This window comes from Archocentrus centrarchus, chromosome 10, assembly GCF_007364275.1.
Source record: "Archocentrus centrarchus isolate MPI-CPG fArcCen1 chromosome 10, fArcCen1, whole genome shotgun sequence".
Classification (NCBI taxonomy): domain Eukaryota; kingdom Metazoa; phylum Chordata; class Actinopteri; order Cichliformes; family Cichlidae; genus Archocentrus; species Archocentrus centrarchus.
In genome coordinates this window covers 39,173,163-39,244,032 of record NC_044355.1, presented here as the reverse complement: position 1 = coordinate 39,244,032, position 70,870 = coordinate 39,173,163, and the positions used below count along the sequence as shown (strand labels likewise).

General features: G+C 42.1%; 4 protein-coding genes across 7 annotated transcripts; 1 reads left to right on the top strand and 3 right to left on the bottom strand.

Annotated features, from left to right (window-relative positions):
• Window positions 1-1,606: 1,606 nt before the first annotated feature.
• Window positions 1,607-5,497, bottom strand: LOC115787408 (probable pancreatic secretory proteinase inhibitor). 2 transcript variants are annotated; one of them, XM_030740102.1, is made up of 4 exons: window positions 5,226-5,497; window positions 4,700-4,731; window positions 1,971-2,083; window positions 1,607-1,820 (listed from the first exon to the last, which is right to left on the bottom strand). In XM_030740102.1, exons 1-4 carry the CDS (start codon window positions 5,278-5,280, stop codon window positions 1,736-1,738), a joined length of 285 nt encoding a protein of 94 aa, XP_030595962.1. In that variant the 5' UTR covers window positions 5,281-5,497; the 3' UTR covers window positions 1,607-1,735. The 2 variants fall into 2 exon arrangements, with proteins under 2 accessions (XP_030595962.1, XP_030595963.1); XM_030740103.1 differs by having other exon boundaries at window positions 1,662-1,846.
• A 19,955-nt stretch (window positions 5,498-25,452) lies between these two features.
• On the bottom strand, window positions 25,453-28,073 carry LOC115787049 (protein Daple-like). Of its 3 annotated transcripts, none has more exons than XM_030739620.1 (2): window positions 27,186-28,073; window positions 25,453-26,915 (listed from the first exon to the last, which is right to left on the bottom strand). In XM_030739620.1, exons 1-2 carry the CDS (start codon window positions 27,891-27,893, stop codon window positions 25,944-25,946), a joined length of 1,680 nt encoding a protein of 559 aa, XP_030595480.1. In that variant the 5' UTR covers window positions 27,894-28,073; the 3' UTR covers window positions 25,453-25,943. The 3 variants fall into 3 exon arrangements, with proteins under 3 accessions (XP_030595480.1, XP_030595479.1, XP_030595478.1); XM_030739619.1 differs by having other exon boundaries at window positions 25,453-27,278; window positions 27,372-28,073; XM_030739618.1 differs by having other exon boundaries at window positions 25,453-28,073.
• Window positions 28,035-33,408, top strand: LOC115787050 (uncharacterized). The gene is made up of 5 exons (XM_030739621.1): window positions 28,035-28,571; window positions 31,673-31,867; window positions 32,120-32,206; window positions 32,312-32,395; window positions 33,028-33,408. The coding sequence occupies exons 1-4, from the start codon at window positions 28,257-28,259 to the stop codon at window positions 32,351-32,353; spliced, it is 639 nt and encodes a 212-aa protein (XP_030595481.1). The 5' UTR covers window positions 28,035-28,256; the 3' UTR covers window positions 32,354-32,395; window positions 33,028-33,408.
• A 25,224-nt stretch (window positions 33,409-58,632) lies between these two features.
• LOC115787006 (neoverrucotoxin subunit alpha-like) lies at window positions 58,633-66,765 on the bottom strand. The gene is made up of 7 exons (XM_030739556.1): window positions 66,711-66,765; window positions 66,438-66,610; window positions 65,925-66,098; window positions 61,878-62,051; window positions 61,486-61,656; window positions 61,336-61,382; window positions 58,633-61,217 (listed from the first exon to the last, which is right to left on the bottom strand). The coding sequence occupies exons 4-7, from the start codon at window positions 61,883-61,885 to the stop codon at window positions 60,571-60,573; spliced, it is 873 nt and encodes a 290-aa protein (XP_030595416.1). The 5' UTR covers window positions 61,886-62,051; window positions 65,925-66,098; window positions 66,438-66,610; window positions 66,711-66,765; the 3' UTR covers window positions 58,633-60,570.
• Between the last annotated feature and the right edge of the window lie 4,105 nt (window positions 66,766-70,870).

Below are 70,870 nucleotides of genomic sequence, written 5' to 3'. Positions count from 1 at the left end.
TGCGAATTTTCCCATTAAAACTTAATCAAATATTTAAAAAAAAAAAAAGTAAATATTTAGTTTTTTCTTAATTTAAACATTTATTTTTGAATTAATAGAACATAAAGCCAAACGCCACGCCTTTGTTTCACTGTGTGTAGAACAAACCTGATGATATGAACTCCCAGAAGCTTAAAGCCAACCAAACACATCCAAACTTTTCTGTTTTTTCCCCAGACTGGCAAAAATGAAGCCAACTGAGCCCAAAGACAGCTGTGTGCAGTTATCACAATAAACAAAAAACATTTTTTTCTCAGTATTTTTATTTTATGAATTGGTTTGTGTGTTAGTGAATTAATAAAAACTGTAACAGGCTCACGGATGTTAACAGAGTGAAAATAGTCGCAGCTGCTGTCTTTAACAGTCTCCTCGTTCCTCCAGACCACGTGCTGATCATAATTATTGATAGTCAGGTATAATCAGGAGCTTTGTTTGGACTTGTGCAGGGCGCGCCTGTGTCATTGTTTCATTGAACAACATTATAAAGATGTGGTGATAACCAAATTGTCCAGCAGGTGTCACTGTGCAGATGGTTTCAGATTGTTTCGAAGCTTCGATACAATTCCAGCACAAATGCTTCGAACGCTTCAGTGTTTCACAAAGACTCGTTTTGCCCATCACTACTATACAGATTAAACAGCTAACGGACAGCAAAACACCACTGTGCTCCGAAACAGGAACAGGAAGTGATACAATACTGCAGTGAAAGCCAACACCAAGTGACAGGAGATTGAAGGAGAATCATGGAGAAATGCAAGCAAAGTGAATAAGTGGCACTCATAGAGGAGGCAGCGAGCAGGATGAAGATACCAGTAGGATTTTGGATCTGAGGAGTGCTGTCAATGACTTTGCTGAGCACTAAGCTTGAACGATGAAGCTCTGATGGGTAAAGAATTCAAACATTTTTACCACTTTTATGTTGAATACAGTCAGTCTGTAAGGACCTGCAGTTATTGGACTTCTCCAAGCTTACAGACATTAGCGAGGCTCAATCTCTTTTGGGCTGGAGTTAGGGTTGACATGAGTGAATCTGAAAAGCTGTAAAAAGGCCTGTAGTTCAAAATGTTTTCATTGGTCGGTAAGCCGAGAAAATCACTGTATAAATGTGCATTCCAGTGATCAAGTGGGTTATCTGCAATTTAAATGCTTTGAAGCCAAATTAGTGTACATGCACTGTCAGATCATTTATCTTTATCTCCCATAACATATTCCCCTTTCTAATTAACTGAGTTATTTTTTAACATATATGCTAAAATAAAGAAATTTGTGCAAGCTTCTTCATGTCTATACTAAGTTTTAGCATAGTGTGCCAATAAATGAAAGATCCAAAAAGTCACATCCTTCTCAGACCTCAGACCATATGATGTGCCTTTTTACCCCTCAAAATTTGCTACAGAAATCAGATGCACAAAAACTGTTCCAGCAGCATTTAGATGGTCATTGCAAATTTTTTCATAAACAACACCATTATTAAACACTGTGGACATAACTATGAACCTGTTTTAGGTCATACTATCATAATAATCACAGACACTCAACTCAGAAGAAAAGAATTTTTTTATTGGTAAAAGTTTTTAATGAAAAAGGTCTGACAGAAATATGAACAAAGAAAAGCACTGTAAATATTTTTGAATCATGAGCACATGTGGCTAAACTGGTACATGCTATATGCTAACAGGTACATAAAAAACAGTAGTTAGACATCATTGGGCAGGTCCAGGATGATGTCATCAGTTAGTGTAAGTTGTGATGATGTCATCTTCAGCAAGGTCCATCCTTCACTATCAAAATGTCAGTGTTAGTCTCCCTAACAAAAACAAATTTGTGTTCACATGAGTACAAAACACAATCATATAAATTTATTTAACCACCTTAGAGCTCAAGAAATACAAGTAAGACAAAAATATGCTGTTTTGTCTTTGTGGACTTACAGCCTGTAGATGCACAGAAAACATTCGTTTGGATAGGTGATGCCATTGCTGCCACACACTGGAGAGTAATTCAGAGGACATGCCTGAATCCCACTCATTCCTACACAAGAGGGCTGCAGCAGAGACATGTGACATAAAGTTAGTCTTTTTCTTACCTAGAAACAAAAACAATAACAGTGTGATCCAAATCCAGACCACACCAGAAGTTTAATGTCAGTGTCCACTGGTTTAGAGGGTCAGGGTTGGTCAGCTGCAGTGAAACTTCTGTAGCAACTGCTCATCAAAATTTCTATTCCCCTTTTACATTATTTCACAGTTTGATGAACTGTGTTTACACTGATATTCAACCTCTCACTGAAACTGTGTGTGATTCCCACCTGCTTTAAAAAGTCCATCATAGTCCCTGTCCCAAAGAAACCACACCCCAGCAGCCCCAATGACTTCAGGCCCATAGCACTCACCTCTGTGGTGATGAAGTGTTTTGAAAGACTCATCAAGACATTCATCACCTCCTCACTGCCCACCACCCTCGACCCACTACAGTTTGCATACCGGCCAGACAGACGCCATAACCTTCCTCCTCCACAAGACCCTTTCACACATAGACACTGGTAAGGGGAACTATGTGAGAGTGCTGTTTGTAGATTACAGCTCAGCATTCAACACCATAGTTCCCTCCAGGCTGGTCTCTAAGCTGCTGGACCTGGGCCTGGGCCCATCCCTGTGCAGGTGGGTTCACAGCTTCCTGACCAGCAGACCACAGGTGGTACGAGTGGGTCACCTCACCTCATCCTCCCTCACCCTCAACACTGGATCCCCCCAAGGCTGTGTGCTCAGCCCTCTGCTGTACTCACTGTACACCCATGACTGCGAGGCCACGTCAGAGTCCAACGTCATCATCAAGTTTGCTGACGACACTGCTGTTGTGGGACTAATCTCTCCCAATGAGGAGACAGCCTACAGGAGGGAGATCTCCCGCCTGGAGAACTGGTGCCAGGAGAACCACCTCCTGCTCAACGTCAGCAAAACAAAGGAACTGATCGTGGACTTCAGCAGGAAGCAGCAGAGGGACTACCATCCACTTGTCATCAGTGGTGCTGAGGTGGAAAGAGTGGACACTTTCAAATACCTGGGAGTGACCATCTCACAGGACCTGTCCTGGACTCATCACATAAACATCACTGTGAAGAAGGCCAGACAGCGTCTCTACCTCCTCAGGCGGCTGAGAGACTTCAAGCATCCGTCTGCTCAACTCTGAGCCCTAACTGGACCATTATTGCACAATGTAAATATTATAATTTATAATCTATAATTCCACGTAAAAGTGTGTATAGTGTATAGTATATAGAGTATAGTGTGAATTACTTTTTTATTTTTATTCTTCTTATTTATATGTGTGTGTGTATATGGTTGCAGGTACAAAATACATTTCACTGTGCATTGTACTGTGTATAACTGTGCATGTGACAAATAAACACTATCTTAATCTTAATCTTAATCTTTTAGTGCTGCCTCTTTTTGTGGTAATATTCTTGACTAATATAATTTGTAACAGCCTTTCAGAAGCTTATACCAACATCACAGTATGTTTTACAGCTCACCAAAATACCTTATTGACCCACTGCAAGTCTCTTCATAGTTCCTCACTGTTCAGTTCTTTTCATGCATTTACTGCCGCCCTGAAGAGCTCTGCATGTACACCTACTGACTCAATCTTCAAAAACATCTTTTTAAAATACTGTAAATAAATATTACAAAGATTATAAGAAAAGTCTTGTGTACAGAAAAACTTTGAGAGCTACAGCTTGAGGTTATTATTTGAGGATAGAGTGAGGATTAATGAGGTTATAATTCCACACAGAGGTTCTCCACACTGGACTGTCACTCAGCACGGAGATTGAAGATAAAAATTTGTAGAGTAAAAGAAAGATTAAACAGATTAATATCAAAGATTTATCTTAAAGATAAATGTTGGAAGCATAGATGTAGGAATGGGATGGGGGGGGGGGGGCATGTACCCCCCCCCCCCCCCCCCCAATATTGGAGACAGGTGCATTTGTCCCACCCAAAAATGACACAGCGGAGGTGAAAAATACTTGATTTTGAAATCTTTAACTCGTGTACTTTTATTTTGAAGGCACAACATAGCGTCATGTCAGTAAAGTTGATATTAAAAAGTGAATAATATGTTCATTACATTATCTGTGAGGGTTTTTTCATGTCAGAACGTTGTTTAATTAAAGAACCAGTTCTATTGCCAGTCAACCTACATAAATACATTTTTGACCAGCATTAAATATTTTCGACCAATAAAACATATCAAACTTTGCACTTGTGTGTGCTACTAAATTATTTTTGTGCTACTGAAATATTTAGCTTGCTAGTACCAGTGCGGCCACCTGATAAACTAAACGTACAGCCCTGGAATGACTTGGTCATTATGCTTGATAAAAGACTCAAGCCATTTTGTTTGGTGGTTTCCCCACGTCTTACATTATAAAACATATACTTATGTAAGTTATACATGCAATAATATAGGTGTACACAACATTATTTTTCCAAGAAATGTTTGAAAAAGAAGAAAGTAAAAGATCAAACAACATTATTTTAATACTTTGCTCAGAGTATTTATGAATTTGACAGGTTTCTGATATGTGCCCCCCCCCCCCCCCCCCCATAGTAAACTCATTCGTACGCCCTTGGCTGGAAGATTATTTGTTGTTTCTTACCCTCCTGTGAACACTGGGGCTCCCCTCAGCATCTGAAAGAAGAAAGTCGCTTTAATGCTGCAGCAAATATCCAGTCTTAGCTAAACTGTTATTACAGCTTCACAACAGCTAACATATCTTCATATCATTCTGATGTAATAACCTCAGTAAAAAAACAACAAAAAAACACATGGAACTAAAAGAAACTGGAGTTTTCTCTAATTGTTCAGGTTTTTATTTAAGCAGGTTTTTGCTAAAAAAAAAACTCTCATCCAACCTGAAAATAGTTCCAACACCTTCAAATCAAAACCAATCACCTGTGAAAACAGAAGCTCACTTGAGAATGATGAAATAACCAAAACAAGTGTGATAGCTATGATTGATTTATGTACTTGTTGCTTTTCCAAAATGTACAAACTGTTTGATCGAAAGTGGAGAAAACTAGACGAGCCTTAAGAGCTCCTGGACTCTTAAAAAGCTAGGTGGCATTGTCAGCTAACGAGCCACAGCTGTCACTCTTTATGCACCTGATATGGTCCAGACTTACCTGCACAGAAGAAAATGGCCACAGAGACGAGCAGAAGAATCCTATAAAACATCATCTTTGATGACACTTCAGATGAAATTCAATTCAGTTGTCCGAAAGCAAGTTAGATCTGTGTTGTCCTGCTTCCTGATTGGTTGCTGATGTTTCTGTGTTCAGATCCTCTGTGCGACTGCCTTCGCTGTGCGGTTGTCATATAGAGGACGAGTATGATGTTGTTGTCTGAGTGTGAGCCTCTGTTGTTGAGGTCTTTTGTTCAGGCTTTAATCTGGGGATCAACATTCTGTCTGCACCAAAACATTGCTGACGAAGCAAAAACTTTCAGGAAGGATGACACAGAGTGACTCCTGAGTGGAAAAAACAAGAGTCTGTCACGAGTCTGCACAACACTGTATTTACTCAGTGAAACAGATGAAACACAAGTGAATAGCAAGTGTATTTCTGCCAAAAACATTCATATACAAACAAAAAAGAAGAACCAGTCATGAGTCCGAACAGCAATTAAAACACAACTGCGAGAAAGGTATAACTGCACAAAACCCTCTAATATAGAGACAAATCAGAGGAACCAGTCACGAGTGCACAGGATAGAGATGGTAACCTAGAAGGACTGGGATTTTGGTCTAAACATGATTTTGTTTGGTGTTTTTTTGGCACCCGTATCTGAGGTGGGAAGTAAGAAGTACAAATACTTCATTACTTCAGTAGAATTTTCAGGTACCTGTACTTTACTTGAGTATTTAAACTTTTCCCTTTTCCTCCCTACATCTGTACACAAATATCTGTCCTTTCTGCTCCTCACAGTTCAAACAGTTACTTTAGGTTTAACATCTGAGGGAAGTTTTTATTTCCTCTCACTGCCTTCAAACATCGAACTGATCTGAGCCTAAATGGAGGAACAAAAACACATTAAGGGACAATCGTACTGGCGTATCCTCCATCACCGGGGCTTATCGCATACAAAGAGATTAAAGAGTTCAAACCATATAATTTATGCATCATTTATAGTTCTGTACTCAGGGGTTACAGGGGGACCAGAATGATCTGGAACAGTGTTTCTGGAGCAGACGTCCATAAGCTGGGGTCGCGGTACTTCAGCATCTAGCTAGCGCTACAGAAGAGGAGCATAAAGGGAGTAACGGGTTTTAGATGGCAGTCATTTCTAATGCAACGTTTCTATCAGCTCAACAAATATCAGCAAACACACAAAGTGTTTGTGTGCAGTTTGTCACACAGTGTGTCTGCGAGCTGAAGGTCCAGCTGCTGTGTTTCCACAATGAGAGAGAAGTTCACTCAGAGATGGAGAAAGATGGAAGAAAGAGGAAGCAGAGGAAGCAGAGAGGTCAGATTTAAAGGGAAGGACTGCTCAGGGAGCTCCGATAACCTGGAAGTTTAAAGCTGGAAGTTTAAAATCAGATCTTGGATCTGTTTATGATGTGAAGTTATGATTTTCCACACTGTGAAACGTCCTGTAAAACCCACTGAGGTACACTAACTCTGTGTTACTCAGAGGCTGCATGAAAATACTGCAGTTTAGTGCAGGATGAGCAGGTCAGTCTGCAGTACTGTGGTGAGTTTCCAGTAAAGCTCTGTGGTTGACTGGTGCAGAGCAGCTGTGGTGTTCATGCTCAGAGTTACAGGTTACATGAGTGCAGCAGAGATGGTCCCACCTTCATACCAGCTGTATGCTGTCAGTATGAAGACAGGATCAACTGTATACTGTCAGTGTGGGGGTGGAAATCAGCCAGGATAGCTCTGAAATACTGGGTTACATCTGGTTGAATTCAGTTCATCCACAGAGAGCAGCAGCAGCAGGTCAGCTGATCACAATAGAAATGACTGTGATTGTTTTCCCCGCACTGAGCCGCTACAGCCGATGTTAGGGTTCCTCCACCTGCTGAATCCCAGCGTGCAGGTGATGAGGCGGAGTCACCCTGGATCATGTAGAGCTATTTTTAATCCCCTCTTTTTCTCTGCTCAGGTCCTGCAGAACTGATTCAAGCTGAGTGCATTCATTAGAATTAGAATTTAGATTGGAATAAAGTTTGTATTCTCATGTAATAACATTATTCGCCCTGGTGGTCAGCCGCATATGTCGCCTATGCCTCTGGCTCGCTCTGCCTACAGCTGCTGTTGCTGCAGCATTGCTGTTACAGAGGACGTGGAGGCTACAGCAGCGAACAAGTCTGTGATCTTTACACATTTTGTAGCATCTACAGTGACACTCTTATTTCTTCTCACGTAACTTCTCCACACCCCCTTTCTGCTGCTTTGTTTCTCCATGTTACCTCTCCTTTCGCAACGCTCAACACTGAAACTACTAGCGGGAGTTACAGGACACCACGCAGAGAAAGGGTGGTGCTGCTTTCATCCTATATCCTGATTGGTTCCATCCACTGTCTATATTGAAGATGGGCCAATGGGCCGCCCCCTCCGAATTGTGGGCCGGTCTCTGAAAAAAAAAAATCCAACAGCATCGGCCCTGAGGACGGTCGGCCCACCGGGCCCGGTACGCCCGATTACCAGTCCAGCCCTGGCACCCGCTCATGTTCCTGTCCTCTGTTTAGATGGAGCATGCTCAGATGAGGCCTAAGCCCTCGGCCCCTAGGAGGCAGCGCACTTCTCCAGGAGAGGGCGCTGTAACTGAAGCTTCCAGTAATGAACCCATTTTCCAAACAATTGGCTCAAAGTGCTTCACAAAGCTTCATTTGCCCGTCACTACCAACCACCGAGCTCTGGAGACAACAAAGAAAAGTTTAGAGGAGGAAACCTGCAGCGACCAAACACTAAGGTGACCAAATCCGCTCCAGGGAGGCCGACAATCGGTTAGAGACTGGATGCAGAAGCTGCTCCTTTATAGTGTGCTTGATGAGGCTGATGAGAACCAGGTGAGCAGACTGAAGAGCGGGAACTATGGAGAGAAAATTGACTCAAATATCTGTGTGTCTGTAATGCTGGATTGGTGCGTAACTTGCTGGAATTGTAATTTTTTGTAATACACGAATCACCTGATACATACGGACAAAACGACGGTTACGAGTGCACAAAGTTTTTGAGACACATTTCACGCTTCCGCTATACTTGCGCCGAGGTGGCACAAGTATAGAGTATAAGTATAGAGTATAGAGTATACTTCAGCCGGATCTGAAGGCGTTTTTGATTGCAGGTAAGAAATTGGCATTAATCAAGCTTTACACTGGAAGCTACGAGGTGCTTATAATGTTACTTCACACATTAATGATGTTTTTTCAAAAGTAATGTTCCAGATTATATGGATATGTGAGGATTAGAGTGTCAGGTAAACAGGATTTTTGTGAAACACTTTAATTAAAAAAGTAAAACATTTAATATATTACAGAAATCAGAAAAATGCACACATGGCCATGTGGGGAATCAGAGTAAGAGTGTGCACTCTCTCTGAGCCTGTGTTCCTGTCTAACCAAAACATTTTTATACTGTCAGCCTCCTCTTATCTATAACATAAACAATCTCTGGGCGCTATGAGTTGACCTTCGTCACAAGCTGGTTTTCATAACTCACGATTCCTCAGCTGTGGAGTCATGAAGTGCATCATCTTCCTGATGTTTTAGTTATGTGTCCTTGTGGTCGTTCCTCAAGATAAGGTGCACTGAAACAGAGAAGTTATTCTAGTACTTTCGGATCTGTTGCTCTCTGTATTATTATTTGTTTGTTTATTATTTGGTTGATCCACTGTTTATTTAATTTACTGGAGTTTACCTTAAACATATGTCCTTTATTCACTGAGTAAAAAATAATCCCTAACAAGAGCAAATAACCTCATAATTGTGGTTTTCACAAGCGTTTGTCTTTTTCTACACTGTAACGAATGGCTGTAAAAACTGCAGCATGATAATACAGTAAGGCGGCTGTAGTTTGAAAATACAGCTCTTTGCTGTAAACTGAAATGCCTCTGAAAAGAATATCGAATTTAATTGGACCGCTGGATCACGTGCATGTGCTGTAAATTTTAAATGTACAGTTGCATTGTGGGATATTTACCGGCTGGAGGCGAATGTTCGCGGGCTAGAGAGCGGGACCAAGGAGGATTTTCACCGGGTAAGTACTTTCTTAGGATCTACCATTTTTATTGCAGTTTTGTGTCTGTTAGTGGGCAAAAAGAATATCTTATGTGGTGAGCTGCTCTCGCTTCTGTCACAGTCTTCTAGCCTTCTGAGGCTGCTATTATCGCCGCTTGCTCCTTTATCATTTCACTGCAGTTTGCAGTCTAGCACAGAGCAGGGGCCGTTTCATTAACCATGTGCACATTTGTTCTCACTGTGGTCCTGCTGCTCTTGATTTCGCGGCTACAGAAATGGAAATGACAGCCGGCATGAACGGAGGAGAAGTAAGAGGAAAAATGAAGATCAAATGAAAATTTCAGGCTTCTAATTTAACAAAAAGAGTCCCAACATGAAAGGTAGATAACAACCTTCATGTATTTTGATACACAAATTGAAAATTGAATACAAATTTTAGGGCTGCAACGAATAACTCAAATAGTTCTTTTATTAAAAATCCTCGACACAAATTTGTTGCTTCGATGTTTTTAACTCTGCAGCTCAGGTGTCTCCATGCGAGCATTTCATCCACATTAGCGACATTAAAGGACTGTCGCTGTGGCGGATTTCCATCATTTGGAAAAAACGACCCTTTACACGAGTGGATCATCGCTGACAAGTTTTTCCACGCCCCCACTGCTCTGTGCTGTGTGTGTGTGTGTGTGTGCAGGGGTGTGTGCTGTGCAGAGAATGTCAGTCTTTACTTCAGCTGCAGCCACCAGGACGGCTGCTATAACCACAGTTAGCTATTAGCATTAGCATCGTTTGGTGCTGAACACCCCCCCCTTCAGTACGAGGGGCTCGTCAAAAGGTTTTTATGCTTTAAACCCTGATTAGCGACTAAAAATAGAGCTGCAGTAGAAACGTAATTTGGAGGATGCTTGTGAATAAAAAGCATTACAGCGTTAAACTCATGCAGCCCCCAGTTTTTCAACTAAAACACAGCAGCAGCTGTTTTACTGCAGTCTGTCTGCACATGCGCAGCAAGCAGAAAAAGGCGGAGCTTTTACTGAGACCTGAGCTCAGGTGGAGAGAAAGGAGACCTTATTCTAGTGTCCAAAGCAGCAGCGCTTTTACCTGTAACCAGCTTAAAACCTTTACTGGGAAACAGCTGGAGGTCCTTCAGCAACCAAATGAGGAAGAATGAAAAATAAAATTCAACTGTTGTACCTTTTTTCTTAGGTAATCTTATGTTGTGATGTGCTACAGAGGTGTGCTACAGCTGCAGATCTTAAAGGGACACACAACCTGCCGCCAAGTCCACAACTCATTGCCCTTGGTAAGTACAACTTATGCACAATGTAGTCTTCAGGGTGTCTCACTGTATCTCCCATCCCCCTGTCTATAGACAAATGGGTGGAAGATACAGTGGGATATTGCCATCTTACTGTATCTGCATCCCTAGGTCTACAGACAGAGGGGAGGCAGATACATCCCTCTGTCACTGAGACAGGGATGTATCTGCCTCCCCTCTGTCTATAATCTGTCTCTGTACCTGAACATAAAATTAAAATGAAAACTAATATCAGTTAATATTGTTATTTTTTCAGGAGACAACATTACCCTTCATCATGGATGATAAGCATCGAGGGTGAAATTGTTTGAGGGCGTTCAACCTACGTTCCAGGCTGGTCTCGCAGCACTTTTTGCCACCTTCTACGTTTTTAACCTTGAGTATCCAGAGGAGGCAGCATGCACACTGGAGGTTTTTCAAAGGTGAGATCTAATTCAGTGATGCCTTTGTTAAACATATTTGGTAGTTCACAAGCATCTAATCTAAAAAGGCAATATGTAACTTAAAGTAAAGAAAAGGTTAGTTTTGAACACTGAGCTATATGTCTCCATCTGTTTTAGGTGATTCACAGGCCTCAACCCTGAAAGGGGAACAAAAGCTGCAAAAGGAAGAGTAACATCAAAAATGACAGGATGACTCGTTCAAAAGAAAAAGACAGCAGTGAACAAACATGTCTCCACTGTCCTCTGCAAGTTCATGGACTACCAGAGGAACTTCTAAAATGGTAAGATTACACATTTACTGTTCTCTGTATGTGCTATTTGCTTTTTTTCTTTATCTGTCCTCCTGTCCATGGACGTGTCTGTCTCCCTCTCTTTCTCTGTCTCCCTCTCCCTGTCTCTCTGGCTGTCTCTCCCTCTTTCTTTTTCTCTTTATCTGTGTCTCTGTATCTGTCCTATCCATTTCTAACAGACAGGAGGACAGCTACAATGAGGTAAGGTCAGAGAAAGTGTCTGTCCACCAAATCTGTCCTCCTCTTCCTGTCTGTCTTTAACTGACATAAATGTAGTTTAATGTGAAATGTGTATATTTCATGTGTTAAATGAAACATTTTCCCTTTCTTTATCTTCCAGCCACCCTTTGATGATTTCAGGAGGTGTTCAGGACTAAGCCCCACTCAGCACTCATTCATGTTGGTTTGGTTTGGCTGTTCACTAAGTTTTAAACTAGCTCAAATGTTAAAGATGTTACTGTTAGAGTTCCTATAAAGTGTTCAAAAATATGTAAGCACATTCAGTGCAAGACTCATCCCACCAAAATGCACCACAGAGCGCCACAGGAGGTCATTTCTACCTGTGGCCATCAGACTCTATAACTCCTCCCTTAATAGGTGACATTGTGGTTCATCAGTGCCATTCATTTATCAGTATTCAATTGTACATAAAATTGTTTAAATTTCCATATACATTGTACATACACTATATACATTGTACAAAAAAGGACTGTGCATATATATATAATGACACCTATTTAAAACTTTTTGCACTCACAATTTTCATATGTGTATAGATTTAGATGTGTATATAGTCAAAATATCTCTTTAGTCTTTATACTTTTATGCCTTTAGTGTATGTTATTGTGTTTTAGGTTTACTCGTTTAAATGAAACGGTTGCAGCTGTAACAGTAGTAATTTCCCTTTGGGATCAATAAAGTATTCTGACTGACTGACTGACTGAATTCAATATTTGACAGTGCTGGATTCCTTCCTTCAAAAGGGGAAAAGGACAAAGACATTTAGAGTTTTGATACTGGAGGTTTTACATGAAAAACTTACATTGTTATGCCTTTGACAGTTTTTTTTTTTTTCTTTAGAAATTTTGACCCTTTGGAACTTTTATTTTAAAGGTCATTTAACTTGTTGTATATAATGTAATATTACCATGGGGGTTATGCATTTAAAAATTTATCCGTTCATAATGTTTTTTGGTCAGTTCATGTCAGTGTATTTTTACACTTTGGTTTCTATACTTTTTGACTTGTATGTAAAAAGCAAATGTTGCCTTTGCAAAGCGTCATGTTTTGTTATGTTTCAGTTTGTCAGATTTAAATTGACAATGAAATAAAGTAATTTTAAATAATATTTTTTTATTTGCTTGAAATTAGATAAATTGCTAACATTTATTGAGAGTTTGGTAAATTAAGTTGCAAGTTGACATTTTAACTTTTAACAGCTAGCAATAGCCAAAGTATGCAGAGTTCAATTCCTCTTGAAATTACAATTTAGGGTGCCTCTTAAACTACTGCAAAATGAAATAACTTTTACTGGAATTCTATAACAGGAAAAAAAATGAAGTAACAGTAACCATGTAATATAATTACTGTAAAATTGTGATAAAATCACAGTAACATTGTAATAAAATCACAGTAAAATTGTAAAAAAAAATTACAGTAAAACTGTAAGAATTACAGTAAAATTGTAAGAGAATTACAGTAAAATTGTAAATAAATTACAGACAAATTGTAAAAAATTACAGTAAGGTTACTGTAAAAATTACAGTAACGGGCTGGCAACCCTGCTGCCAGTAGATTACTGTAAATTCTACAGTCACTTTTTTAACAGTGTAGCATTTGTGAAGTTTGGTGTGCCAGCTGTAACTGAAGGTGTGAAGGTTGTTGACAGTTCTGGGACTGAGTTGGATGAGGATGTATTTGAGGATGTTGTTAAGGATCCCTCAGCTGGAGTTCTAACAATCAAATATGAAACTGGTTTGTTTCAGCTACATCTATAGTTAATGTTAGTGTTTAATGAACTTAGTTAATTGTGGTTAATGTTTTTTCTTCCATCTGCTTCTCTTATTGTCTCCATGGTGTAATCTCCAGAGCTATCTGAACCATTATGCCGTGGTTCGTCTGATTCTCAAGATACACTGATTCTTTCAGAGTCCTTCCATGAAACGGCAGAGGCTGGACACAGAAGCCAAGCATGTAAGAATTAACTCAAAAACTTGGGGGGAAAAAGTGTTGTTTTAATAGCCTCTAATATGGCTTGTGTTTCTAAGATTTAAAAAAAAATTTTTTTATTCCCAGTTCTGAAAGATGTCATGTTTTTTTACTAACAGTTACTGGTGTGTTTTTTGGGGTGTATTTTTTAAAAGCTGAATTGCTCCTTGTTTGAAGTTGGTGGAATCCATTCTGAACAACAAACCTGGTGGGGAACGCATAATAAAGGAATATAATCGAAGCAAGTGCCTTACAGATGAAACCAGAAGGAAAATGGTGAACATACTGGCAGCTGATATGACAGAGAAGAATGGGTAATTTTTAAATAGTTTTTAGTTAGCTCAATGTAGTGCTTAGATTAAATTCAAATCTTTGTCAAATCTAGTGCATACAATGGATAATATACCTTGACCTTTTTATTCTTGCAGGACATCACCACCCAGAGAGGTTAAAGAAATGTATGCCAGAGGAATTGTGAACTTATTCCCCCACCTCAGCGATCCGTTCTCCAGGACTGGATATGTAAGTCACGCTATAATAAGCTGTGTTACTGTTAAATGATACATTGAAGCCTTTAAATTTCTATTGGAGCATATTTTTAACTGATGCAGTTGCTTTGTGCACATGAGTTTCCTTAAGTTGCAGTTGTTTAAGTATTGCTGAGATGATTTTTCACCTTTCAACTGTGTTTTATATAAACGTTTTAAAAATATAACGAATAAGGCTTGGAAACTAATAATAAACACTTGAAAACCATAAATCCCATTTTGGACATTACCTGTGCAAAGATGTATGCAGCTGAGGTAAATTAAAGCAAACTTAGACATTTTAGTGTAGACATACTAAGGTGTTTAGTTTGCCACCATCTAGAAAAGTGGGGGTTCCTAGTGTGTGTGTGTGTGTGTGTGTGTGTGTGTGTGTGTGTGTGTGTGTGTGTGTGTGTGTGTGTGTTTTTTTTTTTTTTTATTTATTTTTATCAAACCAAAAGAATCTCCTGTGCTTGACTCCAATTGCAATGTTTACATGCAAATACTTGACAGATTTTTGATTAGACTCATGAAAATGTTATCAAATATTTGGAACTCTAAGGTACTCAAATGTGCTCGCCATGCCACAGCTCAAAACAATTTCTTTTTGAGATCAGACAGACATTACAAGCTCTACAATAAATTGGAGTTTTCACTTTCAAGATGCCAGCCTCCTGGCACCACCTGCAATACCCCCTTGACTGGGTTGCATCACTACCATAGTAAAGTGACATGCAGGTTAGTGTTGATGTGGGTGTGGGTGCATGTTATGGTGTAACTCCTGGGTGGATGGGACAAGTTATATTTTTAGATTCTGAAATGTCTGCTCTCAGCAGATTTGCTGGTTGTGTCGGTCAAAGCCGTGTCATCTGCTCAGCCCGAGATGTGCAATGATATATTTTTATTGGCATTTGCTTATTTTTGGATTCACCTGCTTGTAGTTTTGTTTGGTTTGCATAGAAATGCATTTTATCAGCTTTTAGCTATGATTCTGACGTTTCTGTGGCTATTAAATATGTTTGTCTGTTTTTGTTATCGTTTCAGGACCGTGAACAGGACCGTGACCGTGAAGGACTGCTGCGTTTTGCTCTTCACTGAGACCTGGCTTCATTCATCCATTCCTGATGCAGCCATCGAGCTAGCCGGCAGGACAACGCACCGGCATGACAGAATGCGGACCTCCGGTAAGAGCAGAGGAGGGGGTGTGTGCTTGTATGTAAACAACAGCTGGTGTACAGACAGTATGACTGTGAACAGCCACTGCTCCCCGGACCTGGAGTACATGACTGTTAAATGCAGGCCCATCTATCTGCCCCGTGAGTTTACAGCTGTTTTGATCACTGTTGTTTATCTTCCCCCTGATGCTAATGCTAACTCGGCTGTTAGTCTCTTACATGACACGGTTTGCAGTCAACAGAGCAGATATCCTGAGGCTGTACACATCATTGCAGGAGACTTTAACCATGTCGATTTAAAGACTGTTCTACCCAAGTTCCATCAGCATGTTAAATGCCCTACAAGAGGGAACAACACACTGGATAAAGTCTACTCTAACATCAAGCTGGGTTTCAGGGCTGTGCCACTGCCACATCTGGGCCAGTCAGACCATCTGTCCCTGCTTATGATTCCAGCATACACCCCCCTCAGCAAAACTGCTCTTTCTACATCTAAGACTGTTCAGACCTGGCCTGAAGGTGCCTCTCAACAGCTGCAGGACTGCTTTGAAACAACTGACTGGGACGTATTCAAGCACCAGGACCTGGAGCAGTATACCTCGGCTGTTCTGGACTACATCAAGTTCTGCACCGACACTGTAACTGTGGACACGAATATCCGGGTTTTTCCAAATAGAAAGCCATGGATGAATGGAAAGGTGCAGAGCTTACTCAGAGAAAGGAACATCGCCTTCAGAGCTGGTGATGGGGCACTTTACAGCGCTGCCAGAGCCAACCTGAAGAGGGGCATCAGGGAGGCCAAGGCTGTGTATAAGAGGAGGATTGAGGACTGTTTCCAGAGCCACGACTTCAGGCAGGTGTGGCAAGGGGTTCGGCATATTTTGAACTACAAACCCAGCCTGTTAGTTGATCAGCGTAACATCAATCTGGCAGAGGAGCTGAACAGCTTCTTTGCACGCTTTGAGGTACAGCAATCAGAGACAGCCATCCAACATCCCTCAGCAGGCAGCAGCAGCATCCTCAGGCTGCAAGAGCAAGAGGTGAGGCGTATGCTGGAAACTGTGAACCCCAGGAAAGCTGTGGGGCCCGATGGTGTCTCTGGACGGATACTGAAGGTCTGTGCGGCTCAGCTGGCTGGTATTTTTACCAGCATTTTTAACCAGTCCCTGAGCCAGGCTGCTGTCCCTTCCTGCCTGAAGTCCTCCATTATCGTCCCCATCCCTTCTTCTTCCTGCTCTTGTCGGAGACGGTCGCACTATCTCTCTCTCCCTGCCCTCCCCATCTCTCCGCTTGCTGCTTGCTGTGAGAGCGTCTTTTTACACACTGTCCGAATAAGAACAAGATTGAACCATGGATCTGGCAAACTGGGCATTCTCCATCATTGATCGAATTTTTTCCACTATGAGATCCGGGACAGGGGAGCCTGCGTGTCCGAGTGGAACAGACCCGGTTGGATACGTCATCGACTCTTGGAGCTCGTGGAGACCTGTGTGCTTCTCGGCCCTTGGAGTGGAAGACGTGGAAGACGCCTACATATTCGGCTTTTTGGTAGCAGTATCTTCTCTGTTTGGGCTCGGTGGATACCTGCTTTACTGGCAAATTAAGAAAATCTGGACGGCGGTTCGACATCTGCAGAGGCTGCCGACCCAGGTGGAAGGGCTGAGCAGAGCCGTACAAACTCAGACTCAAAGCCTGGTGGACCTGAGCCGCAAGATTAGCGAGCTCGCAGGCGAGAGGGGTTAGATCAGGAGATATAGTTCGGTTCTGCACAGTGAGGACGGCAATCAACTAATTTGGAATATTGGATTTTTGAATGGTTTCCCAGTAAGACTGAAGGCTGTTGGAAAAACAAGCAGCCTGTTCCAAAACAACTTCTGTTATCAGGAATTCGGCTCCCCTGCCGGCCTTGGGTTGGCAACCATATCTCTCTCCAGGGCACTGTGTGCGGCTGCTCTCCCCCCCACTCCGCGTTGTGATTTGTGAAGCTGGGTCTGGTGTATCACGGCCGCTGATGAAATTCCACCACTATCAGCAAACTGTTTTGGCTGGAACCTGGCATCTGGCTCCACAATGCCCCCACCTCTCGTCTCCTTCTGCATCCCCTCCTGCCCTGACCTCACCTACCGCCGCTGTCCTTGCTTTACATGTGCAAATGCTTTGCTAAGGTGGTTTTTTTTGGACCCTGGTATAGTGCTCTTTTTGAGCACTGTACCAGATGACTTTTTTTTAACCTAACTTCCCCATGATGTGTTGTTTTCTCCTCCTGCCAAAGGTAGCGCCGTAAGGAACGGCTGCATGACCCAAGGACACATATCCCCCTATGTGTGTTGTGTTTGTGTATTTGGATGGTGTTCTGTAACTGCAATTTCCAATGTGTGAACTTGTTCACCCACATGGCAATAAAACTTCATTCATTCAAAAACTTCATTCATTCATTCATTCATTCATTCATTCATCCCCAAGAAGAACACTATCAGAGGTTTGAATGACTACAGGCCAGTAGCACTCACACCAATTGTTATGAAGTGCTTTGAAAAGCTTGTCCGGGCTCACGTCATCTCCAGTCTCTCCCCCAGACTAGACCCCCACCAGTTTGCCTACAGAGCCAACCGGTCCACAGAGGACGCCATTGCCACGGCCCTCCACTCTGCCTTCTCTCACCTGGAGCAGGGGGGGAACTACGCTCGGCTGCTCTTTGTGGACTTCAGCTCGGCGTTTAACACCATCCTTCCTGGCAGACTGGTGACTAAACTGTCAGATCTGGGGATACCACGCTCCACCTGTCTTTGGATCAAGGACTTCCTGACAGACCGTTCCCAGAGGGTAAGAGTAGGTCCCCACCTCTCTTCAGCCATCAGCCTCAGCACCGGCTCTCCACAGGGCTGTGTGCTGAGTCCCCTACTCTTCACCCTCTACATACATGACTGCACCTCCATACATGCCAGTAACTGCATCATTAAGTTTGCGGATGACACCACTGTGGTGGGGCTCATATCAGGCGGGGATGAGTCAGCATACCGGGACGAGGTGCAGCGGCTGTCAAGGTGGTGCAGTGAGAATAACTTGATCCTGAACACCACTAAGACAAAGGAGATGGTAGTAGACTTTAGGAGGACAACACATGTCATTCAACCTCTGTTCATCGAGGGGGATGAAGTGGAGCTGGTTTCAGATTTTAGGTTCCTGGGAGTACATCTGCAGGATGATTTGACCTGGAGTATCAATACGACCAGCATTTACAGGAAGGCCCAACAGAGACTGCATTTCCTGAGGGTTCTTAGGAGCAACTATCTGACCCAGAATCTGCTGGTGTCCTTCTACCGTTGCTCTGTAGAGAGCATCCTGACCTACTGTCTGTGCGTGTGGTTCAACAGCTGCACAGCAGCAGACAGGAAAACACTCCAGCGAATCATCAACACGGCTCAAAAGATCATAGGCTGTCCCCTGCCCTCCCTCCAGGAACTGTTCAATGCCCGCTGCCAGAGGAGGGCACAGAACATCCTCCAGGACCCCTCACACCCTGGACACTCCTTGTTTCAGCTACTGCCATCAGGCAGACGTTTCAGGACAATGAAGGCCAGAACAAACAGACTGAGGAACAGCTTTTATGCCAGGACTATCATTGAACTGAACTCTGTGTGGTTTGGACAGTGATGTGGGGTGGTAGTGCTGACTGTGTGCGTGCGTTGGTGTGTGTATTGGGGCTAGATTCATCTTAATTTACTATTGTGCACTGTATTTTAGTAATCATTTTTATCACTCATATTTTTATTATTTTATTATTTATTGTCTGAGGCACCTAGAAAGGAATGCATTTTAAATTTCGTTGTGCAACTTCTGTGTACAATGACAATAAAGATTCTGATTCTGATTCTGATTCAACTCCAAAGGAGCATTATTATGATGGTGCAAGCAGCACTGGGTACTTGGCCTGGAGGATAAAAACTATTCAGAGATCCACTGCTCAAGACAGACGATCATCATATGGAGGTAAACCACTAACAACACTTGAGGAAAATCTGAAGCTACAGGGATGGGGGTGAATTTATTATTTTTTTTTTTCTTTCTTATATTGTATAGCATCATCTGAAGAAGCATCTTGTGAACATGGGCTTGGAGGACCAGCTGCCAGACGGGAATCCTACTTTGTTCCAGAGACTGTCCTGAGTGAAGAAGAGTGTAAGGAAGCCATCGCACTGATTAAACATTCAGCTGATGAAGACACAATCAAGAAGAAGATGAAGCTCACATTTGACTTCCGACGCAACATGGTCCTCGACCCACAACAGTCGAGCAACGTACTCTACGTCTGTCCACGTTTCAAAGATGTCAGAGGCTTGGTAATTATTTAAATGATAATTTTAACTGTTTTGACAATTTCACAGTTAAGCAAAAATGATTATTTTTGTGATAGTCAAAAAGTGAATACAATTAATCTGGCTGTGAAATGTTAAAGTTCTTCATTATCCTCACCCTAGGTGGAGCAGGATTTTGTTCTGATGTTTTGGAGAAGATGTCTCGATGACGACCACATTCAAGAAAAAGATCATCCAACAATGCAGAAAGCTTCCACCCTCTAGTGAGCTAGAAGATCTTCTCCTGGCAGCTTATCAAGAATCAAGAATCAAGAATCAAGAATGCCTTTATTAGTCCCACAAGCGGGGAAATTGCAGTTAACAGAACATCCATCCAAAACAAAAACATAACACAGACAGGGGGGGGGACAGATGTCTGAGGTCATGCAACCGTTTCTCAACGGCGCTACCTTTAGCAGAGAGACAGAAAGAGATACATTGGGATAGTTAGGTTCAAAAAATCATCTCATACTGTGTTCATAAAGAACACCTTACGAGGTTCCAAAAAACACCTCAGCAAAAAGCATATTGCACATATAAAGCCAGGATAGCAGTATGGTGGGTAGGGTCAGGGTCAGGAGGGGACGCAGACGGAGACGAGAGGGTGGGGGCATTGTGGAGCCCAGATGCCAGCTCCCAGGCAAACAGTTTGCTGATAGTGATGGAAGTTCATCAGCAGCCTTGGTACACCAGATCCAGCTTCACAAATCACAGAGAGGGCTGAGGGGGAGGGCGGCCTTCACACATAGTTCTGGAGAGATATGATTGCCAGCCAAGGCCGGCTAGGGAGCCGAATTCTGATAATGCAGATGTTGTTTTGGAACAGGCTGCTTGTTTTTTCAACAGCCTTCAGTCTCACTGGGAAACCATTCAATAAATCCAATAATCCAATTCATTAGTTACCGTCCTCACTGAGCAGAACTGTACCTTATCTCCAGATCGAACCCCTCTCACCTGCTACTCCCCAAGTCTACGGCTCAGGTTCATCAGGCTTTGAGTCTGAGTCTGTACCATTCTGGTCAGCCCATCCACCTGGGTCGGCAGCCTCTGCAGATGTCGAACTGCTGTCCAGGTTTTCTTAATTTCACGGTAAATCAGGTATCCTCCAAGCCCAAACAGAAAAGATACCGCTACCAGATAGCCAAATATGTAAGCGTCTTCCACGTCTTCCACCTCGAGGGCCGAGAAGCACACAGGTCTCCACGAGCTCCAAGAGTCGATGACGTATCCAACCGGGTCTGTTCCACTCGGACACGCAGGCTCCCCTTTCCCAGATCTCATAGTGGAAAAAATTCGATCCATGGTCTTGAAGGCCCAGTTTGCCAAATCCATATTAATCTTATTCTTATTCGAACAGTGTGCAAGAGACGCTCTCACAGCAAGCAGCAAGCAGGAAAGATAGGGAGGGCAGGGAGAGAGATAGAATGCGACCGTCCCCGTCAGAGGCTGGAGCAAGATTATACTCCTGAGGATGGCACTGAAGTGAATGATGACATCGTTAAGTATGACTCTTTCCATATTCCATTGGGTGCAGCCTTGCTTTGTGATGCACACATAACAATTGAAAATGCAGAATAACCAAATATTGCTGATGGTCAATTTAACATCAAATTTCTGTTGTCACAGGTTGGGACAGTGACCTCTCATCAATTTTGCTGCTGCTACACCTGATTTCCCCCCTCTGCCATGGGTCGTAAGAGACCAGGGAAGGTGTCTGTGCGGTGTCTCACTGAGGTAGTTTCAGTTTTAGGGTAATGATGACACAATGATGCTGTATACCCATCAAAGCTGTTTTTGTGTAATAATACAGCCATAGAATTGTAATTATTGGTGTTTTTCCTTTTCTCAGACAGGAACCAACATCCGAGAACATCTTGATGGCATCACGACAAGTACACAACCCTATCTCCTGGCTGTAGGATGCAGGAAGAAAGCAGTTCACCAGTTCATTATCCTTGACAAAAATGCCATTGCTTGTAGGTCAACCTCCTCTTTTGGTGCCATTGACGAACTGTTTAAGGCATATTATGTATTTGCCACAACATACAACCCCATGCTGTGCAACATGTTTACATTCATCCAGACCACTGTGTACAACATAGATGTTGGCAAAGTGAAGGAGAGTCTTCGTGTTGCAGAAATTCGGGCTAGGTTGCTTCACTAGTACTTTAACAGATCTGTTTGGCATGAAGTGGTTTGTGTGTGAGACAGAGTTCAGTTGCACAAATGCACTTGTTTGGCATATACGAGTAATTCATAGTTACTTGGATGGAAAAAATCTCCGCCTTAAATGTGCTCAGTCTGGATGTGGCCGTGTGCTTGGAACGTTTTCTGGGTTTAGGAAACATTTAAACGCCAAACACACCAACAATATTGACCAACAAGTTAACAATGTCAGTTCAAGCAGAGCAGATCTTGGTGATGCAGGAGAGATGTTGACTGCTAATCTAGAAGAGACAGCTACAACATCTACTCTGTTGAAGTCCAAGAGCAGCATTTTAGATATGTGTGCTACTGCTCTCGCACAACTCAGAGCAGCTGGATTAAGCCAGTCTAATGTTAAGAGATTTGTGTCATCCATGGAAGAAGTGATTTTTGAGACTCAGTCAGGCTATGTATGTAGCTTTACAGTGCTTGTCTTTAGAGGATACAGAAAATAGGAACAAAGTAGAGCAATCATTCAAAACATTGGAAAATCCATTTGAAACTTTAAATTCTGAAGCAAAGCTAAACAAACATTTAAGAGAGAAATGGGGATTTGTTGAGCCTATTGAGAAAGTGCTTGGCACAAGATTTGACAGCAGAAGAAACAAAAGTACTGGGACATATGATCAAGTAATTGTAACTGATAGGTTTGCTTATATTCCCATTTTGCAAACCCTGAAGAGTATTTTACAAAAAAAGAACTTGCAGACATGTTCAAGCCCGGGTATATTCCCAAAGAAGGTGCATATGCAGCCTTGAGAGATGCCACCTATTTTAAAGAAAGTCCCCTATTTTCTATTCAAAAAGATGCCCTTCAGATTCAGCTGTTTTATGACAACTGCAAATGTCTTGGGACCTAAAAAGGGTTTACATAAATTAGGTGCTATATATTTTACTCTAAGAAATTTTAATCCAATTTTTAATTCATCTTTGATTAATATTCATTTATGTGCTCTATTCCATGCACAGGACATAAAACGATACAGCTTTAATTTGATACTCGAACCTCTTGTTAATGATCTGAAACTGCCAAAATTGGAACTGACTTCAAATTCCAATTTAAGAACATGCAATTTGTGCTACTGTTGTTCAGGTCACAGGGGACAATCTTGGTTTGCAGTATTTCAACATAGCCAAAAACTTTTCTGTAGATATCATGCATGATATTCTAGAGGGGGTTGGTCAGTTTGAGGTGAAACTGATTCTAAAATACATTCATGGCCACTTCCTAAGTGCTGAACAAGTTCCTGGTAGAATACATGCATATGATTGGTTTCAATCAGCAGCGAAACCGTCCACCTATGTATCATAGATATCATCAGCTGTTCAAGCAATTATTTCCTGAAATAAATCTCTTGTCAAAGCATCACTTCATGATATATTATCCTCGTAGCATAAGGCACATTGGTCCAATTTTGCATACATGGTGCATGCGTTACGAAGCCAAACATAATTTCTTCAAGGAACAACTAAAAAGCTTTAAAAACATTACAAAAACATTGGCCAAAAAGCAGCAAAGTTACATGGCAATGTATCATGAATCTTTTGGCAAGGTAAGATTAACTTTAGGTCCAGGAAAGATGGTGACACTTTATCAGTTAAAAGAGGGTGCAGCGATGGCTGCAAAATTTGGGATTGTTTTATCAAACAGTGTGTTTTCTGCCACGTGGATAAAATACTATGGTACAGAGTACTGTCCTGGCTTTATTATATGTACTGAGGTAGTATGTGAGGTACCTGTATTTTGTAAGATCAAAACTTGCTGTAAAAGATGACAGCGTTTTGCTCTGTGGAAAATTGATGGAAACCATGTGTTTTGATAACCACTACCACGCCTTTAAGGTCAAGCTGCATTCACACAATGTTCTTAAAGTTTTGCACATAAATGATCTTTTCTACTTCAGACCATTTGATGTTCAAATGAAGTATGGTATGACAGATACCGCCTTATATGTGGTTCCATATTGCCATTTTATGCAGACCTAATGGTGTCCTTATAATGTTAACTGTTTGTGGACTTGAGATCAGTTGCTTGGCACGGCAACCACACCTGAAACCATTTACTGCAAAAGCTTTACAGTTAACTTAAAGCCCTCCAACATAGTGGGAAGTACACCATATGTTACTGTAACATTGCTAATAGCTGACAATGGATCTTTAAATGGTGATTTTGTTCAATAAAATGAATTTAAATCAATTTCTGTGGTAACCTTATTTTACTCAATTGTACATTTTAAAAGCATTGAGTTATAATGGATTGATGCAATTTAACACTTTGAAAGTGTAAAAATAGCACTAAATATTTATATGTGCAGTGTTAGAATTTGACTAGTTTTTTTCACAGCAATAGAGTAAATAATCAACACAGTAGAGTGCCATATTAACACTCATAGGAGTTATATGAGCCTCCAGTGTTAACCTTTAATAACTCAATGCAGTGTTTAATAGCATGAGAATCAGAGTTGATTTGTCACCACAGTGGAGTAACTGATGAACTCTGCTTAGAATCATATTTACACTCATCAGAGTTATTTGACTTGTAGTGTTAAGTTTTATTAACACAGTGTTAGTGTTAATTTTTAACTCTAATTTGAGTTAAATTGTACTCTGAAAATGTAACACTATGGAAAGAGTTAAATTGACACCAATTCCGATAAGGACCAAATAGACTTGGACGCAGTGTTAAATTTAACTCTAAGTGTTGATTTAACACTGCAAAATGTATCTGTCTGCTGCAGGCTGAAGGCTTTAGGATGTGTTCAGGGGCAGCCTGGGAAACACGACTCTGTATCTGTAATCACACAAGCAGCAACACTTCAATTAACTTCCTTTGAACACATCAGTTTACAGTGTTGGTGTCAGCAGCAGCCTTAAAGCATCAAGTCTGTCTGATACAGGGCTGCAACTATTTATTATTTTATTATTTCAGTTAGTCAAAGAATTGTTGCAGCCCTAGTCTAATTATAAGAATAGGTAAAAATGCCTAAAACCTTCCACCCATGCATCAATATAATAATTAAGAATGTGCTTACTTAATAATTTGCTACAAAAAGGATCTGTGTGTTTGAGCTCTTACTAGATATCAGTAAAATGTGGAACCACTGAACTTGATAATCCCGCACTGCTGTGAAAATCCTTCAAAGCTGTCACAGCTAAAAGTTGATTTTTTTCCTCCATAATAAGTGTAAGTTGAAAATGAGTCAGTCACCATAAACTGCTGTGTGGAAGGCAGGAACTGGATCCTAATGCAGACTCTGCATTAGGATCCAGTTCCTGCCATTCTTTTGTGATCTTTTTAACTTTGTTTGATTTATAGTAGTAATCATTATATATTAGAGGGGAAAAAAAGAGAAGTTTTGATATTCTTGTATCTGTTTCTCTATGAAGTATCTATGTGCATAGCCCATTGTTTTAAAGCATGCAAAACTATTTAAAAGCAGGAAAGGGACAGAGATGAGGGGGAGACATAAGAGTGCAGCTGCTACTGCACCTTCTGTGTGTGTGAAGCCAACTGCAAAGTGCACAGGAGGTCAGAGGTAGCAAGAGGCAGAAAGTTGCTGAGTAGGAAAAAGAGAGGAGGCTCAGACTGTGCCGATGTATTGGTTTATTGTTTTTATTTTTCTCTTAATTTTTATAATTGTAATCATTATTTGATCTATATGTAATGTGAGAAAAAGACAAAAAAATTCTTTTATCTACATCCTATATACATATATCCTATGTAATCCTTTACATATGGGCTGACATAGCTCCAGCTCCAAACTTAAGATCAAAAATTACCCTGCGGTCTACAAAAAAAGACCGCAGGGTTGGGCAGGGATCCTCAAGTCCAGGCCTTGAGGTCTGGTGTCCTGCAACTTTTAGATGTGTCTCTGCTTCAACACACCTGAAGTAGGGGGAAAAATGAAGGAGAGTAGGAGAGAAAAAAGAGAGGAAAGATAAGATCCCAGCAATCAGAATACGATCCCCTATGAGCAAGCACTAGGCGACAGTGGGGAGGAAAAACTCCCTTCCAAAAGGAGGAAACCTCCAGCAGAACCAGGCTCAGGGAGGGGCGGCCATCTGCTGAGACCGGCTGGGGTGAAAGGAAAGATAGAGAGGAGGGGAGAGAGGGAGAGTGCAGAGAATAAGGAGGAGGAGGAGGCTTAATCCTCAGGCGGACCTGAGCAGCAGAACCACGAGCAGATGCCACGTCGTCGGTTCTCATTCTGTTCCTGCATTTTCAGCTTCTTTGCCTCTTTTTCCCGTCTTTTCTGCTCTTTTTTTGCTTCTTTCTCTCGAATTTTCTGCCGTTTTTTTTCTTCCTCTAATTGTTTTTTCACCTGCTTGTATAATTCTTTCTCTCTGGCTTTCAGCAGTTTTTTTTCGATTTTAACTTTCTGTTTTAGGAGCTTCTTTATTTCATTACTATCTTTATCTATGTCTGATTGTCCGAACTGCAAATTCAGCACTTCCAGCAGGTTCATTGTCTCTTGTTGTGTCTTTATGAGCTCTGCTGTGTCAGTCTTTTCCCCCTGAATGTCTTTCTGCACTTCTGTCAGTTCTTGCAATGCCTGACTTACATTCTGACATTCCTGATACTGTCCATGCAGACCTTTCTTTCCCTCCTCCAGATGTTTTTCTTCATTTAATTTTTTCTTTTCTTTGTCTCTGTGTGCTGCTGCATTCCACAGAGCCTTGGCGTTCTGAAGGCGTGTAACTTTGGCGGACAGAGTCTCGTTCTCTTGTTTCAGGTTCAGGATTTCCTCTTTTGCCTCATTCCACAGAGCCTCTGTGTTCTGAAGGCCTGTAACTTTGGCGGACAGAGTCTCGTTCTCCTGTTTCAGGTTAAGGATTTCCTCTTTTGCCTCATTCCACAGAGCCTCTGTGTTCTGAAGGCCTGTAACTTTGGCGGACAGAGTCTCGTTCTCCTGTTTCAGGTTCAGGATTTCCTCTTTTGCCTCATTCCACAGAGCCTCTGTGTTCTGAAGGCCTGTAACTTTGGCGGACAGAGTCTCGTTCTCTTGTTTCAGGTTCAGGATTTCCTCTTTTGCCTCATTCCACAGAGCCTCTGTGTTCTGAAGGCCTGTAACTTTGGCGGACAGAGTCTCGTTCTCCTGTTTCAGGTTCAGGATTTCCTCATCCCACAGATTCTTGTCTGTCTGAAGCTCTACAAAGTCGTCCAACAGAATATTGCTCTCCTGTTCTAGGTCCAGGATTACCTGTTTTCCTTTATTCCACAGAGCCTCTGTGTTCTGAAGGCCTGTAACTTTGGCAGACAGAGTCTCGTTCTCCTGTTTCAGGTCCAGGATTTCCTCTTTTGCCTCATTCCACAGAGCCTCGGCGTTCTGAAGGCCTGTAACTTTGGCGGACAGAGTCTCGTTCTCCTGTTTCAGGTTCAGGATTTCCTCTTTTGCCTCATTCCACAGAGCCTCGGCGTTCTGAAGGCCTGTAACTTTGGCGGACAGAGTCTCGTTCTCCTGTTTCAGGTCCAGGATTTCCTCTTTTGCCTCATTCCACAGAGCCTCTGTGTTCTGAAGGCCTGTAACTTTGGCAGACAGAGTCTCGTTCTCCTGTTTCAGGTCCAGGATTTCCTCATCCCACAGATTCTTGTCTGTCTGAAGCTCTACAAAGTCGTCCAACAGAATATTGTTCTCCTGTTCTAGGTCCAGGATTACCTGTTTTCCTTTATTCCACAGAGCCTCGGCGTTCTGAAGGCATTTGACTTTGGCGGACAGAGTCTCGTTCTCCTGTTTCAGGTTCAGGATTTCCTCGTTTGCCTCTTTCCACAGAGCCTCGGCGTTCTGAAGGCCTGTAACTTTGGCGGACAGAGTCTCGTTCTCCTGTTTCAGGTTCAGGATTTCCTCGTTTGCCTCTTTCCACAGAGCTTCAGCTTCGTGAAGGCATGCAAACAGAATCTTGTTCTCCTGTTGTACATTCACGATTTCACTGTCCTTCTGCTGAAGCTGCTCTTTCAGCCTCTTCATGTCCAGTTCAGAGTCCCTGGGCTCTTTCCGAGCCCCTGAAAAAACCCAGTCCCATTGCAACTCCCTTTTGGATTGGATCAGTGAGGTCAGCATGTTGATTTTAAAAAAAATTACATCAAAATGTAACATTTTAATTGTAATGGTTTTGTCTGCAGAAGAAGAAAATTCGTTGTGAATCGCTCGATTGTCTCTGCTTAATGTGTGTCCAGAATGCAGGCGGCCCTTTACATAAGGGATTTCTCGGAATGTGTAGGTCCTTTGATCCTTTGACTAAGGTCATGACGTCATACTACGTTTGGCTCAGGCCCAGCCTACAAAAACATTCCATGCCCCGCCCATTGAGAATGGTGCCCCACCCACCTTACGCTTGACTTCCTGCCTCTCACGTGACCTTAATAGCGGTAGTGGGTCTGTTCGTGTCCTCCCGATGCAGCCGGTGGCTACGACACAGCACTGAGCGGGTGGACCCGTTGCTGTGATACGCCAGCGCATATGTCTGGATTTACTGAGCTGGCTGAAATCCTGCTGACTGAAGGATGGAAGTTTGTTCATTCAGTTTGTTTACATGTTTTCCCAGATAGCAAAGCATTTCGGGGCGGACCAGCCCTCAAGTCAGCCGATCCGCACAGGCTGTTCCTCAGTTCTGGCCCTCCGGAGAGGACCCGGCCCGCCCACGGACAGCAGCTCCGCTCCGGGCCCACGACGGAGCCTCTAAAGCAAACGCACCTTTTTTCTTTTTTTTTTCTTCAAAAGTTACCGGCTGCTCTCACACAGAAAGCAGGGAGCGGACGGCAGCGCTTCTCTACGGTAAGAAGTGTAAACTGTTCTGTTAAATATGCTTAATTCGTAGCGTTACCTGTTCAGTAAACTTGTCCTGGTAGGAGATAATGAAAGTAACTGCTTTATTTGTTGTTTTTATTCGGAAATTTGAGATTGTGCCGGTGGGATTAGCTTATAGAACATTAGCTATCGTCATATTAGCTAACATAGATGGAAGCTCTGAGTTTAAAAGTTCAAAAAGCCCCTCAGGGATTTATTTCACTGGGGCAGTTTAGGTGGGTGTCTCGGTAGTTTATGTCATACCGGGCCAAGAACTTGGATGATTTTATTGACCCTTTCCAGGACTGACTGCAGGTAAAGTTAAGCTAGCACAGCTAATCTGGGAGCATCTGTCATTTAGCTAGATACAGAGAGGGGCGCCATATCCACGGGTTTCTGGAAGAGCACACGTAGGCTGCCATGACAGACTGCTACTTCCGCTGTTCGGTTTTATACTTCCGGTTACCCAAAGTTACAGCCAGAGTTGTTGGCAAAATTCGGTTACTTTGTGCTGTAACAGGCGGCTTTATTAGTTGGAACATGAGCTCGGATTCAACTTGTGCTGTTGTCGGTTGTCACTACATCAGTCTGTACATTTTTTCAAATTATTTTATTCTGTAAATTTGTTCTTTTTCCCCCAAATTATTCTACCCAGTTGCACATCCTATTACCATATTTATGTTTTAAGTTTTCCTTTAGTGTACAGCCTCTTATTTTGTTATGTTATTTTATTTATAGTGTGACACTACAGCATACAGCCTACACAAAGCTTTAACAATGCCTGCCTTCATGTAAACACGTAGCAGTTAGCAGGATGACATCTGCGTGTCTCCTCGATCACAGTCTTCAGCCAGTCCACTGTTTCTGTCTCAGTGATCTGAACACTCTGATATCCAGATCAGTGATTTACCTTCCATAGAATAGCTGCAGCATCACTACATGATTTCCCTAATCAGTGATAGTAATCAGTGATAATACGGTAATAGGATGTGCAACTGGGTAGTATAATTTGGGGGAAAAAGAACAAATTTACAGAATAAAATAATTTGAAAAAATGTACAGGCTGATGTAGTGACAACTGACAACAGCACAAGTTGAATCCGAGCTCATGTTCCAACTAATAAGTCAAACTGAGTCAAACTCAGTTCTTAGTGGTTCCCACACATTTACACTCTTTCTGTGGGGTGGGTGGATGGATGAGGATGTTTTATAACTCCAAACATGAATTGAAGACAGTCTGACTGCTTTCCTTAGTTTGGTTCATGTAAATAATGATTTTGAGCTTAACTGCCTAAAACTGATGTCTGAATGTCTGAACTGTTGTTAAAGTGTTAAAGTGGGCTGCAACAAGCTCCTTTTTATTGAGGATATAATTATTTCTGCTTTACTGGATACAAAATGTTTTAGAAGGTTTCCACACAGAAACATCAGCTTTGCTTTAATGTAAACATGTATAATCTGATCTAAGATCAGCTTCACTGATAGATGATGGCTCTGACAGCCACAGCAGAGTTATTAATTTATTAATACAAGCCCACTTTTACTCTTTAACTTTAAATAAAAACGGCCTAGTTTCTGCAGCTGTCAGTGTGCCAGTGAGAAACTTCCACATTACTCTGGAGGAGGCTGGAAAACTGTTAAAGGAGTTCAATGCAAGTGAAGCTCTGCTGAGCAGGGTCAGTGATACTGAGGTGAGCTGCTGCGGACATCCTGACCTCAGTCAGTGAGCCCTGGTGTTTATACTGCTGTTAGCCTCTGTTAGTGACACTGTCTGTGAAGTGGATCCATCATCACTGACCTGCAACACTTAGCATGAACTCATACGAAGTGATAATGTGATCAGAAAGATCGCAGAGAAAGTGGGATTTTAGGACACTCGAGTCTAAAGTTAGCTGGCATAATGTTAGCTTATAAACAGCTGTTGTCATCAGCTGACGACAAGCCACAGAGAGCTATCCGGGCGGCATCCGTGAACGAACACGGAACGGTGTCATTTTGCTATCTGGGTTGTTCTCTGACACATGAAGAAGCACTTTGGTGAAGTCTGCTTCACTGCAGACTGGCTTTTTAAAGAATCAGTAAGCCGTTTGCTGTTTTTGCTCTGGATCTTTTCTGTTTACATTTTAATAGCACAGTTGCAAGTCTTTTCTTAGGCAAGAAAAAAGCATTAATTTATTTTAGGAGCATTATTATTTAAATATGCCAGTGGTTTATTTTTGAGCAATTTCTGTACATCTACAGCTGAATGTTAATAAAAGTGTCTGTGTGACATTTGGGGCATTAGCTTTGACTCAGAAGTGCCTTTTTGTTTATACCTTTGGGAAGAAAAAATATCAAGATATAGTTCATATATCACCATTCAGGTAAAAAATATTGAGATGTCATATTCCCCAGCCCTAGTAGTTCTAAACATACTTAGGGTGTTTTTTCTTTACTTTTTGACAGCGGGTTTACCAAAAGAAGCATCTCATGCCATGATATGAGCTGTAAGAACCGTCAACATAGCGCTGAGTTATGCACTATGTATGAGAATGTGACGTCCCTTCTTACCTCAAGTAAGCCTCTGTATAAAACCAGCTCACATGGTATCAAGCCAGGCTTCATGGAGAGGCCAGAAGGGCTCTTAAAGCATGTATACCCCGCTCACTGAGAGGAGGGAGGTTCTGTTTGTCTCTTTATCTTTCTGCCTCTTAGCAATATAACTGATAATGTTATATTGTTATATTGTTAAAATTAAGGAAGCTTTGTGGAAATATTTTTTAGGACCCCAAGAACATGTGATTAGTTTCAAGGTCATTGATAATTTTTAGAACATTTAAAAAAATCTCTCACCATTGGAGAGGGCAATTACTTTCCCACACAGGGCCAAGTAGGTCTGGACTGCATTTTCTGTTTGCTCAGGTTATCTTTGTCTAATATTATAATTTGTTTAATGATCTGAAACATTGAAGTGTGGCAAAGATGCAAAAAAGCTAAGAAATCAGGAAGGGAGCGAGGACTTTTTCACAGCACTGTGAAGAAAAGTCCTTGAGTTGAGTTGTACATAAACCCAGATAACACTGAGGTATCTGTCTGTCACCGTGCTGCAGGTCGGTGAGGTGGGGGCCGAGATCAGCAAGGAACTGAGTGTGGACGGCGTGAGGCCAGTTAGCCCCGACCGGGAGGCTCTGAGCACCATCTGTACGCCTGCAGAGGACACCGCAAGGAGGCTCATGGAGCAAGAAAACAGCATCCTGGAGCATCAGGAGGAGGACGTCAGCGAGGAGGAGCTCACATACACAGAGGTGCTGAGAGTAAAACGGTGGAAACGCCTCACCTGAAACTTCCACCTTTTATGCCACACAAATCACATTCTTTTTTCCTTCACGAACTTCTGTACAGATCAGATTTATTTCCACATGCATAACAAATCAACCCAGATTTTCAGATCTATTAATTTCTTTAGTTTATTTTAATGTATGTTTTCATTAGGCCAAGTTTTCCTTTGGGACATCTTTGTTTTAATAAGGATTTTTGATGTCTTTTTTTAATCCCAGATGAAGTCTCACTGGAAGCAAAAGGAGTTCATTGCCAAATCATTGGAAGATTACGTTTCCAGGACTTCAAACTATGAGACCTTAAAGGTTGAAATATTAACTACAACCATGAATTCCCTGTAATTAACAATAATATCTGCATTCTCATCATAAGTTGCGAGAGTATATTTTTGTTATGCTCTTTGAATGCAGGAAGTAAAAGCACAGAGGGAAAAGTACGCTGAATCATCCTGAGCTAAACCAAAGGACGAGGGCGCTGCTCTTCATCCTGCAGAGGTCTCCCATTAAAACACTGCTTTATTTCATTTCTATGACTTTTATCCACAGAAGACTGAAAGCGTCTTAGTCAGACAAGCTCAAACCTCCAGTGTGTGTTGGTTCAGTCGGACTTTCTGACAAATGATGAAACCTTTCATGATGTTTGCCAGTCACCCTCCTACATATCTGCAGATCTCACTTCACTTGTTTAAGAACAGATGAGATGTGCTTTATTGATCCCAAACTTATTAAACTCTATTGCTGTATCCATTAAAGCCAAGTTAAGTGCAACAAAGTAACAACTAGCTTATCAAATAAATTAAGCAGATCTTAACTCTGCACTGGTGTTGAACAAAGCATAAAATCATCTGCACCCAAACTGAATTCAGAGGAAAGACTTAAAGAAGCTGGGCTTAGCACCAATGGTGATGATGGAGGTTGTGTAGTTCATTTCTAAGTTAATTTAAAATCAAATATTAGGGTGGTAACAAATTTAAAACTTAAGTGTTGGTGAAATCTATTTGGAAATGTTTTGCCATTTAGAAGATGCTCTGTAAAAAGTTTAGGTGGATAAAGATTTGCTCTGAAATGTTAAAAATCAAGGCGAGTGACTGATCATTGTCTTGATGTGCTGCTCTGCTGTGTTTCAGCATTTCATCGGGCACATGATTGCAGCAGAGAGCACAGGCGCTCAAGGTCCCGCAGGAGTGAAGGTGACCCTGGTCGGAGCTCCAGTCAGGGCCACGGGTCAGGACAGAGGGCTGCCAACACCTCCAAATCCGGACGCCGCCAGCACTGGATCATCCAGAGACTGACGGGACCAAAGACGCTGGTTTAATGCAAGCTGTTTACACTGTTATTGTAACGGCATTTTATTTTCTTTATTTTGCTGTGAATCCATAAATCCAAACTCTCTGTAAGAGCGCATTAATGTGTTTTATATGTGTAGAGTAGAGAGACCAGGACCCAGTTGCTGGATGTAGTTTGAAAAAGTGACTTAATAGCTTAAAATTTCAAAATAACCAAAGCAAGAAGAGATTTTTTTTTTTTTTTTAACAAATAAAATAAATCCAATCAAAATATCAGTTTATTAAATTTTATTTATATAGCATCAAATCATAACAGTCACCTCAGGATGCTTTATATTGTAGGTAAAGACCCTACAATAATACAGAGAAAACCCAACAGTCAAAACGACCCCCTATGAGCAGCACTTGGTGACAGTGGGAAGGAAAAACTCCCTTTAACAGGAAGAAACCTCCATCAGAACCAGGCTCAGGGAGGGGGGGTCATCTGCTGAGGGGGGCTGCGGGGAGAGAGACAGGACAAAAGACACTGTGGAAGAGAGACAGAGATTAATACTAACAATTAACAGGTAACAAATTAACCAAGTGGTGCCCACAACAAACCTCGCCCCCAGCAGGTTTTAGCTGATTTGTTGTCACTCTGAAACACTGAATCACAGAAGTAACACACAGGTCTTGTTGTCCATGCCCATAATTTTCCTTTGACCTTTACCTTGAGGTCAAGGTCACTGAGATTCAAACTTGATAAGCAACACAGCGATTGGTTATTAATCTCCAATGTTAGTAATGAGCCTGTGTCCTCTGAGTGTTTAATGAGACCTTTTTTTCTAAATAGAAACATCTAAATCATATTTTAGCTTCAAACTCCAGAGCAGTCATGGACTTTTCTCCCTTTTTCGTGTCTTTTAAAGATGTCAGGTGAACACATTTGAAAGGACCAATAGCCTTTCTCCTTACTAAAATTATTATTATCATCATGCCTCCATGGGGTAGTGGTTAACACATACCTGTTACAGTTCTTGTGCCAGGAAGCCAGGATAAGGTTACACAGAGCCAGATACATGGTGGGATCACGGGAAAACTCTGGAAACTCATAAAGCTCATCCAGCTCCATCATATCAGGTTGCACACACAGAGCCTTTCCACACTCATTGGGCTGGCAGAAGGGCTAGAAGTACGGACTCAAGCCTTAAACTGTGGGATACGATCAGAATTAGGACCTGGCATCTCCAAAGGGAGCAAACCGTCACAGTAATTATGTGTACAGCACAATACAGAGAACAGATCAGGGGTTGGACAATGAAACTGAAACACCTGGTTTTAGACCACAATAGCTTCCTCTTGCGTCCACAGTTAATCCTGTTGGATGTGGTTCGTCCTTCTTGGTGGTATGCTGACATTACCCTGGATACCGTGGCTCTTGATACATCACAAAGACTTGCTGTCTTGGTCACAGATGCGCCATCAAGACGGGCACCAACAATCTGTCCTCTTTTGAACTCTGGTATGTCACACATAATGTTGTGTGCATTGCAATATTTTGAGCAAAACTGTGTTCTTACCCTGCTAATTTGACCTTTAATACTCTGCTCTTACTGGTGCAATGTGCAATTAATGAAGATTGGCCACCAGGCTGGTCCAATTTAGCCATGAAACCTCCCACACTAAAATGACAGGTGTTTCAGTTTCATTGTCCAACCCCTGTACATGACACTATGAGTCAGACACAGCATGAAAGATGGAGCTAGTGTGGTGGTGGTGGCCGGCAGAGTGCTGCAACTGTATGCAGGATAAAGCAGCTTTAATAACATCCTGTATGAAATTTGCCAACTGGCTGTATAGAAGGGTATCAGCTGACCATCAGGTGATGTGGGATTGCATTAAAATCAGCTGATCTGTGCTGTAAAATTTCAACCCTTTAATTATAAATGATCCATTGCTCTTAGAGAAATGGATGTACATGTAAATGTCAATAAAGGGCTATGTACAGAGCTGCCAAGGTGTGCTCAACTGCTGGGCTACATTGTGAGCTGTTTGTGATATTCAGTTCAATTTTATATATATATAGTGCCAAATCCCAACAAAAAGTCGCCTCAAGGCATTTTATATTGTAAGGTAGAGACCCCACAATAATTACAGAGAAAACTCAACACTCAAAACGACCCCCTATGAGCAGCACTTGGTGACAGTGGGAAGGAAAAACTCCCTTTAACAGGAAGAAACCTCCAGCAGAACCAGGCTCATGGAGGGGGGGGTCATCTGCTGAGGGGGGAGAGAGACAGGACAAAAGACACACTGTGGAAGAGAGACAGAGATTAATAATAACTAATGATTAAATGCAGAGTGGAGTATAGACAGTAAAAGAGGTGAATGAAAAGAAACACTCAGTGCATCATGGGAACCCCCCAGCAGCCTATAGCAGCATAACTAAGGGAGGGTTCAGGGTCACCTGATACAGCCCTAACTATAAGCTTTATCATAAAGGAAAGTTTTAAGTCTAATCTTAAAAATAGAGAGGGTGTCTGTCTCCTGAATCGAAGCTGGGAGCTGGTTCCACAGAAGAGGGGCCTGAAAGCTGAAGGCTCTGCCTCCCATTCTACTCTTAAGTATCCTAGGAACCTTCTGAAAGTGCTGTAACTAAGTTTAAGGATCTAATTCCTTTATTGTTATGCTCTTCAGTGCCAACACAGTACAGAGCAGCTACCTAAACTCTGCTCCCAGTGAGGTCGATTATCTCGCCAATAGTTTTACATAGTTTTACGTCAATAGTTTACTGCGTATAACTTTGGATACTGTGGCTCCTCTGAAAAGGAAAGCTTCAAATCAGAAGTGCCTGACTCCGTGGTATAATTCACAAACGCACAGCTTAAAGCAGATAACCCGAAAGCTGGAGAGGGAATGGCGTCTCACTAACTTAGAAGATGCTCATTTAGCCTGGAAAAAGAGTTTGTTGCTCTATAAAAAAGCCCTCCGTAAAGCTAGGACATCTTACTACTCATCATTAATTGAAGAAAATAAGAACAGCCCCAGGTTTGTTTTCAGCACTGTAGCCAGGCTGACAAAGAGTCAGAGCTCTGTAGAGCCGAGTATTCCTTTCACGTTAACTAGTAGTGACTTCATGGATTTCTTTACAAATAAAATTTTAGACATTCGAGAAAAAATTATTCATAACCATCTCAAAGATTATTCTTCATGTTCGGCTGCTTTCAGCACTGCTGGTATTTGTTTAGACTCTTTTGCTCCAGTTGATCTTTCAGAGTTAACTTCAATAGTTACTTCCTCCAAACCAGCAACATGTTTGTTAGATCCCATTTCTACTAGACTGTTCAAAGAAGTCTTTCCAATTATTGATGCTTCAATCTTAAAAATGATCAATCTGTCTTTATTAGTTGGCTATGTACCACAGGCCTTCAAGGTGGCTGTAATTAAACCTCTACTTAAAAAGCCATCACTGACCCAGCTGTCTTAGCTAATTATAGGCCAATCTCCAACCTTCCTTTTCTCTCAAAGACTCTTGAAAGAGTAGTTGTAAAACAGCTAACTGATCATCTGCAGAGGAACGGTTTATTTGAAGAGTTTCAGTCAGGTTTCAGAATTCATCACAGTACAGAAACAGCATTAGTGAAGGTTACAAATGATCTTCTTAGAGCTTCTTCTTGACTGATCTCCTCCAAGAAAAGCTGTCCCAGATGAACGTGCCTGATCCCATCTGCAGGTGGATCATTGACTTCCTGTATGAACAGGAAGCAGCACGTGAGGCTGGGGAAGAATGTCTCGGACTCCCGGACCATCAGCACTGGCACTCCTCAGGGCTGTGTCCTCTCTCCTCTGCTCTTCTCCCTGTACACCAACTGCTGCACCTCTGACCACCAGTCTGTCAAGCTTATTAAGTTTGCAGACGACATGACTCTCATCGGACTCATCTCAGACGGGGACGAGTCGGCCTACAGGATGGAGGTCAAACGTCTGGTGTCCTGGTGCAGCCACAATAACCTGGTACTGAACGCCCAGAAGACAGTGGAGATTATAGTGGACTTTAGGAAGCACACAGCCCCTCTACCCTCCATCATCCTGACTGACACCCCCATCACCACAGTGGACTCTTTTCGCTTCCTGGGAACTACCATCACCCAGGACCTCAAGTGGGAGCCCACCATCACCTCTGTCGTCAAAAAGGCCCAGCAGAGGATGTACTTCCTGCGGCAGTTGAAGAAATTCAACTTGCCAGCAAGGACCATGGTGCAGTTCTATACTGCCATCATTGAGTCCATCCTCCCCTCCTCCATCACTGTGTGGTACGCTGGAGCCACCACTAGGGACAAACAGAGACTACAGCGCGTTGTGCACTCTGCTGAGAAGGTGATTGGCTGTAACCTCCCATCTCTCCAGGACCTGTACACCTCCAGGACACTGGGGCGTGCAGGTCGGATCACAGCCGACCACTCTCACCCTGGGCACAGACTTTTTGACCCTCTCCCCTCAGGCAGGAGGCTACGGTCCATACGGACCAGAACCTCCCGCCATAAGAACAGTTTCTTCCCCTCTGCTGTTGGACTCATGAACAATTACCCTAAGACTGTTACCACCACCCTCCACAAACGCTGATGACCCTATGTTTATGCACCTGTCTGATTGCACTGATGTACATATTAGTGGAATATAGTCTACATTCTTTTATCTTTTAATTAGTCTCTGCACTGTATATTTTGTAATTTTGTAATATTGTGCTATAGTTATAGCTCTAATATCTCTGTATATTTGCAATTTGTATACTTGTATATTGTCTTATAGTTTTTATACTTATTTGTTTTTTTCTGTACGCACGAAGTACCGCAGCAATTTCCTAATGCTGTGAACCTGTTCACCCATATGGCAATAAAACCTTCTGATTCTGATTCTGATTCTGATTCTGAAAAAAACAAACAAAAAAATGAATCAAACAATGAGTTTTTAGCCGTTAAAGCCTGTGTACCAGGGTTATAATAGTTTTGGATTTTACATTATGGTTTAGTTTTCGTTAGTTTTTACTTTTTTTCTCTAATTCAGTTAGTTTTAATTAGTTTTCAGAGCTGTTTTTCTCATTTTTATTAGTTTTTATTTTTGGTTTCATGCTTAGTTTCAGTTAGTTTCAGTATTAGTTTTAGTATTTTCATACCTAATCAGGTGCAAGATTCAAGGCGCAAAAGTGACTCTTGTGTAATGAAAACTTGACAAAAGATACCATTTAAAGAAATATATTCAACAACCAACTGTTCACAAGACATGCTAAATGTGTGTAATATTAAGGACACTCATGAACATCAACAGGGAGAAACAAAGAAAAACATGAACTCCCAAACTCAATAACTTCTACAATAAACTCCACAATAAAGTTCAGCATCAGTGCAGCAGATTAACAACACCTACATGTGGTGTTTGACAAAAACAAACTCTTTGAAGGAGTCAAAGCTCAAATCCAGCTGCATCCTGATGTTCTCACCGCCTGATGCTGCTTCTGTTTTGGAGCTAGCTTGGTTAGATGCTGCTAATTAAACTTGCAGGGTCTTTGCGGCCTCTGTACACAACCTACGGAAGTTGCCGACCTCATGTCCACATTTATGCTTGTGTAGCTGGATTGTGTGTGTTAATTACCTTGTGGTCGCGTGCAGGTGTTTTATATGCAGCGCAGGCTGGGACTTCTTTTTTGGTCCTCGCTCTTTGTGCTCAGTTTTTTGGCTGCAAACATATTTGTCCCTGTTTTTTTTTTCCCACTTTCTTCATTCCTTCACGTCCATCCTGATAGTTTCAGCAGTCTCCCTCCAGGAATTTGCTGACAGTTGTGAGTCCTTATATTGATGCTTTGATTATTATTCCTGATTGTTATTCTCTCACTGATAAAGTAGCCGGAAACGCACAAGGACGCAACAGTTTAGTCACAACGTTCTGGGCTGCGTGGACCCGACAAGTAGTCCCGTTTCTCAGAGGCGCAGGCCAGGTTACCTGGTAGGATCAGAGCGGTTTCTGTTGTGCGCTTCTCAGGTGGACTTTGATGTTGCTGGTTTTTCCTGACTGAGAAATGTTCCACACATTTTTCATCATCCACAACAAGACTTTAGATTCTATCTGTGCTCTTGTACTCAAAGAACCTCCATACGGGACTCTGCTGCTTTCTCTGCAGACCGCAGCCATTACTCACGCACATGCGCACTCACACAGTTGTCCTGTGGCGCTCCCAGCTTAAACTCGGAGAGCAGAAAAAATGATTTCATATCAATCCACAAGGCTTAAATGAAAGTCAGTTTAGCGATAATTTCAGTTAGTTTTAGTTAGTTTTGTAAACTCACAATTCAGTTTTAGTTAGTTATCGTTTTTTCCTTTTAATTATAGTTTTTGTTTATTTCAGTTAACGACAATGTTTTTTCAATTTCAGTTTTCGTTATTTCGTTCGTTTTCGTTAACTATAATAACCCTGCTGTGTACTTTCTTTTTACCATCACAGTACACAGTAAACATGTGACCTACAACTAACACTGCTGAGCCTGAAATCTAACACACATCATATCTGGATCATACAGCCACCGATCAAACCTGTGAGACACAAAAGAAGAAATTATACATTATATGATATTATCACCATCCCTCAGTTACTACTGCTCAAACTTATATATCCATAAGATTTGATTATTTCTTGTGATAGAACTGTAATACAATCAAACACAAATGTTTTAAAAAGAAATTAAACTTAACAATAGTAAATTAAATACACGACACTAAGACTCTTTGGTGCCACACAGTGGTCACTGATAAACACTGCACAATTCAAACAGGATGCCTATAGCGGCAGATACACTCCCACCATCACGCAATGCGTGATCATAAAATAAACTTATCAAGTCACTGAAAGAACGTCATAAAAACATAATAAGAACCAAACTTAGCCTTGTGAAGTAAAGTTAAACAACTTAGCTTAAACTTAAATCAGCTTCAAGTCTTGTGTATGGGCCTGTCTAAATAGACTGGCTTACTTGTGCGTATGCCCCTGCTATCTAGTGTTGCATCACTCATCAGCAGAGGTGGGAAGTAACGAAGTACTAATACTTCGTTACTGTACTTAAGTAGATTTTTTAGGTATCTGTATTTTACTTGAGTATTTATTTTTCTGAGTACTTTTTACTTTTACTCCCTACATTTTTACACAAGTATCGGTACTTTCTACTTCTTACATTTTCAAAACAGACTCGTTACTTTTTAACACGTCAGAGAGAAGTTTGCGTTTCCGGTCAGTGCGCCGTCAGTCATCAAGCGATCTGAGCCTAAACGGAGGAATAATAACATAAGAGACAATTGTACTGGCGTATCCTCCATCACCGGGGCTTATCGGGTACAAAGGGATTAAATACACAAACCCATATAATTAATGTCTCATTTATAGCGCTATAATCAGGGGTCACAGCGGGCCGGACCGAATCCGTAAGTTGTGCTCGCGGGACATAAACAGCTCTAGTGCTACTGAAGAGGAGCGAGCATGAAGGGAGTAACGTGTGGCAGGTAAATGCAACGTTTTTAAATGCTCAACAAATATCAGCAAACACACAAAGTGTGTGCAGTTTGTCACACAGTGTGTCTGCTAGCTAAAAGAAGAGCTGCTGTATTTCAGGGAGAGCAAAGAGAGAGAAGTTCACTCAGAGATGGAGAAAGAGGACAGGAGAGGAAGAAGAGAGGTTAGATTTAAAGGTAAGGACTGGAAAATAAACTGAAGTATGCTGACTTTGTGTTATTCAAAGATTGTATGAAAATACTGCAGTTTAGTGTGTAATAAACAGGTTATCTTGTTGTACTGTATTTACAGTAACGCTCTGTGTTGGTGCACTTTGTGTTCATGGTCAGAGTTACAGGTTACATCAGTGCAGCAGAGATGAGTTTGAATCAAAGCTGCTGATGCTGAGATTCATTCACTGAGTCCAACATTTCTACAGCCTGTATGCTGTCAGTGTAGGGGATGGAGATCAGCTCAGAGAGCTGTGAAATACTGGGTTACATCTTTGTGAATTCAGTTCATCCACACAGAGCAGTAAACCTCAGAGCAGCAGCAGCAGGTCAGCTGATCACAGCCTGCATACAAACATCATTTACTGCAGCTCACAATAGAAAGCTGTGATTCTTCTCCCCACGCAGAGCCACTACAGCTGATCTTAGGGTTCCTCCACCTTCTGAATCCCACTGTAACCCCTGAGTATCCTCATGTTGGTGTTTAGGTGGAGGCACAGTCACCCTCTACTATGGAGGACACAGAGAATAGAGCTGTGCTTAAATTCCCTTTAACAGTTTGTGATTCAAGCTGAGTACATTCATTAGAATTAAAATTTAGATTGGAATAACGTTTGTGTTCTCATGTATTATTTTATATTATTACAATAATATATAATAAGTTCAGTTCAGTTAGCTTTACACAAAAATAGCAGGTAGAAACGTCCTCCAAAGAGCTACTTTTACTTTCCTACTTTGAGTAAATTTCAGAGCCTGTACTTTTTTACTTTTACTTAAGTAAAGAATTTGAACCAGTACTTCGACTTTTACCAAAGTATTTTTTAACACAAGTACTTGTACTTCTACTTAAGTACAGAATGTCAGCACTTTTGCCACCTCTGCTCATCAGTAGTTTGACTCTTTTCACCATTCCATCACTGCCTGGGAAGACATCAACTACCTTTGCCATCTTCCAGTGACTACGTGGTGCAGCATCATCTAGAAGCAGAACGATGTCGCCAGTCTTGGCATTTCTCCTGTCTCTGTTCCACTTGCTTCTCAGTTGTAAACTCAGCAGGTATTCCTTTCGCCACCTTGTCCAAAATTCATTCACCAGGAATTGCTCTCTTTTCCATCTCTTTTGAAGGTAAAGATCCTCCCTCATGAACTCTCCTGGTGGTGGTGCAGTGATTGCAGACTTCATTGTCAGCAAGTGATTTGGCGTTAATGGTTCTGGCCCTGTTGGATCATTGAGGTGTTCTGTGGTCAATGGACGACTATTCACTATAGCCATTGCTTCATACATGAATGTTCTTAAGGAAGGAGTTGTCTAGCCTTCTGGCAGACTGTTCTAGGCTTGACATTAAAACATTCCTTATGGTTCGTATCAATCTCTCCCAAACACCACCCATGTGACTGGAAGAAGGTGGGTTCATGACAAAGCTGCATCCCAATTCTGTCATGCGTTCTTGCTCCATTCCCTTCATTAATTGCAGGAATTCCTTCTTTGCACCTGGAAAATTGGTCCCTTGGTCGCTATGAAGTTGACTCACATTGCCACGTATAGCGATGAAGCAGCGGAGCGCCTGTATAAAGGCATCAGTAGTGAGGTCATCCAAAACCTCCAGATGTACAGCCCTTGAACACATGCATGTGAACAACAGACCATATCTCTTCAGCTCTTTCCTGCCATCCTTAACATAAAATGGCCCAAAACAATCCATTCCACTGTATGTGAAAGGAGGGGTAGCTTCCATCCTTTGTGGAGGTAGGTCAGCCATTTTTTGTTCTTGACTGCTCTTCCTAAATTTCCTGCACTTTATGCATTTGTAGATGAGAGATGACACTTCACTACTGCATCCAAGAATCCAAATTCCATTGGAGCGAATTTCATTAGTGGTCATTCCACGACCTTGAAGTTGCACCCTTTCATGGAAATGCCTTATGAGCAAGCGAGAAACATGATGTCCCTTAGGAAGGATGGCTGGGTGTTTGACATGAGGGTGAAGTGCTACTTGTGTCAATCTTCCTCCCACCCTTAAGACATCATGGCTGTCAACAAATGGATTTAATCTGTTCAACTTGGAAAACTTGTTCACTGTCACTTCTTTTCTCTTCTTTAGTGATTTAATTTCCTCATGGAACACTTCTTCCTGAAGTGTACGAATTATGAACAGTTCAGCATCATTTCTTTCCTCAAGTGTAGTGGTGTCATTGAATTTGGTTTCCAGCCCTTTGGCCTTCCTCGCCAGGCGTTTGAGTCTTGCTATGGCTTTCACCAGGTTCTTCCAACTTGAGAATCTTTGCCAACAGTCTGACAGAGGACTCCTTTCTTTGGCCTTGATAGTGTGGACATGTGTCCCTTTAAGTTCCGGGTCCTCATTATCAATCTCTCTCATCTTAATCCCCGCATCTTCAGGAAGTTTGTCTTGCCATAAAAAGCTTGGTCCTGAGAACAAATTTGAGTCCACAAGTTCCTTTACAGAGAGCCCACGGGAGGCGTGGTCTGCTGGATTGCTCTCAGAGGGAACATATCTCCACTGATGAGGTTCTGTGCTTGCCTTGATACGTTGGATTCGGTTAGCCACAAATACATGGAACCGCCTTGCATCATTGTTGACATAAGCAAGAACAACCTTGGAATCTGTCCAAAAGTATTGCTGAGCTTTCTGCAACTCTAACTCTCTCTTGAGAAGATCACTCATCCTCACTGCTACAACTGCAGCTGAAAGTTCCAATCGTGGGATTGTTGTCAGCCTTGTTGGAGCTACTCTTGCCTTTCCTGTGACAAGAGCACAGTGGACCTCTCCAGATTTAGCCACTGCTCTGAGGTACGAACATTCCCCATAGCCGGATGAACTTGCATTGGAGAAATAGTGTAGTTCATACCGCTGAACTTCTTTAGACATAAATGGTATATACAACTGTGGTATCTCTATTAAAGAGAGGTTATGAAGGTCTTGCAGCCAAGCTTCCCAGTGAGGCCTGAGGTCATCAGGAAGAGGCTCGTCCCAGCCTGCCTTATCTTGGCACATTCTTTGTAGGATTTTCTTCCCAATCAGAATGAAAGGGGCCACAAATCCAAGAGGATCAAAAATGGAGGCCACTGTAGAAAGCACTCCTCTTCTAGTAAAAGGATTTTCCTTTACTAGCACTCTGAATCTGAACTTGTCTGAGGCCACACAGCACTGTACTCCAAGTGCCCGTTCCATCTTGGCTTCGCCAAGGGCCATGTCAAAGTCAGTTGCACCTTGTGTGCATTCCTCTTTAGGAATTGTGTCATTCACGTCCTTACTGTTAGTGATGAACTTGTGTAAGCGAAGCTTACCAGTGCTGCAGAGCTCCCTTGCTTCTTGGACAAGCTGGATGGCTTCTGCTTCAGAGTCTACGCTTGCCAAGCCGTCATCAACATAGAAATTGCGTCGTATAAACCTTATTGTGTCTTGACTGAACCTGCCATTACCTTGTGCAGCAAGGTGTTTGAGTCCAAAATTTGCGCATCCTGGAGATGAGGCTGCACCAAATAAGTGCACTGTCATCCGAAACACTGATGGTGGAGTTTCTATGTTGCCTTCTTCCCACCACAGGAATCTAAGGTAGACCTTGTCCCTTGGTGCAACATGGAACTGGTGAAACATTTGTTCCACATCACACATGATGGCCACTCGTCCCTTCCGGAAAAGATAAAGGACCCCTATTAGGGCATTTGTGAGGTCTGGTCCAGTGAGCAGATGTTCGTTAAGGGATGTGTTCTCAAACTTCGCTGAGCAATCAAAGACAACGCGGATCTTGCCTGGTTTCTGGGGGTGGTAGATCCCATGATGAGGGATATACCATGCTGGTTGTTTGTTTATATCCTCCTCTGGAACCCTTTCAGCATCACCTCTGATTATCATGTCCTTCATGAAGGCTGTGTAGTCACTGTGGTACTGTTTGTCTCTTGTCAGCCGTCGCTTCAGGGATTTTAGTCGATGCTCAACACAAACCTTGTTATTTGGCAGGCTAAGGCTCTCTTTTCGAAAGGGTAGTGGCATTTCATAGTGCCCATCTTGCTTCTGTCGAATTCCTTCTTTCAGTTTTGTCAGGAACTGATCATCCTCCTGTGACACCAAAACTTCTTCACTGGTCTTCTCAGAGAAATCTGACTCAAATACCTTGATTATGTCTGCTGGAGGAAACATTTCTGTAACTTGGTTTCTAAACACAAAATGGACTTAAGACCTCAGCTTACAGACTTGTTTAGCTTCTGGTACAACTTGACTCACAATAATACGGTGACTCACACCTACTTCATCTTCATAGTCATGAGTTGTCACCACCAACAATGCTCCAGCCCAACACTGTTTTCAGTGCAAATGGCTCATCTTCCTTGCCACTAATGACGTATCTAGGACGCAGGGCTTCAATTCAATTCAATTCAATTCAATTCAATTTTATTTATATAGCGCCAAATCACAACAAACTGTCGCCTCAAGGCGCTTTGTATTGTGGGTAAAGACCCTACAATAATACAGAGAAAACCCAACAGTCAAAACGACCCCCTATGAGCAAGCACTTGGCGACAGTGGAAAGGAAAAACTCCCTTTTAACAGGAAGAAACCTCCAGCAGAACCAGGCTCAGGGAGGGGCAGTCATCTGCCGCGACCGGTTGGGCTGAGGGGAGAGAAAGACATGCTGTGGAAGAGAGCCAGAGATTAATATCAATTAATGATTAAATGCAGAGTGGAGTATAAACAAAGTAAATAAGGTGAATGAGAAACAGTGCATTATGTGAACCCCCCAGCAGACTAGGCCTATAGCAGCATAACTAAGGGATGGTTCAGGGTCACCTGATCCAGCCCTAACTATAAGCTTTATCATAAAGGAAAGTTTTAAGCCTAATCTTAAAAATAGAGAGGGTGTCTGTCTCCCGAATCCAAGCTGGAAGCTGGTTCCACAGAAGAGGCGCCTGAAAGCTGAAGGCTCTGCCTACTGAGCTACTGGCTGTAGCTCAGTAGGTAGAGCAGGTCACCCACTGATCGGAAGGTCAGCGGTTCGATTCCTGGCTACTCCAGGCTACATGCCAATGTATCCTTGGGCAAGATACTTAACCCCAAGTTGCTCTCCGACCGTCCTGTCGGAGTATGAATGTGTGTGAATGATAGCTAATTAAAAGCACTTAGCTTAGCAAAACATGGAAGTGCTAGTATGAATGGGAGTGCATGGGTGAATGTAAAAACATGTTGTATAAGCGCTTTGAGTGCTCTGATTGAGTAGAAAAGCGCTATATAAGAACTAGTCCATTTACCATTTACCATTTACCATTCTACTCTTAAGTATCCTAGGAACCACAAGTAAGCCAGCAGTCTGAGAGCGAAGTGCTCTATTGGGGTGATATGGTACCCCAATAGAGCACTTCAGGACAGTTGTAACCAATTAACAATCCCACTTCACAGTCAAGCTCAGAAGGCATTTCGTCTGCGAGCTGTTCGAGGTGTGGCCAAGACCTTGCAGTTTCACACGTAGGTATGTGGGATCTATTTGCTGGTATGTGATCCCTAGTGTAGGTTACTGGAAGCTTGATTTTTGTGTCAGACTTGATGCCTCTTACTTGCAGTCCTGTCATTTTTTGACATGAAATGACCTTTGTTTTTGACGTTATTGTCGAAATTTTGAGATTCACTGGTTCTTTCTTGGCATTCAGCTCCTCAGCTACATCCCTTAGGATAAAGGCAGTATCACTCTGGGTGTCAAGCAACGCATACACTAGAATTTCCTTATCTGGTTCAGTAAGTGTTGAAACATATACTGGAACAATTGATTAAGTATGACTATTGCTCCTTTCCTGGATCACTCTGTTAGAAGTTGCTTGATTAGATTCTTGTCTTGTTTGTGACTTAGACCTTTCATTTGTTGAGTGGCTTTCCATTAACTGTTCTCGACTGGGTCTTGAATTTGGTTCTTGGTTAGTTTTCTCTCGATCCTGGTGCAGACATGTTGGATGACGTTTCTCACATTTGTCACATTTACTCCTGGTTGTGCAGCCTTTAGAGGAGTGGCCCGGCTTAAGACAGCCAAAGCACAACTTCTCCATTTGTACAAACTTAAGCCTTTCTTCAACTGGCCTCTCCATAATCTTGCGACATTTAAGTAAGTAAGTAAACTTTATTTATATAGCACCTTTCACAGATAAAATCACAAAGTGCTTTACAATGTGCAAGTAAAATAAATAACAATAGCCGATAAGACAAAGTAAGACATTTAACTAAAAGCTTGTCTGAATAAAAGTGTCTTGAGCTGCTTTTTAAAAGAATCGACAGATTCGGCCATACGGAGAGACAACGGCAGGGCATTCCACAGCCTGGGAGCTACTACTTGAAAGGACCGGTCACCCCGGGTTTTAAACCGGGTCTTAGGGACCCTCAGGAGGTTCTGGCTTGAGGACCGAAGAGTGCGGCCTGAAGAAAAAACGGTCAACATTTCAGTGATGTATTGGGGGGCCTGTCCATTAAAAGCTCTGAAAGTCAAGACTAAAAGTTTGAAATCAATTCTAAATTTTACAGGTAGCCAATGTAGAGAGGATAAAACAGGTGTGATGTGTGCCCTTCTGTTGGTTCCTGTCAAAAGCCTCGCTGCAGCATTCTGGACCAGCTGCAGATGAGTTACAGCAGATTTATTAAAACATGTAAAAAGAGAATTACAATAATCTAAACGAGAGGAAATAAAAGCATGAATAATCATCCCTAGGTCAGATTTGGATAAAATTGACCTCAACTTGGAAATATTCCTCAGATGATAGAAGCAACTTTTTACCAGATGTCTTAAATGTCTGTCCAGAGACATTGACTGGTCAAACAGAACACCAAGGTTTCTGAGGCTGGACTGGGAGGAGGAGCCCAGAGGACCAAGGTATTGTTTGATCCAAGAAACTTTTTGTTCCGGTGCAACGATCAGGGTTTCAGTCTTACAAGAATTTAACTGAAGGCAGTTGTTAGCTAGCCAGTCCTTAACACAAGAGACACAGTTACGTAAGTCATCAAGCTTGTGTAATTCTGAATCATTGAAGGAACAGTAAAGTTGAATATCATCAGCATACAAATGGTAAGATACCTTATTAAAGCTACTGATAATCTTACCAAGGAGGCTGATGTATAATAGGAACAAAATGGGTCCTAGGACTGAACCTTGAGGAACGCCATGCAGGAAGGGAGCGACTTTGGACATTACGTTGTTTGCAAACAAGAAAAAGGTTCTATTGCTCAGATAGGAGGAAAACCACTTAAGAACATTTCCAGAAATTCCTATCTCATTCTGCAATCGGTGTAACAGGATTTTGTGGTCGACTGTGTCAAAAGCAGATGACAAATCTAATAGAACCAATACACTGTACTGACCAGAGTCTGCAGCCATCAATATGTCATTTGAGACTTTTAACAAGGCAGTCTCAGTAGAGTGCATCTTGGCTTTTTCAAAAGAAGGACTTAGTGCTGCTTGTTTTAAAAAGCATGGAACTGATCCATTTGAAAGAGAAATGTTAATCAACTTGACAACATATGGGCCAACAATATCAAACACCTTTAAAAACAAAGGTGTGGGTATAACATCAAGCACACAGGAAGACGGCTTAATCCTTTTTAGCAAAACCCTAACATCCTCCAAAGTGACAGAAGTAAATGAGGACCAGGAGCATGCTGTAGAGCCAACACTAGCAATGTTCCCTGGAGGTGGCTTTACACTTGCCCTGATATCATCGACCTTTTTTACAAAAAATTTTAAAAATCTGTTACAGTCATCAGTTGTGAATACAAGCACAAGTGGGGCTGAGGGTGAAACCAAGTTATCAATGGTATCAAACAAGACTTTTGGATTTTTCTTGTTCTTATTTACAAGATTAGAAAAGTATGCAGATCTGGCCTGTTTGATCATTTCATTTAGTGATGAGATCAGATCCTTTAAATGAAGCCTGTGGACTTCAAGTTTTGTTGATTTCCATAAACGCTCCACCTTACGACAAGATCTCCTAAACAACATAATGTCCTCATTCATCCAAGGGTGTAGGTTTTTGGAAGAAGATATTTTGTGCCTTACAGGAGCACACTCATTTAAAAGAGACAGGCAATGGCTATTAAAAGACTGGGTAAAGGAATCTGCATCACTGCAACTAACAAAACAATTGGGCTCAAATAATACTGAGAATTTCTCAATAGCAGTTTGGTTGATAATTCGCCTTTGGGACAACACTTTATGAGGACGACTGTTGAGGTTAGTAGACAAGTTAAAATAGACACAGCAGTGGTCAGTGACATGAATGTCCACAACTCTCAGCTGGTCAATGTTAAGACCAAAGGAGAAAACGAGATCTAAGGTGTGGCCTTTCTTATGTGTTGGACCAGAAACATGCTGTTTAAAATGAAACGACCCTGTGAGTGACATTAACTCCGACGCTATATTGCACGACGGGTCATCTAGGTGAATCTCCAAGAATTAAAACGTTCTCCAATTTAATAACAGAAGATAAAAACTCAGAAAAGTCCTCTAAAAATGCACGCGCAGGACCAGGAGGTCGGTATATTAAAGCACAATAGAATGAGTCAGTGTTTCCAACCTTAGTCATCTGCAGCTCAAAAGAGGTGAAAGGGTCCGGTTTCATAATCCTGCAGGAGAAGCTGTCCCGGTAGATAACAGCGAGTCCTCCTCCTCGCCTGTCAACACGCGGGGTCCCGAACACAGAACAGTTCGGAGGACACAGTTCATTCAAATGTGTGTATTCCTGTTCCCGCTGCCAAGTCTCCGTCAGGAACATGAAATCCAGGCATTTTTCCTTGAACAAGTCCCCAAGGAAAAAAGCTTTATTCGCTATAGAGCGAGCGTTCAGCAGAGCGATCCGTGCTGGTTTTACGCACCCTGCCGCAGATGCGTGCTGGACTGCTGGACATTGCGGCGGAGAACGGGCGCTGCCCACATACCTCCCCTGGCAGGTGACAGCTCGCAGGATACGCTCACGCAGTGTGGGGTGCCGGGCTAATCGAGTCGGGAAGGTCCGATCAGAGTGCCACAAAGGCGGCGGGACACGGGATGGTGTTGACGCACAGGCTGGGACTGGCCCTCAGACTGGAACCGGCCGGAGGCACCGCTCGTCCCCAGCAAATCCGGACCCGCTCAGCCATGGTGTTTTCCCTCGTAGTTTCCTCAGCCTGGTCTGGGCACCAGCTCTAGATCCCCGCTTCCTTCTCCGGCCTCGGCGCTTAGCTAGCAGCAGGTACTCAGGTGATGACGTCGCGCATACAAAATTTGGAGGGAAAAACTCTGTATACCTGGCCCAGGTAACACAAACATTCTCCATATGTTTCTTTATGCAGTGTAACGTGTGCCGATCATATCGATATTGGTTAACAGCCAAGACACAGTTGGTTGACGAGCTTGATAAGGCAAAATATATTACTAGACAAATTACAAGAGTATGAGAGAGAGGAGACAGAGCAGAGGTCAAGCCGCACACAGGCGCCATCTTGCTCAAAATTTGTGGAGCATATGGCCTTGTTTTTTACAAAAGCTGCACATCATGCTTGCCCTTTCACTGGAGCTTATAGTGAATGTCTTGGCTCCAGGATTGCGGCTGCATTGAGACTTGAATTTACTTTGACCTGTCAGCCTTCATCCTTCTGACTCTGCTGGCTTCATTGCATGTAATGATGTAATGGGGTTGCATGCAATTCTAGCCTCTTTCTTTAGGAACTCTACAAAATATCTGAAATCAGGGAATATTTTGTATTCATCTTGGAACTTTGTGCATGTTCTATTCCAGCGTGAACTCAACCAATCTGGTAATTTGGCTGCAATCTTTTGGTTTTCAATGCAGTCATTTAGAAATTGTAAACCTTGAACACAGGGCATGGCTGATTCAACACTGCACAAAAAGTCTGCAAATTCACGCAGCTCATTGCTGTCTTTGGGGCCAATTTTATGCCACGATTATATTTTGTCATGATATGATTTGCCAATTACAAATGGATTGCCAAATCTGTCATCAAGTATAGCCCATGCAGAAAGGTATGCATTCTCTGTTCCAACTAAGAAATGCCCTTCAATGGCTCTTTTGGCTTGGCCACCAACATACTTGCGTAGGAAGAAGAGTTTTTCTTGAGTTGGCAGGTTCTTGCGATCGATTAGTGTCTGGAAAGACAGTTTCCAGTCACTGTACTTAAGTGGGTCTCCTAAGAAAACAGCAGGTTCTGGAATGGGAATATGATTGGCCATAATTGCTTCAGCAAGGGTTGCCACTAAGTCACTGGAAGATGTAGTGAGTGTGGCTGGTTGAGTGGCAAGAGCTTGGGTGATGGGAGTCTGTGGAGTGGCAGGGATTTGGGAAAACGTGGTTTGCTGCAGAGAAGGGAGTGTGAAAGGTTGAGGGCAAGGAGCAGAGTTGACTGGTTGTGAGTGATGGACTTGTTGATTTTGCAGGGAAGCAGGAAGTTGCAGGGATTTTGCTTCGTCACTATAATTGCTTTCTTGATAGACATGGAGCCTTGCTTGAGCTGCATTGTGCTTCCTTACTTCTATCAGCCTCTCTACTTCCTTCCTTTTCTCTTCCAACCTCAACTTTCTGACAGAACTTTCTGATACATACTTAGCTTTTATTCTAGCTCTTTGTGCTTCAATTTCCTTCTCTTCAGCTTCCTTTTCAGCTATTAATCTTTGGTCCTCTGCCTCTAGATTCAGAATTTCTCTTTCACATTCATGTTGCGCTTCCATTATTTTGATCACCTCTTGTGTGGCTGCCACTTCAGCTGCAGCTTGCTGTCTCCTTTGCAGTCTCGCAGGAAGCTTCTTTAGACATTTCAGAAACAGTTTTTGACTTTCTGGTGTTTGTTGACTTGACACTGGACACTGTGGTGTCAAACACTGACTCAGCATCTGGCCAGGGTATGTCTCCATGGTCACCATTTCCACTGAGAAAGAGTTCAGCCTTTTCATTAGCAATCTTAGTGATTGCCCAGCATGCATCATTTTTTGTCCTAGTTTCTGGTTCAGGACCTGTGATGTCCCTTATTTTGCCATAGACATCGTCAATATCAGACTGGAGGTCATTAATTGTGGTTATGACCTCACTGATTAAATCTTGGTCATGACAATTTTTAATAGACCTCTTCAAGCCATTGATGTGATATTTCCATCTTCTGTACATCCGTTCAAAGTCTTTCATTAGATCATTCAGTTTGTTATCTAAAAGCTCTTTTCCCTTTTCTGTGAGTTTACGTGTGCGCTCACTTCTTCTGACATCTACTAGATGCTGTACATTGTTTGGATTTGTCTGTGGACCTAGATCCTCTGCATCCATCTTTATTTTCTCACAGGTTTCAACTTGCTGAGAGGGACTGATTTGCAATGCAACAACAACTTCTCCTGCAGGCTGAGCTATGTTCTTACTAGTGACTGACATGTTAAATGTTTTGTGTAAAATATCGATCAAAGGAAAGTGTGATTATTTAAATCAACAGCATTGCTTATGAAAACATAAATTCTTGAATTGCATAAACCTTAGATAAACACATCAAATCAGAATATACTTAGAGATCACATAAACTATAGAACCTTCAGACAGAGAAAATTGCTAATTTCAACCATAAAATAGCATGAACAGAAAGGAATAACTCAGTGAAACTAATTGAAAATTCAAAATTTGTCTTCAAAAGATATATTTTCATTAAACTTATCTGTGCAGTTCTTAGAGCCTTTACTGCACCAACAAGAAAGAAAATGTCCACTGCCAAATTTGGGATGAGGACGAATGAAACTTGGCATGGCCGAAACTTTAGTGACAGTTTATAAGTTCTTCTGCTACTTCCAAGACACTAATTCAAGGTGCTTGCATGTTTAGCCTTTACTTAAAAACTTGCTTCTTAATTCTGCCGCGACAGTCCCAAATGTGGAACTTCCCTTGTGGCTGTGTGTTGTCTTCTCCTCGCGGAGCTCTGTGCGCCGATTTGCCTCTTAGTCTGGGCCTCCACTCCAGCCGTAAAGTGTTCTACTGTTCCTCCCTCAGTCACAAAGCGAAGGTCCGTATTCTTTTCACCACAGATGTTTATTCAGCACACAAGGTACCGACTTACAACACCTTTACAGCACCTTGCAACTCCTTTCAACACCTTTCAACACCCTGTTACACCGAAGAACACTTTTGCCTGCTTGTGAGCTAAGAGAGGGGTTTTCTTCAATATTCTTGTCCTTTAACTCAGAAAGTCTGTTTGAACGATCCGTCTTCTTAGCGCTACTCCTTCTACCGTTTACACCAGCCGTTTACACCAGCTGTTGCGTAGCAACGCCAACGGGAAGAGACATACAGATCGTGCACACTTCAGAGTAAATAATTAAAAATTTTTAAACTTGTATATCCATAAGATTTGATTATTTCTTGTGATAGAACTGTAATACAATCAAACACAAACGTTTTAAAAAGAAATTAAACTTAACAATAGTAAATTAAATACACGACACTAAGACTCTTTGGTGCCACACAGTGGTCACTGATAAACACTGCACAATTCAAACAGGATGCCTATAGCGGCAGATACAGTAGGGATATAAGATCCAAGCAAACAGTTTGATATTAATAATCATAATATAATAACCATCAGCTTCACCTTCTGTGAAAGTGTTCCAAAATCAAATTAGAGACGTCACAGCGCCACCTGCTGGACTTGTTGATCACTCCAGCAGATCGTACCAGCTCACAGCTGAATGAATTTACCGGAGAGGACAGTGAGACCGCGGCGACAGAGCGGTAAGTGCCAAATAATGAGCGGCTGTATTTACACTGCTGGGAACCTTTTGGCCCATAATCTGTGACACATGTCAAACATATCTCTCATGAATAATATGAAAGTCATTTTGAAACTGGGCTGGTCATAATGATGCTCGTAAAACAGCTCATTTCTTCATTGCATATATAAGCCTTCATAAATCCTGCTGTCTGTTCACCCATGTAGGCGAAAAACACAGAAATCACGTTTTGGCACAACACCGGCAGGCGCACCGGTGAGACAGCGTTCAACCGGAGACACTGCAGGAGAGCAAACCTCACACCGACACCACTGCTCATTCACACCGAGCAGCCCTCCGTGCATACAGGGAGCAGAAACATCAGAAACCCGGAACCGGAACCTGATCTGCATCAACACAAACACAGCGCACGCCTGTTTCTGACGGGTCGGCGGAGAGAAATCCCTCTAGCTCTTGATATCATCCAGACCTTTTCTAGAGCCACCGGCTTATACTTAAATGTCAATAAATGTGAACTTTTTGCTATAAAGGACTGTGCTTTATCATCTATAAATAACATACCTATTAAACAAAACGTTGAGTACTTAGGAATCACAATCACCAAAAATGATAAAGGAAGATGCATCGAAAACCTTTCTCCTGCTATTGATAAAACCAGGTAAAAACTAAACCACTGGCTGCACAGAGATTTAACTCTGAGGGGCAGGACACTCCTCTCTAAAGCAGAAGGCCTCTCTAGGTTCATCTATTTGGCCTCTCCTCTGTTTGTAGACAACAGCACCTGTAAAAGTATCGACCAGATGTTATTCAGTTTTCTTTGGAAGAACCAAATTCATTATATTAGAAAGTCTGTTGTCATGAATCCAAACGATAATGGGGGGCTAAATTTTCTGGACTTTTCCACCATAAATAATACAATAAAAATCAAATGGATACAACACCACCTGTCCCGTCCCTCTTCATTATGGCACTTCATTCCTAATTATGTATTTTCTCAGCTGGGTGGTCTGGATTTTCTTTTAATCAAACTGTCTGCATTCCACAAACAATGTTTGCTATCCTGGCTTTTGATCTATAAGCACAACTATTCTCCTCACAAATATATAATTTGGCATAATAGAGATATATTGTATAAGAACAAGTCCCTCTACTTTGACAACTGGAAAAAAAATATTGTATGTGAAACAGCTATTTTAATATTCAAGGGTTGTTGTTTAGTTAAACTGAATTTCTGTCCCATTTTAAATTTCCAGTGACTGCTAAAGAATTTGCAGTTGTTTTTGATGCCATTCCCTCAGGCCTCATTATGATCATGAAAGGCCTCACTAGTCAAAAACCTGATCCCATCTCACACAACTTAATGGTTACGTCTGTCGCTAGGATTTGTCTCTTGTCAACCTCCAAAAACAAGAATATCCGCTCTCTTTTTCAACAGCAAATAGTCTCTCAGCCCTGTGCCATTGCTTATTGGAATAGGTATATGCATAGAATTAACTGGAAGAAGGTTTGGTCTCTACCTCACAAATTCTTTGTCACAAACAAAGTTAAAGAGGTGACTTATAAACTTATTCACAGATGCTACCCTACCAAACAGTATATGTGTAGATTTAAAAAAGATATTGATACAATGTGCTCTTTCTGTGCCACACAGGCTGAAGAAGTGACTCACTTGTTTTGGAGCTGTGACTATACCAAAAAACTCTGGAATGATAATTTGAGCCTTATATCTGTCATTTCCCCACAAACTCCTCTCAGTTATGAAATGGCTATCCTTGGCTTTACGGCTTATGAAAAAAAGAACTGTGAGTCCTTTTTTGTTATCAACCTCATTATGCTTCTTGCTAAGTACTATATACATAAATGCAAGTTCAGTAACAACAGACCTTTATTTTCTATCTTTATGAAAGAGCTGAAGTGGGATCGTTCAAATCTTTTTCTTCTGTAAGCTTTATTCATGCTGGACATTCCTATTTGGCTCATTAGCGCTACTGGTGTTTCGGCATGGAATTGCATCCACCTATAATTTGATCCTCGCTCTCGGACAAAGGACAGATGAGTGACAGGACAGGGGCACTTCAGGGGGCCAATCAGATTTCAGATGGGGCCAATGCCCCTGTGAACAGCCCCTGCTTGCAGACACAGTTGCACCTTCTCTGTGCATGCTGATCTACTGCACTGCTGTATTATATTCTGATATGTGTTTAACTGGAGCCTCATTCATTAAACTGTAGGTGGTGGAGTTTACATGTGCTCCCCGGATACTTCAGCCCAAAGCCAGGCATGTGGTTAGGTTAACAGGAGACTCTAAAGTGGGTGTCAGCGTGAATGACTGTCTGTGGTCAGGAATGATTAACATTTTGTCACTGCATATGTCACAAGTGCAATGCAATGAAATGCAGATTGCATCAAGCAGCAGCAATTAAAGAGCATATGATACAGTATGTCCAAAGTTTATGTAACAGTGTCTACATGACTGTATGAACAGGTTATGACTGTTTATACAGACTACGACATTACAGTATGTACATCTGCAGGTTATGAGTGATTATAGAATTTGTCCAGCAGTGCAAATGATTTACAGTGTTGCCAGAATGAGCAGAATATGATGGACATCCTGCTGACCTGCTTTAATTTTGCCTTTGCTAAAGGCTGCAGCATCTCTGATAACCAGCCAAAGCTGAGATCACAGAAAGGTATAACAGGTTATTGGAAGATTACGATCAAAAATGAATTAAAACATTTTCTTTTTTTTTTATCTTCTCTTTATTCAGAATTTTTTCCCATTAAGTGACAATGTAGTAAATCAAAACAACAAAACATGCAAGCAAACAAGGAAGAAAACAATCACAAAAAACAAAAACAACAAAAAAAACCTCAGAGGACTTCATATACATTATTACACCAACCTTAATCATATATTTGTATTGAAATAATTTATAAAACTTTGCCAAGCTGAATCAAAAATATTAGATTTCCCCTTCAATGTATATTTAATTTTCTCCAATTTTAGATGACCCAGAATATCTTTCATTAAAGCTGAATAAGAAGGAGGGGTTTTTTGCTTCCAACATAGCAAAATCAATCTCTGTGCCATAAAGGTCACAAAATGAATCATTCTATCCTGCTTGTCCGACAGCTGCACAGCAGTCGACCTCACCCCAAATAGAGCCAAAAGTGGGTCCGGTTTGATCTGCTTTTTTAAAATTTTGGAAAGGGTCTGAAAAATAATATTCCAATATCTCACAATATATTGACAACTCCAGAACATATGTGCTAGTGAGGCCGGTACTAGTGTGCATCTGTCACAGGAAGGATCAACAGAGGGAAACATCTTTGACATTTTCCATTTTGATAAACGCAACCTGTGTAAAACCTTAAATTGCAAAAGGCCATGCCTAATGCACACAGAAGTAGAATGAACAGATTTCTGGGCTTCAAACCATTGATCATCTGTGATAGTCATTCCTAAGTCTTCCTGCCAAGCCTTTTTCAGATGGTCTAATGTAGGTGCTGTGTCTTCCTGCACCAACCAATTATGGATCTTTGTGATTAAACCTTTTTTGACTGGATCAAACAAAAGGATTGTCTCCATAAAGGAAGATGGAGGCTGATTGGGGAAGGATGGAAACAGACTTTGTATGCAACTTCGGATCTGTAGGTATTTGAAGAAATCTTTACTGTCCAGATTAAATTTATTTTGCAATTGTTGAAATGTGGAAAAAACATTTTGAATAAATAAATCTTTTATACATTGTATTCCTTTATGGTTCCACTGAATAAATTATGTGTTCAAAATTTATCAGTGGACTAAGAAGCAGGGTTATTATAGTTAACGAAAACAAACGAAATAACGAAAACTGAAATTGAAAAAACATTGTCGTTAACTGAAATAAATAAAACTACAATTAAAAGGAAAAAACGATAACTAACTAAAACTGAATTGTGAGTTTAAAAAACTAACTAAAACTAACTGAAATTATTGTAGATTGATCATTTTTCTGCTCTCCGAGTTTAAGCTGGGAGCGCCGTCGGGCAGACCGCGGTGTGAGTGCGTGTGCACGAGAAAGCGGCAGAGTCGCTCTGAACCGACCGGTTTCAGAGCGGGTCCACGCTGCTGCAACGCTGTGATTAACCTGTTCAGTTCTTGTGCATTTCCGTCTACTTTATCAGTGAGAGAATAACAATCAGGAATAATAATCAAAGCATCAGGACTCACAAATGTCAGCAAATTCCTGGAGGGAGACTGCTGTCGGAATGGACGTGAGGAAATGAGGGAAGTGGAAAAACAGGGACAAATATGTTTGCAGCCAAAAACCTGAGCACAAAGAGCGAGGACCAAAAAAAGTCTCAGCTGGCACCGCAGCACACGAACACAAGGTAATTAACACACACAACACACACAGGTACACAAGCATAAATGCGGACATGAGGTCGGACACTTCTGTAGGTTGTGTACAGAGGCTGCAAAGACCCTGCAAGTCTAATCAGCGAGCATCTAACCAAGCTAGCTCCAAAACAGAAGCAGCTTCAGGTGGTGGAGAATATCAGGATGCAGCTGGATTTGACCTTTGACTCCTTCAAAGAGTTTGTTTTTGTCAAACACCACATGTAGGTGTTGTTAATCTACTGCACTGACACTGGAGTTTATTGGGAGTTTATTGTAGAATTTATTGAGTTTGGAGTTCCTGTTTTTCTTTGTTTCTCCCTGTTGCTGTTCAGGTGTGTCCTAATTATTACACATTTAGCATGTAGTGCTTCTGTCTTGTGAACCGTTGGTTGTTGAATATATTTCTTTATGGTATCTTTTGTTGAGTTTTTATTACACAATAGTCACTTTTGCGCATTGAATCTTGCACCTGACAAAGTATGAAAATACTAAACCTAATACTGAAACTAACGAAACTAAACTAAAACTAAGCATTAAACCTAAAATAAAAACTAATAAAAACGAGCAAAACCACTCTGAAAACTAATTAAAACTAACTGAATTAGAGAAAAAAAAGTAAAAACGAACTAAAACTAAACTATAATGTCAAATCCAAAACTATTATAACCCTGCTAAGAAGTGACATATCTGTCCACCTATAATACTTAATTATTTGAGACCAGATCTTAACTGAATGAGAGACTACTGGATTCAAAATCTTTTGATTTGTAATGGGGACAGCAGAGTATAATAATGCTTTTAAAGAGGAAGGATAACAGCTTTCATTTTCCATCCTACACCAATCGGGTCCCTGAGTGGATAACCAGAACAGCATTGAGCAAATATTAGATGACCAATAGTAGCGTCGAAAACAGGGCAAACCCATTCCACCCTGATCAGATGACCTTTGCAAGAATATTTTCTTGATTCTTGGAGTTTTTCTATTCCAAATAAAATATGTTATAAGAGAATCTATTTTATTAAAAAAGGCCTTAGGTATCCAAATTGGAATGCACTGGAATAAGAACAGAAATTTCATTCTAATAATATTTATTCGGCCTGCTAATGAAATTGGCAGATTTATCCAGGTATCTATATCCTGCTTTGTTTTATGGTATAGTTTTAAGAAATTGTGTTTAAAGAGGCCATTATATTCTTGAGTAATATTTATCCCAAGATATTTAAATTGAGTTGAGATTGAAAAAGGGAAAATCTTAAATGCATTAATATTTGTCCAAGCTTTAGAATTGATAGGGAATAACGTACTCTTTGATAGATTTAATTTGTATCCCGAAATCCTCCCAAATTCCTCTAGGATTTCCATTATTACTGGAATGGTTTTTGTAGGATTTGCTATGTACAGTAAAAGATCGTCAGCATACAGGGAAACTTTGTGATCTGTATGTCCTCTTCTTATCCCAGTGTATTCCTTTGAATTAAAACATTTTCAACAACTTCAAGAAAACTATGATTTGGAAAAATGGGACTTTTTCAGATACCTCCAGCTAAGGCACCATTATAATGAAAATCTAAAGTTTTCAGAGGAGGAGGAGACAGGTCTAGTTACAATCCTTCTAGACTGGAAGACTACCTAAGAAACTGATATCCAGACTATATTCATGTCTACAATCGGGGAGGAAATTTAACGCAACATTCATTAAAGTTAAATGGGAAAAAGAAGCCCAAATAATAATAACTGATGAAGATTGGTTTAATATATGCAACGCTGTGATTCACACATCAGGTTCAGGCCTGTGGAGGGAATTTTCTTGGAAAAAACTTGGTGCACTTTTTATTAACATCAACAGTAAATAATGCAAGTGTTGGAGGAACTGTGGGAATGTGTCAGCAGCATATTTCCATATCTTTTGGGACTGTATTAAGATCGCACCCTACTGGTCAGAGGTGATAAAGGATATCAATACTATGATGGACTTAGATCACAGTGAAATCACTGGTTAAGTTTATCTATGTACTCTACTCCAAGGACTGAGGAAATCAGATAGATATCTTCTATTAATATTATTAGCAGGGGCAAAGAAAGCCATAACTCGCAAGTGGCTAGATGTGGAGCCACCATCACCTCTGGACTGGAAGGAAATAATCAAGGAAATCCATGCAACGGAGAGACTGACTTTTTCATTGAGACTTGCTGCTGATAAATATAATACTGGAGGAAATGGAACACCTACCTGCGCTTGGCACCAACTGTATGATCATTATAATTACCTCTCTTTTATTTGAATGTTCATTTTATTTGCCTTTGTTTTACTGGATGCTCTCGATCTTTGTTAGCAGGGGTCTAATTGTTCACTCTCTGTACATTTCAAAATGGCAAAAACCTTTAAAAATAAAGTTGTTTTTAAAAAAAAAAAAAAAAAAAGACACTGAGAAGTGACATATTAGGAATGACTGCAACAGTCAAGCTCACTGAAGAGTTTTTTCATTTGAGGTTAAAAAGAATAAGCACTGGTTTGTTATCCTTCCTCTGGCTTAAGTAAGCCAGCTGTGGTGGTGACAGGAACAATCTGCTCAGCAACAGCCTCTCTAACCGGAGGAGACCCTTCCACCTGCAGAGAGCACAGACGCACTGAGGAACCACAGGAATGGTGCCAGACTCCAAATCCAGGATAAAGAGGTTCAGTGAAGGTGGTGCTGAAGGTGTGGAGGTGGATCAGAGTGTCACTGGAGACCCCATAGAAGGAGATTGTGCCAGCAGGACAGTCCACATACACTGCTGCTCGCTTCGAACCACAGACAGGGGACAAGGGGAAGGAGTGGATGGGTGATGTTCTTTGATTGTGATAGACAGAGTAACCACGGGCATTTGAGCAGTCCAGACTCCAGGACTGAAGATTCTCTCCAAATCTGCAGTTTTTCCGTTCTCCTTTCCTTCCTATTCCTCTGCAACTCACTGACACATCAACCTCTCCCGTCCACTCCACCTCCCAGTAACAGCGCCCGTGTAAACCATCTTTACACAGGAGCTGACACCAGTCAAGAAATCTGTCATCGTGAGGGGGATAAATGAGCTCGTTTCTCACATGTGTCACCTTCCTGTTGTTGGCAGACAGTCTGAGGTTTTTGTTTACTGTGTTTATATCGACTGCGACTTCACAGAAATCTGAAAACGAGACACCATGCAGCTACAGTTATTAATCTGACACCTTATGACTTGTAACATCAGTGATCATTTTCAGTGAATGTTTGCCTTTACATGAGTCAAAAAGAAAAATACTTACACTTCCTCAAACCTGGTTTCAGCCACCGGACTCCTGCAGGCTCCACCCTGAAACAAGACGTGTCAGCAACAACATGCAGACACAGGAATTACATCCAGTCCATCAACATCCACCATAATTCTGCTCACTCTCTAATGCCATTTCACAAACCTTAGGGTGTCCAGTTTCCAGTGCTGGTCCTTTACTCTGGCCAACAGGTCCACTGCTAAACCCCCTGGATGATTGTAACTCAAGTCCAGCTCTCTCAGATGAGAGGGGTTGGAGCTCAGAGCCGAGGCCAGAGAAGCACAGCCTTCCTCTGTGATCAAGCAGCCTGACAGCCTGCAGCCACACAAAACCACATAAAATAGATAAAGTCAGGCAATCTGAGGCTAGTGGGACTGGATAAGTTACTACATTACAATGCTAACTACTGGGGGATTAAGTTGATTATTATCATGACATTTTTTTTCTTTAAACTGAAGCAGAGAAGCAGTCATTCACTGGTTAATCTATCACTGTGATTCAAAATGTAAACACTGATTGCACAGGCTAATCCTAACCTGAGCATTTCCAGTTTGCAGTGTTGACTTTCCAGTCCAGAGCACAGTGCCTTCACTCCTGAATCCTTCAGGTCGTTGTTACTCAGGTCCAGCTCTTTCAGACTGGAGGACTGGGAGCAGAGAACCGGGGAAAGAGCTTCACAGCTTTGGTCTGAGAGGTTACAGACACGCAGTCTAAAAACACAGCGACGAAGGAGACAAAATGTTTGCTTTGAATAAATGAATAAACTGCTGAATGAGCATCACTTTAACTAGTAGTGACTTCGTGAATTTCTTTACAAATAAAATTTTAGACATTAGACAAAAATTATTCATAACCATCTCAAAGATTGACCTTCATGTTCGGCTGCTTTCAGCACTGCTGGTATTTGTTTAGACTCTTTGGCTCCAGTTGATCTTTCAGAGTTAACTTCAATAGTTACTTCCTCCAAACCAGCAACATGTTTATTAGATCCCATTTCTACTAGACTGTTCAAAGAAGTCTTTCCATTTATTGATGCTTCAGTCTTAAAAATGATCAATCTGTCTTTATTAGTTGGCTGTGTACCACAGGCCTTCAAGGTGGCTGTAATTAAACCTCTACTTAAAAAGCCATCACTGACCCAGCTGTCTTAGCTAATTATAGGCCAATCTCCAACCTTCCTTTTCTCTCAAAGATCCTTGAAAGAGTAGTTGTAAAACAGCTAACTGATCATCTGCAGAGGAACGGTTTATTTGAAGAGTTTCAGTCAGGTTTCAGAATTCATCACAGTACAGAAACAGCATTAGTGAAGGTTACCAATGATCTTCTCACAGCCTCTGACAGTGGACTCATCTCTGTTCTTGTCCTGTTGGACCTTAATGCAGCTTTGATACTGTTGACCATAAGATTTTATTACAGAGATTAGATCGTACTATAGGTATTATAGCAGCGTCCGCATCACTGCAGAGGCAGCCCCAATCCGTCTGTTGATCTTCCGCTCCCTTCTCCCATCACTCATGAACAAGACCCCAAGATACTTTAACTCCTCCACTTGGGGCAAGAATTCGTTCCTGAGCCGGAGAGGGCACTCCACCCTTTTCCAGCTGAGGGCCATGGCCTCAGACTTAGAGGTGCTGATTCTCATGCCGGCCGCTTCACACTCGGCTGTGAACCGTTCCACTGTGAGCTGGAGGCCACCCCGTGATGAAGCCAACAGGACCGCATCATCTGCAAAGAGCAGAGATGAGACTCTGAGGCCACCAAGGAAGAAGCCTTCCGCCACCTGGCTATGCCTAGAAATTCTGTCCATAAAAATTATGAACAGAATCGGTGACAAAGGGCAGTCCTGACGGAGTCCAACACCCACAGGAAACGAATCTGACTTATTACCGGCTATACGGACCAAGCTCTCACTGCGGTTGTACAGAGATTGAATGGCCCGCAATAATGGGCCAGACACCCCATACTCCCCCAGGACCTCCCAAAGTATACCCCGAGGGACACGGTCGAATGCCTTCTCCAAGTCCACAAAGCACATGTAGACTGGTTGGGCAAACTCCCACGCACACTCGAATATCCTTGAGAGGATAAAGAGCTGGTCCAGCATTCTGCGACCAGGATGAAAACCACATTGTTCCTCCTGAATCCAAGGTTCGACTAACGTATGGACCCTCCTTTCCAGCACCCTGGCATACACCTTTCCAGGGAGGCTGAGGAGTGTGATCCCCGAAAGTTGGAACACACCCTCTGGTCTCCCTTCTTAAAGATGGGACCACCACCCCAGTCTGCCAATTCAATGGCACTGCCCCAGATCTCCACGCGATCTCATTCACCTTATTTACTTTGTTTATACTCCACTCTGCATTTAATCATTAATTGATATTAATCTCTGGCTCTCTTCCACAGCATGTCTTTCTCTCCCCTCAGCCCAACCGGTCGCGGCAGATGACTGCCCCTCCCTGAGCCTGGTTCTGCTGGAGGTTTCTTCCTGTTAAAAGGGAGTTTTCCTTTCCACTGTCGCCAAGTGCTTGCTCATAGGGGGTCGTTTTTGACTGTTGTGTTTTCTCTGTATTATTGTAGCGTCTTTACCCACAATACAAAGCGCCTTGAGGTGACAGTTTGTTGTGATTTGGCGCTATATAAATAAAATTGAATTGAATTGAATTGAATGTTGCAGAGGCGTGTCAACCAAGACAGCCCTACAACATCCAGAGCCTTCAGGAACTCAGGGCGAATCTCGTCCACCCCAGGGGCCCTGCCACCAAGGAGTTGTTTAACTGCCTCAGTGACCTCACCCCCAGTGATGGTCAAGTCATCTTCCTTGTCCCCAGACTCTGCTTCCACTACAGAAGGCGTGTCAGTGGGATTCAGGAGGTCCTCGAAGTATTCCTTCCACCGTCCGACTATAGTCTCAGTTGAAGTCAGCAGCACCCCACCTGCAATATAAACCGTGTGAGTGGAGCACTACTTTCCCCTCCTGAGTCGCCTGACAGTTTGCCAGAATCGCTTCGATGACCTCTTTAGACACTAAGGTTAATTATGGAGTTCTGTGCTAGGACCAATTCTATTTACATTATACATGCTTCCCTTAGGCAGTACTATTAGAAATCATTGCATCAATTTTCATTTTAATGCAGATGATACTCAGCTTTACCTATCAATGAAGCCAGATGACACACATCAATTAGTTAAACTGCAGGAATGTCTTAAAGACATTAAGGCCTGGATGACCTCTAATTTCCTGTTTCTAAATTCAGATCAAACTGAAGTTCTTGTACTCGGCCCCACAAATCTTAGAAACATGGTGTCAAACCAGATACTTACTCTGGATGGCATTACTTTGGCCTCCAGTAACACTGTGAGAAATCTTGGAGGCATTTTTGACCAGGATATGTCCTTCAATGCACATATTTAACAAATATGTAGGACTGCTTTTTTGCATTTGTGCAATATTTCTAAAATTAGAAACATCCTTTCTCAGAGTGATGCTGAAAAGCTAATTCATGCATTTATTACTTCTAGGCTGGACTATTGTAATTCATTATTATCAGGCTGTCCTAAAAGCTCCCTGAAAAGCCTTCAGCTGATCCAAAATGCTGCAGCTAGAGTACTGACAGGGACTAGAAAGAGAGAGCAGATTTCTCCCATATTGGCTTCTCTTCATTGGCTCCCTGTTAAATCTAGAATAGAATTTAAAATCCTTCTCCTCACCTACAAGGTCTTGAATAATCAGGCCTCATCTTATCTCAAAGACCTCATAGTCCCATATCACCCCAATAGAGCACTTCACTCTCAGACTGCTGGCTTACTTGTGGTTCCTAGGATACTTAAGAGTAGAATGGGAGGCAGAGCCTTCAGCTTTCAGGCGCCTCTTCTGTGGAACCAGCTCCCAGCTTGGATTCAGGAGACAGACACTCTCTCTATTTTTAAGATTAGGCTTAAAACATTCCTTTATGATCAAGCTTATAGTTAGGGCTGGATCAGGTGATCCTGAAGCCTCCCTCAGTTATGCTGCTAAAGGCTGCTGGGGGGTTCCCATGATGCACTGAGTGTTCCTTTTCATTCACCTTATTTACTCTGTTTATACCCCACTCTGCATTTAATAATTAGTTATTATTAATCTCTGTCTCTCTCCCCCCTCACAGCAGATGACTGCCCCTCCCTGAGCCTGGTTCTGATGGAGGTTTCTTCCTGTTAAAAGGGAGTTTTCCCTTCCCACTGTCACCAAGTGCTGCTCATAGGGGGTCGTTTTAATTGTTGGGTTTTCTTTGTAATTATTGTAGGGTCTTTACCTTACAACATATAGAGCCTTGAGGTGACTGTTTGTTGTGATTTGGCACTATATAAATAAAACTGAATTGAACTATATCAAAAATATCTAAGACAAGGTTAGTGACATACAATCAATGCTATAAGAAACTGACTCTAAATAAAATATTTATATTGTTAATATAAAAATATTAACAATAAAGAAAGAAATAAAATAAAATAAAATATAGTAACAGCAGCAGAGAAGCAGTCATACTCTGGTTAATCTATCACTGTGATTCAAAATGTAAACACTGATTGCACAGGCTAATCCTAACCTGAGCGTTTCCAGTTTGCAGTGTTGACTTTCCAGTCCAGTGGACAGTGCCTTCACTCCTGAATCCTTCAGGTCGTTGTTACTCAGGTCCAGCTCTTTCAGACTGGAGGACTGGGAGCAGAGAACCGGCGAAAGAGCTTCACAGCTTTGGTCTGAGAGGTTACAGACACTCAGTCTGAAAGGACAGCGACGAAGGAGACAAAATGTTTGCTTTGAATAAATGAATGATTGAGCATAAAATCGTGTTAACTATGACCAAATTCAATTCAGTTCAAACCATCACTCATCTAGATATGGACGCAAGTTACTCATTTTAATCCTATCTCTACTTTAAGTACCATGGCAAGCATGACCACAAAAACTGGCTCATATACTATTTCATGTTATACTTTGGATAAAGCCCATCAGCTATTTTTGAGACAAACTAAACTTGTTCTTTTAAATACCTTATTTGCCACTAGCGACCATCCATAATAGTCAAGTGGCTAATTGGATTTTTCAAACGAATCCTAACCTTAGAGTTTCCAGTTTACAGTGTGGACTTCCTAGTCCAACAGACAGAGCTTCCACCCCTAATCCTGCAGGTTGTTGTTACTCAGGTCCAGCTCAATCAGACTCGAGGACTGGTTACTGAGAACTGAAGACAGGGCTTCACAGCTTGTATTTGAGAGGTTACAGCCATTCAGTCTAAAAAGATAATATAAAAACATTAGATTATTTTTTAATCTTGAAGCCATAGAAATGTATTTGTCATGTTTCTATTACATGTGGCTATCTGTGTACTTACAGAGCTTTGTTGGAGGCTTTGACCACTGGCAGCAGCCTCAGCAGAGCCTCCTCTGAAGCAGAGTATTTCTTCAGGTCAAACACATCCAGATCTTTTTCTGATGACAGTAAGATGAAGACCAGAGCTGACCACTGAGCAGGAGACAGTTTATCTGCAGAGAGACTTCCTGAACTCAGGGACTGTTGGATCTCCTCCACTAGAGAACGATCATTCAGTTCATTCAGACAGTGGAACAGATTGATGCTTTCTCTGCAGACAGATTCTCACTTATCTTTATCTTAATGTATTGAGCTGTTTCCTGATTGGTTTTAGAGTTACTTTCTGTCTGTGTCTGCAGGCCTTTTAGGAGAGTCTGATTGGTCTGCAGTGAAAGACCCAGGAGGAAGCGGAGGAACAAGTCCAGGTGTCCATTTGGACTCTGCAAAGCTTTGTCCACAGCACCCTGATAGAAGTCTGCCTTTGCATGTTGATTTCTTGCTGTTTCAGATGTCTGGGATGTTACTTGTTCCTCTACTAGCACATTGAGTCCAGAGTTGATGAAGGTCAGATGGACATGAAGAGCAGCCAGAAACTCCTGAACACTCAGATGGATGAAGCAGAACACCTTGTCCTGGTACAGCCCTCTCTCCTCTTTAAAGATCTGTGTGAACACTCCTGAGTACACTGAGGCTGCTCTGATATCGATGCCACACTCTGTCAGGTCTGATTCATAGAAGATCAGGTTTCCTTTCTGCAGCTGATCAAAAGCCAGTTTTCCCAGAGACTCAATCATCTTCCTGCTCTCTGGACTCCAGTGTGGATCTGCTCCAGCTCCTCCATCATACTTGACTGTCTTTACTTTGGCCTGAACCACCAGGAAGTGGATGTACATCTCAGTCAGGGTCTTGGGCAGCTCTCCTCCCTCTCTGGTTTTCAGCACATCCTCCAGAACTGTAGCAGTGATCCAGCAGAAGACTGGGATGTGGCACATGATGTGGAGGCTTCGTGATGTCTTGATGTGGGAGATGATACTGCTGGCCTGCTCCTCATCTCTGAATCTCTTCCTGAAGTACTCCTCCTTCTGTGGGTCAGTGAACCCTCTGACCTCTGTCACCATGTCAACACATTCAGCAGGGATCTGATTGGCTGCTGCAGGTCGTGTGGTTATCCAGAGGTGAGCAGAGGGAAGCAGGTTCCCCCTGATGAGGTTTATCAGCAGCACATCCACTGAGGTGGACTTTCTAGGGTCAGTCAGGATCTCAGTGTTGTCGAAGTCCAGAGGAAGTCGACACTCATCCAGACCATCAAAGATGAACACAACCTGGAAGTCTTCAAACCTGCAGATTCCTACTTTTTTGGTTTCAGTGAAGAAGTGATGAACAAGTTCCACCAAGCTGAACTTTTCCTCTTTCAGCACATTCAGCTCTCTGAAAGTGAATGGAAATATGAACTGGATGTCCTGGTTGGCTTTGTCTTCAGCCCAGTCAAGAGTGAACTTTTGAATTAAAACTGTTTTCCCAATGCCAGCCACTCCCTTTGTCAGAACTGTTCTGATTGGTTCATCTCTTTCAGGTGAGGCTTTAAGGATGTCTTCTTGTCTGGTTGTTGTTTCTGGTCTGTCTTTTTTCCTGGATGCTGTTTCAATCTGTCTGACCTCATGTTCCTCATTGACCTCTGCAGCCCCTCCCTCTGTGATGTAGAGCTCTGTGTAGATCTGATCCAGGAGGGTTGGGTTTCCTGCTTTAGCGATGCCCTCAAACACACACTGGAACTTCTTCTTCAGAGCAGATTTAAGTTTATGTTGGCATATTGGAGCAAAAAGTTCTAAAGAGATAGAAATTACAAGCAAAGCAAAAATAAGCAAAAATGTACCAAATAAAACCATCATAATGAAAATTTCCTGTAGTAGCAGTACTGTTCTATGCAGGTGCTGTTATTTTGCTATCCTGGTATGGTACTTGTAGCCTTAGAATACAGAAGGTGCTGAATAGTGAATAAAGGAAGTGCAACAGAATGTGCAGATAGGGTGGAAATGTTTGTTCTTCTGTTACCAGTAAAAGAGGAAATTAACTGGTAACATAAGAATTAAACAAAAATGATTCACACAGTACAATTTCATGTTGGTCAAATGTTATCGGATGTACTTAGAAGAAATTTTCATTTTATGTAATTTGTGCAGTGAATGTAATTATTTTCTATAGCTACCACACCCACACCCACCCAGGGCCAGAGAACTAGTGTACTCATCTGAAAACTAAGGGGGACTGGGCATTCCCAACCTTAGGTCCAAACTTTGGAACAGCTTACCAACCTCTCTTCACACTCTTGACTCTGTGACATCCTTCAACCCTCTGTCACTGGCGCTCCCAATTGCACAACTGCTTTTAAATGCTGGTCGACCTGCAACCACTCACTAGTTAGTGAAGTCAGTGTTTGAAACTGCCATGATCCTGGGCCAGTGGCCCTGTGTTTTGTGTCCTTAGGTTAAGTTTTATTTCTCTGATTATGTTTATTAGTTTTCTTATCATTTAGATTCTGTTTGTTTGAGTCTTGAGTTTAGCCTGGTCATTGTTTCCTATTGTTCCTGTTTTATTGTGACAGTCTTGTCTCTGTGCTTTATGTTTACCCTCTGTCCTCGTGTTAAGTTCTTGTGTCTTAGTCTTAGTCTGCGTTTCTGTCACCGTCTAGCTGTTTCCTGTTTTATTTTGACAGTCATCTTGTATCTGTGTGTTGTGTTCAGTTTGCTTCCCATCGTCTTGTCAGTGTAATTTGGTTCACCTGTGTTCCCAGATGTGTCCACTTCTCTCATCAACCCTCTTGTCCTGAGTTTCCCCTGCTTGTTGTCGCGTCATCGTCATTGTTAAGGTTCCTGCTGTGTGCTCCTGGTTATAGATTTACGTTTATATTCAAGTTCATGTCAAGTTAAGTCACGTCCATTCCAAGTTAAGTGTGTTTATGTTGGTGCTGCGGGTTTCCGTCCAGCCCTTCTGTGTTCATTCATAAATAAAGCAGAATTCAAATGAAGCCTTTTGCCTTGGGTGTCCTGCTCTGGGGTCCTCATCCTGCCTGCCACACAGCAGTACATGACAGAAAGTGGATGTGATGAGTGAGAAGCAGATCTGACTGAAACCGAGGGATGCAGGATGACTTGACATTGATTGATATTGGTCATTTGACAATCTGTATCTATCAAAATCTTTTCTGATTCTAATGATCTAATAATTTACAAAATTATGTTATCTTGTATCGAAGCGATTCTGGCAAACCGTCAGGCGACTCAGGAGGGGAAAGCAGTGCTTCACTCACACTGTTTATAGTGCGGGGGGGGGGTGCGGCTGACTTCAACTGAGGCTATAGTCGGACGGTGGAAGGAATACTTCGAGGACCTCCTGAATCCCACTGACACGCCTTCTGTAGTGGAAGTAGAGTCTGGGGATGAGGGGGATGACTTGACCATCACTGGGGGTGAGGTCACTGAGGTAGTTAAACAACTCCTTGGTGGCAGAGCCCCTGGGGTGGACGAGATTCGCCCTGAGTTCCTGAAGGCTCTGGATGTTGTAGGGCTGTCTTGGTTGACACGCCTCTGCAACATCGCGTGGAGATCTGGGGCAGTGCCATTGGATTGGCAGACCGGGGTGGTGGTCCCCATCTTTAAGAAGGGAGACCGGAGGGTGTGCTCCAACTTTCGGGGGATCACACTCCTCAGCCTCCCCGGTAAGGTGTATGCCAGGGTGCTGGAAAGGAGGGTGCGTCCGTTAGTCGAACCTCGGATTCAGGAGGAACAATGCGGTTTTCGTCCTGGTCGTGGAACGCTGGACCAGCTCTTTATCCTCTCAAGGATATTCGAGTGTGCGTGGGAGTTTGCCCAACCAGTCTACATGTGCTTTGTGGACTTGGAGAAGGCATTCGACCGTGTCCCTCGGGGTGTCCTTTGGGAGGTTCTGCGGGAGTATGGGGTGTCTGGCCCATTGTTGCGGGCCATTCAGTCCTTGTACAACCACAGTGAGAGCTTGGTCCGTATAGCCGGTAATAAGTCGGATTCGTTTCCTGTGGGTGTTGGACCCCGTCAGGGCTGCCCTTTGTCACCGATTCTGTTCATAATTTTTATGGACAGAATTTCTAGGCGTAGCCAGGTGGCGGAAGGCTTCTTCCTTGGTGGCCTCAGAGTCTCATCTCTGCTT

Excerpts from the sequence above, each read along its gene's own strand:
- LOC115787408 (XM_030740102.1), bottom strand. The coding sequence starts at position 5,280 with ATGATGTTTTATAGGATTCTTCTGCTCGTCTCTGTGGCCATTTTCTTC. Across the intron at positions 4,732-5,225 it reads GGCCATTTTCTTCTGTGCAG|ATGCTGAGGGGAGCCCCAGT; the intron begins GTAAGTCTGGAC and ends TTCTTCTTTCAG. Across the intron at positions 2,084-4,699 it reads GCCCCAGTGTTCACAGGAGG|CCCTCTTGTGTAGGAATGAG; the intron begins GTAAGAAACAAC and ends TCTCTGCTGCAG.
- LOC115787049 (XM_030739618.1), bottom strand. The coding sequence starts at position 27,893 with ATGTTACATTTTGATGTAATTTTTTTTAAAATCAACATGCTGACCTCA.
- LOC115787050 (XM_030739621.1), top strand. The coding sequence starts at position 28,257 with ATGTCTGGATTTACTGAGCTGGCTGAAATCCTGCTGACTGAAGGATGG. Across the intron at positions 28,572-31,672 it reads GACGGCAGCGCTTCTCTACG|GTCGGTGAGGTGGGGGCCGA; the intron begins GTAAGAAGTGTA and ends ACCGTGCTGCAG. Across the intron at positions 32,207-32,311 it reads CAAACTATGAGACCTTAAAG|GAAGTAAAAGCACAGAGGGA; the intron begins GTTGAAATATTA and ends CTTTGAATGCAG.
- LOC115787006 (XM_030739556.1), bottom strand. Across the intron at positions 61,383-61,485 it reads TGGAAACTGGACACCCTAAG|GGTGGAGCCTGCAGGAGTCC; the intron begins GTTTGTGAAATG and ends GTCTTGTTTCAG. Across the intron at positions 61,218-61,335 it reads GAAACCAGGTTTGAGGAAGT|ATTTCTGTGAAGTCGCAGTC; the intron begins GTAAGTATTTTT and ends TCTCGTTTTCAG.